The 72,089-nt window shown below is 41.3% G+C and overlaps 2 protein-coding genes across 3 annotated transcripts; one reads left to right on the top strand and one right to left on the bottom strand.

Moving 5' to 3' along the window:
• Positions 1-24,642: 24,642 nt before the first annotated feature.
• On the bottom strand, positions 24,643-47,995 carry NUFIP1 (nuclear FMR1 interacting protein 1). Its single transcript, XM_051778701.1, has 10 exons — positions 47,341-47,995; positions 46,993-47,078; positions 45,752-45,856; positions 45,060-45,122; positions 44,652-44,728; positions 38,044-38,136; positions 34,203-34,465; positions 31,095-31,223; positions 29,967-30,199; positions 24,643-26,816 (listed from the first exon to the last, which is right to left on the bottom strand). Exons 1-10 carry the CDS (start codon positions 47,930-47,932, stop codon positions 26,481-26,483), a joined length of 1,977 nt encoding a protein of 658 aa, XP_051634661.1. The 5' UTR covers positions 47,933-47,995; the 3' UTR covers positions 24,643-26,480.
• A 101-nt stretch (positions 47,996-48,096) lies between these two features.
• Positions 48,097-69,485, top strand: GPALPP1 (GPALPP motifs containing 1). Of its 2 annotated transcripts, none has more exons than XM_051778740.1 (8): positions 48,097-48,249; positions 54,448-54,586; positions 55,612-55,707; positions 59,572-59,680; positions 62,364-62,498; positions 62,722-62,886; positions 63,310-63,408; positions 65,608-69,485. In XM_051778740.1, the coding sequence occupies exons 1-8, from the start codon at positions 48,165-48,167 to the stop codon at positions 65,824-65,826; spliced, it is 1,047 nt and encodes a 348-aa protein (XP_051634700.1). In that variant the 5' UTR covers positions 48,097-48,164; the 3' UTR covers positions 65,827-69,485. The 2 variants fall into 2 exon arrangements, with proteins under 2 accessions (XP_051634700.1, XP_051634699.1); XM_051778739.1 differs by having other exon boundaries at positions 54,442-54,586.
• Positions 69,486-72,089: the final 2,604 nt, after the last annotated feature.

Here is a 72,089-nt window from a genome sequence, read left to right as displayed (position 1 = left end):
CATGGGGTTGCAGTGATCTTCAGAGAAAAATATATAGGAATAAACACACCATGTCACAGAAAAAAAAATAAAAAAAGTTAAAGGCATCTAGGTTTGATGTGGGAAAACATCAGGAATGAAAAGCCAAAACACACTGAGTGCTTGTGAGTGCAGTAAAAGGAGCAATGTGCTTACTGGAGCTGAGGAGCAATTTACTCATCTGGAGTACTTTCTGTCACGTTTAAGGACCTGAAACATATTCTTAGATCAGCAATAAGGGAAACAGTGAAAGTAGTACTTATGGGAGGACTGATATTTTTCCAGATCAAACTGCTGGGGTTAAGAGCCCCTCGGTGCATCCTGCTGTGCTGGAGGCAGCCATGAGATTCCTCCTTGCCCACACATCTGAAAAGATACATAGCTTCTCCGTTTACAGTAATTATTCAGACATCCAGAGTTTTTTTCTCTCTCAAGGCCCAGGTCTGCCCATCTTTTTCATGAACAACTGCAGCCCTTTAGGAGTAAATTACAACTGTGTGCAAGGTAGGCAAGAAAAGTCTGAGTCTGACCCCAGAACTATGGCCCTGGACACCCAAACCCTCATTAGATCAAGAACCAGAAAGCGGTTGCTGCCTGAATTCAAGAGCACCCACCATCCCACTGTTTGCCCTCCAAGAAGCTTGGTGTTCTTGTTCTCTTCCATGCTGTTCCAAGGAGCCCCACAGTCAAGGGTTGGATTCACCTAAGCAGGAGGTGAATTCAGCTTTGCCATCAGCTTCCAGAGCTGCTTGAGCATTTCCTACTGAACACTCATATTCTACCTATAAAATACTTACAGCACATTTCTGCATGGATAGGAAAGATAACTGCTTTAATTAAATATCAAAGTTACCATTATTTTGCAATGCAGAGACAATTCAAGATATCCAGAACCTAAAGCATGTACCTAAAGCAGCCTATGGTATTCCTGATAGTGGTTGGGTTGGCTCCGTGGACTTCAGGACTCCAGGATTACCTCTGGTAGTTAACAACTGCTCAACTTCACTTCTATAAACCCTCTTGGAACAAATCACACACAGTTTTCTAAGTTCATGGGAGAAAACAAGGAGATTAATAACAGTCACCATGCATCAAACAGGTCTAATTGTATCAAGTTATATTAGACCAATCTAAACTTTTTTTTTCTTTACAAGATGGTGGGAGAATCAGTGAATCTTGACTTTTTACAGCTCAGAAAGTATTGTCTAGGTTAAATTATTAGAGGTGATTGCAAGAGTGGCTCTAAAATCACAGCCATAGTCTCATGTCACAGACTGAAAGGATGCTCAAGCAGTGGTCTGCGTGCTCTGTCCCAAGTTTGATGGCACTTCACATTTTGCATAACAACCTGGGAACAGAATAGAAGAGACTTTTGCTACTGATGTGAAGATGGAAGAGATTACATGTAGGTTAGTGCATCGACTGAGAATTAAAAAAATAGTAATTTAAGAAGCACACTGCAAAACAATATGACTAAGATTTGACTAGTCAAATACAACGTTCTGTATTGCGCAGTATAAAACACCTTCGCACAATCACACCAGGGAATTATCAGGTCAGGAGGAGCATAACTTGATGATATCTTGTTGCTGTAAAAAATGTAAGTCTTGTACTGGATGTATAAATGTGTTCCAACATGAAAACACAAGGTAATTCTGCTCCACTGGGTGATCTTCTCTCAAAGCCCTCAGTGGGACTGAACTGCAGATTTTGGGCAACAGTACTTCAAACGCAAGCTGTGTGATGGGTGGGTAGGGCAGTCAGAGAAGGGTAGTCAGGTCTATTAGAAAATTATTTAATGGTAAAGTGAAGAATTAGACCTTAGGGCATGGAATGCTTTTAAAACTGAATATAAGGAAGCACTGGAGAAGACCAAGAAAGCTGTGGTTTCTCCACCCGTGAAGGTCTCCACCACTGACAGGTGGGCAGACACCTGTCAGGAATGGTGTTGCCCTTGTGCAGCAGATAGATCAGAGACCCTTCTACTGCAGAATAGGTGCATGCCCTGGGACAGGCAGCATTTCAGAGAGATCAGGGCATGAAGCCAGAGTCTTGGCTCAAGGGAACCAGAATGCTAGTCTTTTAAGAAGCGCTCCGTCCTTAACTTTGGATGGGTTGCAGATGTAGATTGCTGCAGCTGCGTGCCAGAGTCATAGCAGATGGACCACCTCTGAAAGATAACATAGCTAATATTGATGGAGAAGAAGGGTTGTTAGCAGAAAAACAAAAAGCAGTAGGTAATCTCCAGGGAAGCAGATAATTGACTTACCTCTCCTGGAATTTAAAGCTGGGGAGGATTGTACTGTACAATAAAACTGTGTCAACAGTGATCAGTAGTTCTTGCTCCCCAGGAAAGATGCAGGTTTAAGTTTGTGGATGTGTGTAAGTCTCCCAGCTCTGAAGTAAGCTGTCTGTGTTTCACACCTGAAAAAGAATTTCTGAGCCTGAATTCTTAAAACACTTTTTTGCAAATAAAACAGTTTGTCTTACAGAAGGTACTGTGTGTATCTAACCATCATCTTAACATCTTGCCTTGGAAAAAAATAATTTCTGGTTTATGCAACAATGTAGGGAATTATATATGGAAAAATGGGCTGGATGGATCCTTTTCTCCATGGAAAGATTAAACATATTTATCTCATTTCTGGTGAATGCCCTTCTCAAATGATCTTAGAAATATGCAGCAATGGAGATCCTGCGTATTTCCTAAACAGTTTGTTTGGATGCTTCATTATCCTTTCCTGCCAACAGCATTTCCTAACACCTAACCCATATTTTCACTGATGTAGTTTGAGACCATAGCACATTTTATACAACACCCTTATGTACATACTTAATACACTATTGGGTTTGGGTTTTTTTAAATCCTAATGATACCAAGTTTATCAACTTGATTGTTCCTAAATTCAGTACTCCCTTTTGTCACTTTCCATAAATATCTGTAAGGACACAGTACAGCCAGGTCATGCAGCCAAAATGGTGTAGCCTCTGAGCCCTCATAAAGTTAAATATAAGTTTAAATATAAATATTATTTCACCTCTTCATATTCAGACAAAAATTGATGCCAAAGCAGACTCCAATTCCACATACCAGCCATAGCAGGAGAGCTGTCATCTCAGGCTTCATACTCAGCTGATTGAAATGCTGATTGAAGCACTTAAAATGTACAAATAAATATATATATACACATACATATCTCAATCATTGCTAAGTTTAAGAACTCAAGGGAGGAAAAGCCAAAACAACAGGAAGTTTCTAAAAGAAGGAAAATACTTCTCTTCCCCTAAAAAAAGCCAAACCACAACATCCCACCCCCCCAAAAAAAACCCCAAACAAAACCAACCAAAAAAACCCCACCCAACACAGAAACACAGCACGTGCAAGGTATATTTTGCATGTCCTGTATCCTCCAAAGCCTGGTGTTCTCTGGAGCTATTGACTGCCAAGGACTTTGAGAGGAGACATGAACAGCAGCAGAGGTAGCTCCATTTTCACTCTCCTCTGCTCGTTTGTGTGCTCTGGCTGTGTTATGGCTCAGGGGCTTATGCCAGTGCAGCTGATGCACAACCAGACAAGGAACATCAAACAATACCTCTAGTTTTAATTGCGACCTTTTGAATTTTCACTGATCGGGAAGAACTTCAGCCTGGCAGTGTAGAGGCTGGCTGGTTCACTTACAGACCAGATGCACCAGCAGATTGGTGATGCCAAATCTGACAGTGCAGAAAAGGGTTGAGGTTCCCCAGGCAGGGATAAAGTAAGGGTTAATGACTCTTCGCCCCAGCTACAGACCTTCTGGGCAGTGATTGTCACCATGAGAAGGTTTTAACCCTGCAGCTAATCACTGCATTTCACAACTTCTCAGCACGCACCCAGTGGAAACCTCTGCCAACCAGTGAAGATGGGATTGTCCATACATCTGGACTGGGAAGGGTCACCTGCAGCTGCCTCTATGCTCAGAGAACATGGGTCTTTGTTTCACAGACCATCTCCATCCCTCCTGTTAGGCAGATATATTTGTTGGCTCAGGTTTCAGCCCAGGCCCATCTTGCCCGCAAAAGATAGTTTGAGGATCACAGCTCACATGAGGTGGTGATGGCCAAGCATGGCTCCTGCCCTTGCAGGGAGCCCTGGTTAGACCTCTTCAAAATAATGTGCACCATTGTGTATTTTGCAATTCAAGCTGCAACATGTACAGAGGACAGAGATAGGCAGAGATGGACAGTAACATTTTTTTAGCCTTCTTTAACAAATATTATAAAAGCTACAGAGAAACCCCTGTGTTTGCATGCAGACGTATTTTTCATCTTGAAGAAAAAAAATTATTTGGTTCTAGTTTGAAAGGTGAAAACCATGTGGTAGCTAGTTAAACAGCACATGTGATTAATAATTTACCCCAGCAATTTAGGACTTGAAGACTTTACTCGAGTAATAGCAGGAAGAAGCAAAAGGGAGCCATGAAATCCATGCATGCTGCACTGGGACCCACTGATAACACTTTGCCTAGGTCAGAGGGGGAAATGATTTACAGCTGTTTCAAGCTTGAATACCACAAAGTTTGGAGGGAGTGGCAAACCTTGCTAGCTACCATCATTCATCTCTCCTGTCTCTTGGGTTAGTCTCTAATTTTAGAAGTCCGTTTCTTTTAAGAGCCATCATTATGTTTTCAATCTACAAACATTTCAGTTTCTGTGGAGAAACAAATGTGGAAAAAAACCCCAACTTTTCAGAGCTCAGGAGAAAATGATGGGTTTAGCGTGATCATTTCTTTCTAGAAGATGGGTTGGCAAATGATTTTCAAGAACAGACTCAAGTCAGAGTGCGCTTTGTGTTCAGCAGTATTGCCAGGGAATTTACACACCTGTCACCTCATTGCCACTTCCTTTGTAAAACAGAAAATGACAAACCCAAGTCATTTGCTTTCATTGTATTTTTTTTCCTTTATAACAAAATGCTTGACACTCTTTTGAAAAGACATAGCAGATTTCCTCCACACTTTGGGATTCAGCACAGACTGCAGTCTCTAAGGTGTAAGTAGAGTGGGTTTCCTTTGAGTTGTTGTGGTATCAGACAGTGCAATGTATTATTAAAATCCAATTTAAACTTCCTACTTTCAGGTGCCAGATGGCCAAACAATATTTGCAGTGCTGGAAGAGAACTAGGATGGGCTTGTCACATACTACTGCTGTTGTCACATCCATCTAAATAGAAATTTCTAATGTCACTTGGTTTTTTAAATAGTTGGAAGCCTATTGATCAATTTGGCTTTAGCACATGTAAGTGCCTTACTGCTCTCCATCATGATGCACAAACATTCCTGAGTTCCTGCTTATCTTTTGCAAAACTGAGGTTCTCCTTAGCCAATGGTGTATATTAATATTAATTTTTATATTGTGCTAGACCTTCATATTTGTATCTTGTTCCTCTGTTCTCATTGAAAAGCTATGAGAACACAGAGATACAACATGCACAAAGAGACTGCATTTCCAAGGCCTGACCAGACTTTTCAGTTCGAGACTCATCATGAGAGTGAGAGTGCTCATTAAACAATAAAAAGAGAGAAGTCAAGGAGAGAAGTTTCTTATATCTCCAGGGTTCAGGGGATTTCTGCCAGGAAAGTTTTTATTTTTTTCATCTGTATGTATTTCTCACTGCTATTTTCTATCCTTCATTACATTCCCCATTGCTTTGTAATTGAGGTTTTTTAGAAGATAGGACAACTTTTGAGCTGGCAGGATAACAAGGACTAGAAAATTATATAGGATGTGGCTTGGATGGAATTTAGCACAATGACATCCTGGCTACAACCCCATAAAAAAAAAAAAAAAAAAGCTTCCAGATCACATATGGAGCAGGAAGGACATCCTCTCTGGAGAACTGTCCCATGGTTGTCCCTGGGACAAATGGGATGGGGCAGTCGCTGCTGCAATGTGATTACAGGGGATGTAGGCACATACTTACCTGCAGTCCCATGGGCTGGAACACCTCCACTGTGCTCAGCTGTACACCTGTCTCCTCCAGGGAGGGATGCTCTGCTGCTTTGGGTTCATAAAGAGCACACATGCACTTTGCCACTGAAGGCTCCATGCCTCTGAGTGTTGTCTGCATTTTCCCCAGAGAAAGGAGCCAAAAAAATCTGCCCCATGAGGATGTCTCATGGAGCGTCCTGCAGGCTTTCTCTATGTTTTTCTTTCAGAAAAACAAAGATCAGACTGGGTTTCTCATCTGTAGTAAGGGGAAAGGCAATCTCCCATGGGAGGGAGGAATGGGGAGAACCCCAATCTTTACAAGAGGATCATTGTATGAGGATTGGGAGGCACTCAAACTATTTGGAAGCACAATCTGCCCTTCTCACAGCTAGCTCAGTGTGTTCAGTAGCATGGCAACATGACTGAGCCATCTTTCTTGAAGCTAATACCACATGGGGGGGATTAACTGCAAGCAAGCAGGCAACAATAATGGGCTCATTGAAATTCAAGGACAGCTCTGCTTCAACCACACTGAAATACCCCTTCTCCATTTTGAGTTTGTCTCCCTGCTACAGGAGTAGGTGTCCTGCTTGCATGGCACAGAGTAGTCCCACCTTTTTGTGGCAGTTGTCACCAGCATTATGCCTGACAGCAGCACTCCCAGGAAGTGTCAGAAAGTGATGTGAGGCAGTGGGATAATGGCAGGGAAGTCTCTAACCCATCACGAAGTTGGGGCAGGAAAAGGAGAGCGGGGAGGGAGTGTGAAACTGGAGGCAGGTGGCAAACTGGGATGTAATTCCCAGCAGGGCTTCCTGGAAGAGTCTGACCAACACAGTGCAGAGAGGGGATTTATCCCCTCCTCCTCCTCCCTGCAGGTCCCAGAATAAGTTAAACAAGACGTCAGATGTTTCTATTTTAAGAATAACCAGGGAGACTGGCAACTACGAAAGGAAACGGAGGGGAGGGCAGAAGTTGTCTAGTAAAATTAGCAGCACATTTTCCTCCCTGCCTTCCAGAGAGCATGCCCCCTTCCAGCAAGCCAGGGTCTGCACAGCATAAATTATTACTGTCTACATTTGAGCCTGTGCTGTTGCTTCTGCCAAGTGTTTACTCTTGAATGCCATATTTTTTCAGGCACAGATGACACTGTGACATGTGTCATCACAGTACATGCCCCTGAAAAATATGCACTGTGAAATTGCACTGACATTCTCCAAGACAGGCTGCTCACGTGTGCAGAGAAAGGAATTGGAAGGTCTTGGTCAAGAGACTACTCTTCTGTCCCACTATGGCAAAGCTGGACTATGGACTGGGTAAGATTCATGCTGCAAATGTCACTGAGTTCACAGATCATCACTAAGCTGTACTTGTGTAGATAAGACCTCTGGGAACCTCCTACTCAGGATATCACTTCTCTGTTGCTTCCCCCATGAATGAGACCTGTCCTCATGGCAGTGAGTAAAGCCACAACTTCATCATCTATCACAGGTTTCTTAACATACAGAAGCTGCATCAGGCACAGCACAATGATTATGTACCACCAGCAATCGCTGTAAGGGTGATAAATATTTGACAGCTATTTTCATTCTTCCAAGCCCACATTCCTCTTAACCCCTTTTGGCCACATGTTGCAGTGAGTCTGGAGCTCTTTGAAAAGGTTGGATAATCCAGTTTTGGTCATATTCAGCTTGCTGAAAGCCCATATCCATGCAGTGTGATTGACAAATCAAATCACTTAAACAGTCTGCAGGTCTCTTTCTGTTGTGTCAGGTAATAGACTTTAATGGCTGTTGATGTAATGGGTGTATTCTGTCATCAAAACAAGGAGCTCTGGGCTTGGCATGCTCACCTGGCTCTTAATCAGCTTTGGGCTTCACCTACTCATACGTTTCTGTTCAAACCAAAGCGTACAGATTAAAATAAACCATACATTTAAAGAGAGAGCTTTAGACCCCCAATTATGGAAAAATGTTTTACATTAGTGTCTTAAACATCAGCGTGTTAAGGTTAGAAATGTTCTTGTTTAATTTCTGTGACAACATATGGCCAAAGTCAACAAGAGGCTGATGCGAGTGTTTGATATATGGCAGCCCAGCATGATCTCATCTCAGGGAGGTCACGGGATTAGAGCATAAAACAGTCAAATATGATTAACATTAGGTACTATATCTGTGTGAAGATGTGCTGGTCTCTTGCTTTGACTACAGATAGAAAGCCAAAGTTGGATGAAGGTCAGACTGTTTAGACAGTCAAAACCTGTGACATCCTACTCTATGTGGTGCTACTGGCAGAGGAAAGTCACTTGTCTCAGAATGCTTCTCACTGCCATCAGTGTTATTGTGCCTCACAGCTTAGATTCACCCAGCACACCTGTCTGCTACAACAGCACGCAGCCATTTGCTGCGTGGAGGACATCTGTGCTGGGGAATTGGTTTCTGCCATTTTCTGCTATTTTTACATGGTGGCTGTGAAAGCTTCCAAAATGAGATGCATTGCCACAATTAAACTGAACGCATTTAATAGCAAACTATTGCAAATTGCAGAGTAAAGCCACTTCATATTTCCATGGGGCTTTCCAGAAAAATAGCTCCAATTAATGAGGCACATCGTAGACTTGTTTATATTCAACTGACTCTGTTCAAGCACCAAATTATCTGTGTGTGATTATGAGGCCAAATTCACCCTGTAATTTTTCATTTAGCCTTGTTTTACTGCCTGGCCTGTTCTGCTGAGCAGAGGAGTTATTCATGAAGCAAAACCTCCCTGTCCTCACTCCCTAGCTTCAGTGGACTTTACAGGTGTTGCACAAAGTCACAGCATCCTGTAAATAACCACTGCTCTGTAGTATCAGCTTCCAGGCTCAGAGTTAGCAGGCAGAGGGCTGGGTCACCCTTCTGGCTTTGTTTGCTTCTCCCTGTCTCCGTAACCAGAAACTAAGCAGTGAAGATATTCTAGAGTGGTACAATTCATTTCACAACCGTGCACCAGCTTCAGGTAGAATTTAGGCTTTGACATTTGGAGGAAAAGAGCCTGCTCTGCCTTATGACCTGCCCCATGGCATTCACAGTGAAGAACATCCCTGGTATGCCCAGGCCATCCAGGTCTCAGTGCTGTAAGTGAAACCACCTAACACTGAAGCACCCTGCCGTGAAAAGCAGTGGAGGTCACATTTCATCACTAATCCAATGATTTTTCTCACAGCTACAAGTAATGTTCCCAGTGAAAGAGGCACGGAGAATTTTTGTGTGCTCTTCGTGCAGCTGCGTGGGAGTGTCTCTGGGAAGAAACCTTTTGAGGCTTGAGTATTTTGGGGCAATTCAGGCCTTGCAGTGATGTTTCACTGCACGTTTTAGAACAAGCCATGTCGCTGGCACTTATCACCATGGGCACACTGGGCTTTCTGTGCAAGCCCTGATGGGGCAAGAATGAAGAGAGACAGAGTAGTCCTATATTACAATCCCAAATTAGGACAAATTGCCCCAGCCATTATATGTGTGCCTTCACTCGTGCCACATAAGCAGCACCAATGTCAAAACATCAAGCTTTTCTCCCTTCCCTAGGCTGCTGGAAGAGGCAGCCCAGCAGTAGAACCCTCCATGATGGCATCAATACTCAGCGCACACCGTAGTGCCCAGTCCCAAGCACAGGGACATTGGACCCCTCATTTCCACAATAACAATTGCACAGACTATATATTTACAGCCTCCCACAAATGTCCTGAAGAGGAAAAGATCACATAAAACTGTCAATCAGAAGAGCAGCACTGTGGCTGTGTTGTTGCTCAGGTGTCTTTTATTTTTGGTGCCTGTCCTAGCAAGCAATCTCCCCCTATCCTATTTCTACTCCAACCCTTCAGGCACAAACTTGGAGAACAGTCAGGCTGTAAGTTCAAGCTTGTACTTATAATACGAGATGTGCAGGAGACCAGGTCACTGGAGCAGGCTGCACTTTCCTGAAAAACTAAAAGATACTCCAGGGGTCCCAAGGATGATCAGGAATTGCCAGTACAGTCCTGTGGGGTTGGGTCTGCAGGTTTACACCTCACAGAAGGGCTAGATGGGGAGTCACGTTGCTTCACTGCCACTGGACACACTTCACCCCCTCCTCCAGCAAGCCTGCACATCTCAGCAGGGCTCAGTAAGGGACAAGCAAAACTGCCCACTGCTAAATTCAGGTCAAATCTTGAAACTCTGCTGTTTCGCCTGTTTTGATTTTAGTGGAAATATCCCCATTTAATTATACTGGTAAAAGCATGTCAGATAACATTCATCATTGTTACTTCTACAGGATTAAAGCATGGGTACCATTTGCTATTTCAGATTTTCCCCACATTAAAATTTGTATAGTTTATGCACTTCTCATCGGCAATAAAGTCCAAGTAAAACACAGGCAGACATCAGCAAGACATACGAGGAGCAAACTTACTCAGGAGCATTCCTGTGGGCAAAGTGCACCCAAGTGCCTCCTTTGATTTTAAGTAAATATATCTTAGAGACATTTTAATGTGTGGAAAAAAACAACCTCTTAACCTCTTAGGTTCCACTGGTCCTGTTCATTTCTCACATGGAGCCATAATCCTTTCCAGTGGTAACTAGTTGGGATGTTACAAATAAAGGATTATTCCTTCAGGTGAGGCAGAGCTTCTTATGAGCTTACTGAGTAGCTATTATAAATCCTGTTCTCATGCAGAAGTTACTTGCACATAAGGACATGTGCATTATTTAAGATGGAGCAGCAAGACTGGAGATGGGTAGATCTTCAGGTAGATCATCTAGCTCAGGAAATACTAATTATTGTTATTTCCATGTAGCCATCCAGTGCTGAGGTGGGGAAAATTATGCATGGGGCATTAGAGGGTCCTACAGATAAACTTTTAAAACACAATATTCAGCAGGGAAGCAAAAGTAATTATCAAGATGTGTTTCTTATATGGTCTCAAGTGACCAGTGCTGGATTTAGGTTGATGTTTCAACAGGTTGCAGTTGTTAACCCTGCAGTCAGGTTATTCCATTTGGATATTTCTGGCATGTTGCAAGATTTCAAGAAGAAAGTGCACTTACATTTTTAATACGCATCCTGCTGACACACCACCTTTCCCTGTGGAATAAACAGTCCTTGAGGAGGGAAGACTAGAAAGAGGATTAAAAAAAAATGGAAGTCATCATTGTAATGTGTTTATTATTCCAGTGAGTGGCAAAATGTCATTCTAAAAATAATATTAACCTACCATGAGAAGCCACATAATTTTTATGAGGATAATTGATAAATCAGACCTCTATCTAATGTTTCTCTTCATAGAAAATTACAACCTTGGAGAAGAACACTTTATTGCAGAGAAAGTCAGAGTGAGCACCGAAGATCTGACAGCCCAGTCTGGAGACAGGTATTTCTTTTCATGGGAAACACAAGGTTTTACCAGTGCTAAACTGATTTGGACTGTATGACAATCAAAGTAACAACATCTATGGAGCTCAATCTGCCCTACGAGAAGTTACAAGAAAATTGTCCTTTCACCACACTTATCATTGAAATGTGTAATATATATAAAAACATAAACTTGGAGGAAGTCTCCAATAATCACTTTTTCCATTATCTCTCCCCCAGATAAGAAAGATCAATCACTGACACCAGATAAAGCCATTCCTAAGTCTTGTTTTCTTCTATCACCCAGAATGAAAGCCCACTGTGAAGGCAAGAGCTTGAAGAGGTTGGTCTGCAATTGCTCCTGACAGCCTCAGTCATGTCTCCCATTTTCCATTTCCTATTCTCCAAAAGGGAAGACAGACAGCTGTTTAGGAACCTTTGAAAAAGCTCACTCATCAAGAATTTAAAAGAAGGAGATGGTGAAAGAGTGTGTTTGTATGTCCAGGTTTTGGCCTATCTCCATCTGGCTGATGGTATGGCTTTGGCTTTCTTCTTTGTTTCCAAGCTGCAAAAAAATCATAATAAAAAAAATCTAAATAATGTATTAATGGTTGATTAATTCAACTTTTGTTCATGTATTCTTGTGCAACCCAGAGTTGTTTCACTGTGTAACAACAAGGAGTTCTCTAACTGTGAAAGAGGACAGAAGAGCTGGTGTGAGTTCACAACAGTAAATAACACTCTGCTGTTCCACACCTAGTGCTTGCAAAAAAAACAAACAAAAAAGGAGATGTTTCAGTTCAGGAAGAATTATGTGCTCTCTGAACTTTTTTCCTGACTGCCTGAGAGCACGATAAAATGCAAACAAGCATTTCCAGGAGCACCTGAGAAGCTGGGTACATGCTGCCTTGGATTCCCGAGGACATTCTTGTTCCTTCACAGCCCTGAATGCTGCACCGTAGCAGAAGAGCTGGATTTGTTCCTGCTGACCTCACAATGGTCATTCTGAAGGCCAAGCTTATTTTGAGAAACTATTTTCTTAAGAAAGCATGTACCAAGAAAGGCAACAGCGAGTAGTTTTTTGTTTGCTTCATTGTTTAGCTGAATTCTGGTTAACATTTAAAAAGATCAATCCAGAATCACTCAAAATTAATGTTGCTATTCAGATCTCCATAAGACAGCACGAACGTTGCATCTTGCCCTTGACCTGACACTTTGTAAATTCCCCATAAATTTACAAAACTAAGCTAGATTTAATTTAATTGAGGTCTTACCTTTGTGTCCAGCAGAACACATACATGCACAAGCACAGCATTTTAAGTGACACAAGAAGCCACTAACACTATTATGATAGGCATTCCAGGCAAATATCTTTTAATGACGCATCTACTTCTTCTGCTTGCAAATGATCCCTTCTCAGGGTGCTTTCTGCAAATCTTACTCATTTCCTGTTATCAAGCTGCAAGAAGTCATCTGTCTTCTTTCAGAAGAAATGAGTGAAGAAAGACAGTCCTCCCACAGAGAGTGGTCAAGTTAAAGAAGTGGGGTTTGACATTGCCTACTGTCCAGCTGTATTTTATACCTTGCTGGCTTTATTGTGAAATGTCCCTGCAAAGCCAAAAGACCCTCACAAACACTTTATTTGCTTTGCTGTGAGTTCTTTATTCTGAAGAAGACCAAATGAAGAGCAGTGCTAGATAAACTACTCAGTCTTTCCCAAGACATATTACTAGCATTTTCACTTTCAGAGTCCACAAGAGCAGCATGATGCCCTTGCCTTGCCCTTGCCTTGTAATTAGCTTAAGCCAGAGGGAGCAAAGATCTCAGTCTTTTACCAAAGAGACTGAGAGCTGAAAAGCTGAGACAGAGCTGCTGCCACCTGCCATAACCCCCCCTCACCATCAACTCCCCATCAGTGTGAAAATCAATGTGTTTACTTCCCATCAGTGGGTGAAATCAGAGCCCTAGTGCAATTTCTGTCAACAATTACTTGATCACCCTATTTTTGTGCAGGACTGATGATTGCAGTGCAGTGTCTCTGTCAGGGAATGGATGAGAGGTTGGAAGGGATCAACCTATTGCTTAAAAGCAGAACGCAACAGCTAGAAGAACTGTGTTTTTGCAGAGCTTTTTTTATCAAAATGCTAAAGTTGTTTCATATTAAACAAGCTAGGCTAATAGATGTGGCAAATTAAATGCTAACTCAAGTCTGCCTTGACTCGCTACAGCAGCTGTTAATCTGATTTTTTAAGCCACCAGCTTGCTGGGCAGTATGAACACAGTTTGCTGGCTGCTCTCATGGCTGGTGGTGCAATGTAAGCACAACACTTGGAATACAATCCACCAGTGTCCCCACGCCAGATCCCAAAACCTACTTCCTAGGCCTGCTGCCAGTGTTGTGAGATGAGTCACAAAGAGAAACAAACACAAGGAATGTCAAATTAAATAGGACGCAATGCTTTCACAGGATTCAAAAGCGGAGCAATTGTGCTGCAGAGTACAAACCTCCCTGGATTCCTCTTGGACTGCTTCTCATCTTGGTAATAAGAAACATCCCTTTAATTAGTTCCACCTAATGAAATTCATAAGTCAGGGAGTGGGAGTTTTGCTCCTGGGTAGAAACTGAAAACTTCTCTCCACTCTATCTGCCCATTTTCTGCAGCAGTCATTAGCGAATTTTATCAAATCTCTGCATTAAACAGTAACAACTATTGTTCACTCAGAACACAGGTCCATTTATGAGCTGCAATATGACACATCTTAGAAACCCCAGACTGAAAGACACTTCTGAAAAAAAAAGTAAATAAATTAGGACTGGCAAGAAAAAGTAGTTTCAAATTGTCAAGAAGAAACAATAGAGAAACTTCTACCTGATCTTTCCGGCTGTTGCTATTCGAGAAGTTCCTTTATCTTTCTGGGTTTGGGCAAAATAATTTACAAAATTTATTCCTCTTTCTTTACAACTAAGGAGCACCCTTTACCTCTTCAGCTGAAGCTCTGTGTTCTTCATGCTCCTTACATCAGGGACAAGTAAAATAACTCTAGGAAGCCTCAAGAAGTGCATTAACTCCTATGGAAATATTGACCCACAAGCATCTGTTTGAATTCATTTTGGTTACGTGTCTCTCAAGACAAAGCGATATCCATGGTAACACTTTCACTGCAGAAGAGAGAGCACATCCAGAATGAGAATGTAATCACCCTGTTTATTGATGACTAAAGGCCTGAAAACACAAAGTTTGAGCTCTCAGGTGCAACACCAGTGCTCTGCAGACGACTAGGGCCTTTATCAGGACACTTTTGTAAATGTCTGTCATAGAGGATGGAGAGGGAAAGTGAAGCCTGGCCAACTGTTTTCCTTTCCAAACTCTTTTGCAAAGAGACATGGCTCACTGTGCATTTGCAGTTGCCATTGCTCTTTCAGAAGGTAACAGAGGAGAGTGAGAAGGACAGAGGTGACGCTCAGCTACAGAGACAGCAAAAGCGCAAATCACCACTAAGATGAACTGTTAGGACAGTCTGGATTTTGGTATGAACTGTTTTCAGCACCTATGGGGTCCCTTGGTGTATCTGCTTGTTTTCTTCAAAGTGAGGAAATACATTCATCCTGTTATTCCACATTGAGTTCCATAATTACAGAGTGTGATTTACAGGGTTGGTTATAGCTGCTATTACAGGAAGGTACAACGTTGGACACAACCACAGTGTTGATGGGGGGAAGGAAGCAGGAAGATGGCACATGGCAGCTCTTGCATGAACACTTGCTGCACTGGGCAGTGTAGTCCCTCCCTGCACAGAAGGAATGGAGGAGGAAGCCACAGCCCTCATAGGATCTTTCCAAGACTCCTTCCCACTCATAAAGCTACCTTTGACTTGGCCTGTGAGGAGTAATTTTCTAGTTTAGCACTCAGGGGTGAATTTTTCAGAGCTTTCAGCAATATCTCAAACCAGTTCTGCTTTTGGGACCTGCTAGGGAAAGGTGTTGGTGCAGAAGTCCTGCCGTGGTCCTGCTGGTGCTAGAGGACTGCTTTGCTGGTTCAGTGCATTCTAAGCCAGGAGTGTCTTACCCTGACCTGAATCCCCTTCCCCTCTAAACCTGGCTGCCTGCTAGCATTTGCTCTGCTCTCCAACCACACTGAGACAAAAACCTCACACCAGCATTGATCAAGGCCTCCAAGACAATTCCTTGAGCTGTTAGGATCCTTCTACCTGCAAACCAGACCCAGCACACACTTCTAGCCTTGAAGATCTGTGGAGGCTGGTATGAGCTTGCCCAACAGACACTGCTGTAGAGGGAACACAAAAGGCTAGAGTTTTCAAGCAATGTTTTGGTGCCATAACCCCTCTAAACACTACACAGTCACTTGCAAATGATGTAATTGATTACAAATTACATCAACGCCATCTTATCAGACCTTCTTTCCTACAGTAGTGCTGACAGAGCACTCATCAGCTTCATTTCTGAGAACCCATAAATGTAAGAGCTGTAAGGTCATCATCCTCACTGGCAAAAGAAGGGCCCCTTGTTTTGAAAGCCAAAGTAGCTCTGTTAGAAATTTGAGGTCAAGGTACTCAAAGGGGCACACACTGTCCCCTAAACATGTATCCAGGTTGAGCATATCTCCCACAGAAAACACAAAGTGTGAGACACTTGCTTTGTCAGGGAAAGACCAGGGTAATGGTTTCTTTCAGAGGTTTTGCTTCTTATACTGGAGCTTCCTGTCCCAAAGAGAAACAGGTCCTACTTCTGGAGGCCAAACCTTATCCATTGAGGACAGCAAATTATTTGAAGATCAATATTGAATTTAGCATCTCTAGTTGAGATCAGGAGACTCACCTGAGTGAAAAAAGCTCTAAGGCACTGCCTCTCCCACCCATGCACTTGCAAGTACCTACAATTTGCCCTCCTGTATCTACCTCACCCCATCACCATCCGTCCGAAAAACCCCACCTCTGTTACTGCAGGATTTTCCATTTCAGCTGCAAGAGATGGTGGCCTCTTGCTCTGCAGCAGCGGTGATGTATTACCCACCCAGGAACTGACCAGGCTCTGCGCATCAGCTTATCTGCCAAGTTCTACTTCCATGACCCTTTGTCCCTGTTAGCCTGCTGATTTTATGATCCTCCTCTGATGCATTGCTACATGAAGCTGAAGGCAGTGATGAAGGTGGTGCAGTTAAAACCATGAAGAAAAAGAAAAGTCCACGAGCAAAACTGTCTCACCTTACCAAGATCAGGTGGAATTCAACCTTACTCTCTTGTTGGGAATGCAGCAAATATCAGTTGATCAAAATGGCTTCAGGTACAGCATTCTTAATACAAATTTGAAAGAGCTATAAGAAAACATCCGTACTGTCTCAGGAGGATGCTTACCTGAATTTAAAGAGACCTCCAAGTGGTTTGAGATCAGCTACGTGGGTCAGAGGGAAACTCTACTTCAGTGATTCTCAGTGAAAAGATACAGTGCCAAGCTAAGGTTTTATTATGGTTAACCCTTTTAATGCTTACTATTGGAGTTACGAATTCAGATGCATATTAGGTTTAGGTACTGTCAGTGTCTCCTGGTGTAAACAGCATCTTCTGAAGTCCAGAAACTGATGGCTGGTTGCCCATCTGTCTCTTGATTCTTTTCTCCCCAGATATAGTGGGTATTTATAAGTCATCACTCTCTCATTCACTTGCCCTTAATAGGGCATCACATTCTCAAAGCCACCTATCAGAGCTTGGCTGGCTATGGAGACTGTACTTATCCTCCCTCCCCTCCTCTCCCACATCATGCCCCATAATGCTTCTCTTAGTGGTAGCCAAGATCCTGCTGAAGATGACCAAATTTCAGACTACTCAGCAATTCCAGCTCCCAGGGGAGCATGAGATTCAGGCTGGAGAAGCCTTTTCTATCGTTACTCCTTGGAGCTGTTAACAGCCAAGAAGTGGTTTTGCCAGATCGCAGCTCCTCTCAAGTTACATCCCCACCACTGTGACCCTAAGCAGAAATCCCAGGCTTATAAAATTAAACAGGCCTTTCCCATGAGTCACTCTGGGACTTCATGCTTGGGTGGGATCAGGGGAAAGAGCAGAGGCACGTCTGCTCCCTGAGCAGTGCAGAATAGGCAGTGTACAAATGCAGGCTCCGAGACTCCCTGGCCTCAGCTTTTCTCATAGCTGCAGGTCAAACGGACACGGATATAGCACAGTAACCTATTGAACCAGATTTTGTTAGCTAACTACAGAGAAGTCTAGCAGACCATTAAAAATTAAGCTAAAAATAGGCACACATAAAAAAACCCGGTGACTCTAAAGCTCTGTGCCTAATTCATCAGGGAGCAGAAAATCATAACACTTGGGATGTTCTTCAGACGATGCAACTGCAGCTCTAGTGAGCCAGAAAGCTTTAAGCAGGTCTCCCCAGAACCACAGGAAGGAATGCTTTGCCTCTGCTCTGCTGCCAAAAAGACCCAGCTTCCTGCGTGCCTGGTTATTTTCCATGCTCAGATGTGAGTTCACACAGAATACAATGGATGTGCTACCCTTTCCAGCCTCCAGAGGCTTGCTGCTGCTTTCAAGGCTAGCTTGGTAGCCCAAAGGACAGAACAGTTTATTTCCCTGGAGACTAGGAGCGTTGGTGACAATTGGTTGGCTTTTAAACAGCTGATGTCACTGGGACAACCTCCTGGTCTAACCCTGCAAAGCCACTGCTGTCACTCCTGCTTTTGGCTCACACTTGAGCAGTAAGGACACCTGATTAGCAGTGTTGGGTGTCAAATGCAAAAGATATCTTTTAACTGAGAAATGGGTGTTGCACAGTGGTCTAAGCACAGGGCTTGGCAGCAAGAGCTGTGGACCCCTCCACCTACAGCCTTCAGGTTTTATCAGGCTCTCAGGAGGCAGAATGAATGAAGTAGACTGAGGAAAGGCCCTACCAGAAATAAAACAAGACCTTCACAGTTGTCCCATGAGGTTAAATTAGTTTGTGTAAAGACTTTGGAATCACAAGCTATCTTCTGGTTCAAACCTCCAACATTATGTGAGTCATGGTGCTTTGATAAGGGCTGAATTACTCTAGGAAACTTCAAAGCCATCAAAGAACTTGTGCTTGGTGATGTTTGTATGCAGTGCTTTGAGTGAGTTTTCTCTGCTTTTCCCAGTCACTGTGCAACAGTCAATTAAAAGCGCTGCTCTCTTTGTAGCCTTCACTGCAGTACTACATTTATTGTCCTATTTATCACCATCGAACTGCCTCAGGCTGAATTATTTATAGCACTGGAGAAGATGAATTAAGTGGTAAATTCAAAGTGGGTCAGAGGGATGTTACTCGGCCTTGAGACCCAGACGTGTCAGTGGGCTGATATCTCGGTCTCTTTGTCTTAATGGGATGGAGCAGCAGCATCCACACTCGCACCAAAACCTTGACCTGCACCCAGCCAGTGCCCCCCTTGCCTTGGGCCAGAGGAGTAGGAGGCAGGTGCCAGCACCCTGCGTTTTGCTCCACAGGTGATTTGGCTCCGCCTTTTTATTTGTGCGTGCTCTGGTATTTCAATTAAGTAGATCATTGCAGCACCCTTATCAAGAAACTCCACTACAGAGCTGCATTTCTGGCACGTGACGTGGCATGCCAGTGCATCACACTGCCAGTGGCATGCCGCAGGGTGGGCCAAAACACCCCAAAAATTCAGAAAGCAGCCCACTAGCCTGAGTTTTTTAGTTTTAGTGTATTAACAAAATAGCTACTTAGGCACAGGGCTTTTTAAAGGAAATCCTGCATGCATTTCCGTCCCTAAATCCCAGCTGAATCTTGTAATCCTCCACTGGGAACAGCCTGTGCTCCACACCAACTCTAACTTTAATGATGACAATGAATCAGTTGTTTCCCAAAGAGGAGAATCACTTTTCACATTACTGCTTTTTTTATGCCACATCTGACTGCATAGCAGAGGCTCCAGCAGGATGCTTATGCCACGGTTTCCCCAATACCTTCCATGCCAGAAGGTGGGGAGCATTCCCACAGGCAAAAGGGATGGAGTACCTGCCTGGCACGGCCTTGGAACCACCAATATGAGAATATTGATCTCCTAAATATTGCAAATTTACATTATTTTACCAATATCAATGCTCAAATACAATGATCAAGCATTTTTGAAATATGTTTTAAAAAATAAATACATACATGAAGTGAAACACTGCTCCCTGCACAACATCCTTGTTCTTGGAAAGCACCAGACATGTTGATTCTGGTCATCTTGGGGTTCTCTCATAGGATGTCACAGTTAGACACCAGCTATGAGCTCCCATGTGTGGATGGAGGTCACGGGCTAACAGATATCAGGTCCCCCAAAAGAGTCATTTGAAACTCAGATGGAAAAGATGCTGCTGGCTGTGAAATCAAAGGGCAACAACAGAAAACCAGGTTAATGGTATTTTCCCTCCACAGTGCAAGGGCAGATAAATTTCATTCTCTCTTGTGAGAAAATTTGTATCGACAGTATCACCTAATATAGCACAAAAGACAAGATCGCCTCCAAAATTCAGAATGAATTTGTTTTAACAAAAAGGTGGGGAAATACCTCTACTTTTGGAAATCTGCAATAACATTTTGCCACTATATGATGCAATCGCCTTCCCTCCAGTACCTGTTGGCTGGTACAATACTGACATCTTGCCCTTGAAAGTCAAAATCTCTTGGCTAAGAGACCAAAAGAAAATAAAGAGGGTTTAGATTCAAGTACAGTAGAATGAAGACTTTTACAAACAGTGAACTTGCTGAGAAATGTGGTTTAAGTAATCCCACTGCTATTTTCAAATTCAGGTTGAATTTACTTAATAGCTCCAGCAAATGAGAGCCTGAGCCCAGACTCCCCAGCCCCAGCAGGGTGGGAGGAGAAGGAAGCAGACAGCTTTAATTAGCAAGAAAGTCAGCAAAAGCACTTGCTCAGGAGAGGATCATACCGAGGATGCAGACCCCCCATGTCTCCCTGACCAGGAATCCTCCAAGCAACACATTGCCTCTCTCCAGCATCCTCTGGTTTTGTTTTGGGTTTTTTTTTTTAAATTCCATTTTGCAGAGGCTCATCCTTCCAGGTGAGAGATGCAACCCCTCAGCAAAGCAGCCTGGTTCTTCCTCTGCCAGGAGGGAAGCACGTTGGGCCACGTGGAATCAAGGAGAGGCAGAAGATGGGGCCAGCCAGCCCCACATGCCCCAAGGGGGCCACTCCAAACAGCTCTCTCTTGGGAACCTGAGAATGGGGGTCACCTTTTCTCACGCTGAGAAACTGCTCTGGATTCCTCTTTTCTGTTTTAACAGAAACTAAATGCTTTTGTCCGAAGTGGAATGCAAGATTTCACCAATCTAAAACCAATGTTCCAAAAATGCTATACTCTGGTCAAACATAAGAAAGACATCTCTTCTGAAATCATTACAAACTGGTGTACTTTGGGATGCTTCGGGTCATTTCTGGAGCTGAAAAAATATCCTCTTTGCCCAAATCCATCTGTAAGTCAGTCCTTTGCGAAATCTAGTTACTTCACCCCAACTGTTTGCCAAGGAAGCAGAGTTTACAAGACACCCACCTTTGAACAGATGCCTGCTAGTCAAGAGAGAGCAGTGGATCAGCACAGACAAATATTGGTGCCAATTTTCTTTCAGCCTCCTCAAAGCCAAGGATACACTTCCACTGTTCAAGCAGATCAATCTGTGTTTAGAAAGTAAAGTGGTGCGACTGGAGGGGGGGAAGCAGGTTTAACAACTTTGTACCTGGCTTGCTGTGACAAATAGAAAACGAATTTGCTGTTTTCCTCCAACTACATATTGCATTTGTTCCGATTTCTTGTCTCCTTTTCCACAACAAGAACACAGATCAGTGTTTTCATGATGATGTTAGTCAACCTGAAAGAGAATTAAATCCACACTGGATTTCCCCTCACCCAAAACAACTGCTCCTATGACCATTTCGATGTGTCAGATACTCCTCAGCAAAAGCTTTATTTCACTGAGCTCTTATTGCTTTTATACAAGAGCCCGTACTCACTCCAATCTATACAGCTTCCTTCATGTATACGATAAAGATGGAAAAATTATACCATGCCAAGAAAGCTGTCTTGCCAAACAAGAACCACCCCCTGAAGGGTATATTTAGAAATCAGAGGACAACTTAAGAAGAGAGTCACACAACATAAGCCAGAAGAGTAATGAAAAGTAGGAAGAGTGGGAGTTTCTTTCAGGTATTGAGCACTCTCAGACTGCACCAGTGAATACCCAGACCGACACAACTCTTTTTCACCTCACCAAGTAATAGCAAAGCCCAACACTTACTTACACAGCACTTTTCATTCATCCATCTCAAATTGCATTGCAAGGAGAGCTAAAGTTTTGAATTTAGCATCCCCCTCTGCAACTTGATGCACAGAGCTGAAGTCCAAGGTTGAACAAAGGCAAACACTAGGGACAAATGTAGGCCACGGAGTTGTACCCATTTTGGTGGATGCTGAGTTTGGACTTTCCATTCAGTCCTTGATGCAGCCCATCAACTTTGTGCAGACAGGGCAGCCCGTGGGGTCTGCCTGTTCTTGCCATTTCATTAGGGGCAGTGCTTTCAAAGCAAGTATTCTACACCAAGAAGTAATTTTCAGCAGCACATCCATTTCAGCCCACGGAATCCCAGTGCTGCTGACGCTGGCGAGCACCTCTGGAGATCATCCATCCCAACTCTCACTCACAGCAGGTTCTGGTACAGCAGGCTGCTCAGGGCTGCAACCCTGGGTTTTGAATATCCCAGGGATGGAGATGCCATGACTTCTCTGGGCAAGTTAACTGGCACAAAAGCACAGCTTTGTGCCAGTGCTTGACCTCTCTCATAGTAAAAATGTTTCATCCTATACTTAAAAGAAATTTCCTGTATTTTGGTTAGTGTTGCTTTTCTCAAGTCTCATCCATGGACACTACTGAGAAAATCCTGGCTACATCTTCTTTACTTTGCCCATCAGTTACCTATCCACATGGTACCCATCCTCAAGCCTTCTCTTCTGCAGGCTCCCTCAGCTTTTCCCCATAAAAAAGATGCTCCAGTCCCTTCATTATCTTTGTGCCATGCACTGGACTTGCAGTATGTCCATGTCTTTCTCATACTGGGTAGCCCAGCACTCGACCCAGCACTCCAGATACACATTACCAATGCTGAACAGAGAGAAAGGACCATTTCTTTCAACCTGCTGGTGACTGATCAAAACCCTTTGAGCCTCGCAGTTCAGCTAGTGTTCCATCTACCTCATCATCCACCTACCTAGCCTCACCAATGAGGATTTTATAGGACACAGAATAAAAAGCCTTGCTAAATCTACAATAAGCAATATCTATTGCACCCCCTCAGGCAATCAAGGAAGTAATCTCTCTGTAAATGACCATCCAATTGATCAAGCCATGCTGACTAAACCCAAACACCTTCTTCCATGTTAGATTATTAGAAATTCTTTACTGTGAGGGTGGTGAGAACTAGAACAGGTTGCACAGAGAAGCTGTTAGATGCCCCATCCCTGGAAGTCTTCAAGGACAGGTTGGACTGGGCTTTGAGCAACCTCGTCTAGTGGAAGGTGTCCCTGCCCATGGCATTGGGGTTGGAACTGGGTGATCTTTAAGGTCCCTTCCCAGACAAACCATTCTATGATTCTAGGATTGTATTTACTATGTCTGGAAATGGTTTTCGAGCTCATCTGTTTCACCTTCTCCGGGGTCAAGGTGAAGCTGATGAGCCCACAGGTCCCAAGATCCTCTTTAACTGCTATTTGTTTTCCTACCAGTCCTCAGAAACTTTCTCCAATTGCATTTGCTTTTATAGGCATTCAAGAGTAACCTCACAATGACACAGTATGCCAGACAGGCAGCTTAGGGAATACAGTATTCCAGCACAGGCTTCCGCCTTTGACAGAACAATCTGCTCAAAGAGTCTGTATTTGTTCCTCAACATTTTTTAAATATCTAAGACCTGCTAGGACTGTATGACTGTTATTCAAAAAAATTATTGCACCATATGACTTGGATTAGCAGTCACAGGAACAAGGGGAAATATGAGGGACACCCAGTTATGACAGAGAATCAGAGCACTGGCAGCAGGGACATCTCTCTCCCTTTCAAGCAGGGCTAACGAAGCTACCTCATCTCTAGTGCTTTCAATGCGAAGACTGCAACATCAACATGTAAAATCAGTTGCAAAGACCCTCACTGACCAAGAAATCCTACAGAGTAGAAACGCACACCATTTGTTTCCCTTACCCTCTCAGGAGCAGCTGTGCTGTAGTACAAGTGATTTTGTTCACAGCCAAGCCTAAATTGCCCAAGCTGCACCACTACAACTGAGTAAAGTCTGATTTTTTTCTTCCCTCTCTCAACTCTTCTAGCTCAGTAGGGTGAGAGGGATTTAAAACAAACAAAAAGAAATCCAAAGCCCAAGGGTACTGAATTTAAACTAGACACCCACAATTACATTTTCAGTAGCTAAGTTATAAAAGAAGAAAGATAAAAAATAAAATTTCAGAAGTGTGAAGGTTGTCACTGGAATATTTTTATCTAAAGTGAGTCACAAAGACTGAGCAGTAGGATTCTTTTTGTCCTAATAATACTGCAAAAAACCCCTTAAGAAACTATCATACCCCAAACCAAGACAATGAGAAAGCTAAAAGCTACACAAAGCCTAATAAAGACACTGGTTCCTGCAGCATGTCAGAAACAACAGGCTCTTCTTACACAGACAAAGACAGCTATTTTATTAGAGTGAAAAAAACGCACCTCTCCTAACCCTTAACAGAAAAGCTGCAGGGACCAGAGAAGCCTGCAGGCATTTGACAGTATCAGAAAAGGTCATTATGGCAGCTTTCCTATACAAAGGCTGAAACCAAAGTACTAAGAAAGCATATTCTTGATTAGTAGGAAAGGGCATGTGAAGTCTGAACATGGTCTGGAAGAACAGGAAAAGATAAGTAGGGAAGAGGAAGGTACAGAGACCTACTCACAGACCAAGACTGTAATTCAGGGTTTAACATCACTGCAGTGTATGTCTCCACGTGTCTGCTGTATGAGTTGGTGGAAACGGCCTGTTATGAGAAAAATAGCAATTCCTCACGTATGCAACAAGTCCTAGATTAAAACTCCTGATTTATGCCACATACAGATCTCCCTCCAAAGAAACCTACTTCTTCCTATCTACATGGAACAGACTTTCAAAAGATTTTTGTCTGACAAAGTTTTTGGTTTTGTGTGAAAGTTTAATATTCTCAAGTTGTAATGACATAGTATAAAGAAGTCAGGGTAAAGGTTTTGTCTTTTTAAACATAAGGTCAGAGTGTACAGTCAAAGAAAGCTCTGACATCACCTCAATATGGACAGTATTGTTTAAAGTGCAATTTAGTAGCAATTTTAAGACACCTATTTCTTTTCCTGCAGCTGTTACCTCTGCTTTCAACAGCACTGGTACCACTCCACTGAAATCAGGTTCTGCCCAAGTGCCAAATCTGCATGGCTGAGGGTCCTTTGCTGGTATATTCATTGCAGTAAGAACTGTAAGAGCCAGAGGCAAGTCAGTGAGATTGAGAGAGCTCGTGAGATCATCATGGGAGGAATGAATCATCTGCCTTGGAAATATAAATGTTTATGATCACTGCCTCTATTCTGCACATATATTCTCAAGATACACAATTTTACAAGGGTGTTGATATTTATATAATTCCATAAATTTAGACAGTGCATTACAAACACAATATGTAGTTGTAGCTATAAATAGCAGAGCAGCAGGACTGAATTTTCAACTCTTTCTTATTTTCTATACTCCACAAATGGGATGTGTGGCACAAGTTAAGGAACTAAAGAAAAGAAAATACAGCTATTAGGCAATAAAAAACTCATGTGAGTCTCCATATTTTAGATGGTGGAATGGAAGGCTAAACATCTACCAAAGAACAAAAAATAAAACCAGCTCCCAACATTTAGCTGTAACATTACCATGACTAAAAGACAAAGAGTAGATTCTGAAGTGGAGGTTTTGAGAATAGATTATTTTCATGGCATGTTTTTGGTGTCAATGTGACAAACTAACACCTGCCTTCGACAAGAAGCATTTTGGCAAACAAATGCACAATGTAATCAAAAGACTAAGCTTGTTTCTAAACCTTGGCTGATGCTTTTTTTTTAGTGCTCACAACACTACGGCTGTACGCACAAACCCACGAGAAAATCAATTGCTAGGTGCTGTAGGAGCATCATATCAATGTACCAAGGAAGATATTCTTCCAGAAGGCCAACTAATAAATTCTCAATGCATATTGAAAAGGGACAAGCCAGTAACTCTTGGTAAGCTTTCTAAACTTAGTATTAAGGATTTGCTTCAAGAGTTAGATTTGTCAGGAAATAACTTTAACAGCAATTAAGGCCTATGGCTTAATACTGATGTAAACCAGCAACCTAGCACTGATGCAAGCAGTTACAGTATATTTATTTATTAATTTTGTAAAAAAGGCTTCTTGCAGCAGCCTGCACCCTTATTTCCATTTCTTGGCTCAATTAATAAATAATTCAGAGAGGAAGAGATTGCGTGGTGTAAGCAGTACTTTTAGAGGTCAGTTATATGTTACATTTAATTTCTTTATTTAACACTGGATATATTAGAATTATACTGGATATATCTTTTAACAGCTGAAGTAAAAAAATATGTGCACTGAATCGTCATTTCAAAACTACACTGAAATACTTCTGGACACTCAAGATACGCCAGACACACGAGGCCATGACTTCACATGAAGATCCCTCCTACCACAACACTACTTGGCTCTGGTGATGGACTGACACACATTTCATAAGAAGGTAAAACATTCCGAGCTCTGAAGCTCAGAAGTGGGGCTTTCTGCACCTACTCTAGGGAAGGTCATACTCTGTGCCACTGCTGCCTTTGTGTCATAGGGAAATGGAACTGCTGAACATGGATGCTGTTTTTCCAAGGAAATGGCCACCTTAGGCAGAACAGATCAGGAAAGTGGTTTTAACAGCTCTCACTGTGTACTTTAATGATTTTTTGTTATACTGATGTCTTTCAAAAAGCATCAGTTGGGTAGAAAATGTAAGCCTTTGCTTTACTGTCCCCAACAGACATCCTCTATGGTGCTCCTTCACACTGAATTGATGGGGTTTCCCATGTGTCCTCATCTGCCAGGTGAACCATCTGTGAAGTCTGATCCATAAGTTCTTTCTCATCCTGGGCTATTAATAATGCATCTTCTTGTCCTCCTGCTACCTGAAGGTCAGAGCTACGGGAACAATTAGATTCATCGAGTTTGTCCATTGAAGACACTGTAGTTGTAGAGGACTGTTCAGTTGCTGTTTCAGCTTGTGGTTCTGTTTTAAAATGAAGTCCAAACATGTTATTTCTGATGAGGTATCGAACGCACTGCAAAATCACATTCCTTTCATGTCGGATGTCCTGGGCCAGTAACTGGAAATAAAAAAAAGAGAAGATGATCTATTGTTCTGTAGCTGATACAAGATGTGTGGGTCTGCTCAGTGATTTCCTACTTCTCTGAATTTAAACAGTTGGCTCTCACACACAAGTCTTGGACACAAAGGGCTGGAGACTGCCATACAGACACAGCAAAAGAAGGCTGGGTATTCTCTCCTTTGGGGCTTTCTCACCACCTGACTGGGGCTTTGGCAGAGTCAGCAAGCACATTTGATAGCACTACCACTCAGCCTGCTGGGCTGGGCCATCTACAGGCTTGCTATCCCCTCCCTCAAATCAGCACATGCTGATCAGACCTCTTACCGCCCCAGTTCAACTCAGCAGCCAGAAAAAAACAAACCTGACAATTAGCAGCAAGTAGTGGGGTATTCCAGGATTTTCTACTGTCTGAGTGTTTTTTTAGTGGGGTGCGTGTCAAAAACCAAGCAGGCTCAGCAAAGGGCACAGTACAGCAGAGAAGAGGTGGGTCCAGGCACCCAGAGAGGAGGCAGCAGGCAGGGAGCTGCCCCTCTGGGCAGAAGCAGGCTGTTAGAGCAGTGAAGGCTGGTTTGCTCTAGTGATAGAGGCTCATAATGGTCACAAATAGATGAAAGAGGATGAAAAATAGTCACATGCCCAAAGTACACATGTTTAAGCATTGTTCTTTTAGCACCATTGAAGCAATAAGGTAGCTAGAACAAGCTGACATGTGGTGGTATCTTTGGATTAACACGTCATCTCAGTGTGCTCAGGTGGCAGAGAGCATCACTGAATATACTTAAATACAAGGGATTTCCTTCCCAATTATCTGACTGTAGATTGAGATGACAATGTTCTCATATCATGGACTATACTAGGCCATGCATTCCAGTACTTCAGGTTAGCAAGTCTATAAGCATCTATTACACTTTCTAAGTTATACTGTATCTGTAATTTAATATCTGATGCATTTTTAATTTAAATCCCCTATGAGTAAAAGATAAATACAAGGAAAGAGCATGTTTCATCAGGTACCAGATGTACTGTGGATTTAAACAGCAGTAACTGGTTTGGGCTATAATACACCAACCTAAATCTAGTAGCTTAAAGTGCTAGAGGCCTCCCTCACCTCCTTTAACCTCATTGAAGTTCATTTTGGTTGTAGGGGAAAAAATAAAAAAGCTATCAGCCAGGGAGCTGAAGGAACTTTTGTCATTGCAAGTGTCAGCAGAATTAATACTCTGAACAAACAAAAGATTTGAAGCAAGTGGCTAAATCTGTAATTTCCTGATCATTTGCAGAGCTGTATTACACATTGCAGGAGATCTGGTTTAGTTTGGCTTGAAACGTCACAAAGCAGCTTTTTTTGTTATTATAAGTTTCAACAGTGTTTAACCAGCCACTTTTAAGTCTGCATATTTCTACTTAGACTAGCTGTTGAGAGGTGTTACAAGCAGCTGACAACTAAAATGAGCCTTTGGGAACCTTCCATCTGAACTAAGAGATGTCCTTTAGGGCAGAGAAGGGACAGTGTAGTGATGTTCTCTTTGTCTGACTGGGAGAAACGGCTGAATTCCCAAATGGACAAATTAAGGCACAGATGGGATGCACCATCACCCTCTAAAAGACTGTATCTTTGTATTTTATTTTTTAATGTAGGGATGAGTATCAGTAGAGTGATACTACACAAGTTTTTTATTTTGTCAGCATAGAGAATGACTAAATACACATTACTATTTGCATGGCTGCAATAAACATATTTTAGTAATGCTTCAACTCACTGCAAATGACTGCCAATAGATATCTGCAGCTATTCTCCTACCACCCCCCCTTTTATTTGGATGCATTTTGTAGAATTTCAGCCTTGCTTCCTCTCAAGGTTTTTACACACTGACTATTTCTGATGACACTGGAAGCCTACCTGCAAGCCTAAGGCACTCCTCTATGATTCACAGCCACAGTACACTTCCATTAGCAACAGCTTTGAGCAACATTAAAGGGCAAAAAGCCCTCACTAAAACGCAACTTTAAAAATGGACTACACTGGCAAGCTTCAGCTCAGGCTTTCTTGTTTTGCCAGCTTCTCTCAGCATGTGGGACTTCATCTGACTTTCTTCCAGAGTTGTCACTGCTTTGATCACCAACAACTTTGAAGAGCAAGAGATAACAGCAACTGCATGCTTAGGGAGCTACACAAAGGACAAACACTTCCTTTTCAGTCATTAGGAACTTTAATTCTTGGCAGCGGTGGTACTATGTGCTAAAAAGACTACCAAGGGATTTCTCCCACATCTGCAGCTTGGGATGTACCTTATCAGGTATCTCTTGCCTAAACATCCTGTGCTATTTCAGAGCCCTGATGTCAGTGCCACCCTGCTTTCTCCTGTGTTTTGCCCATACCAAGTTTTCCCTTGATGGGAGAGCTTTATGTTGACTATTTACAGAAGGCAGTCTACCTATCTCATACTGGTTTTGAGCAATAAATGCAATAAAAGCTCCAAAATTTTGTTGGAGCTTTCTAAAGAAAGCCACCAATGTTTGTGGCCAAATAGGTTGCTTTGTGCTACCCCTACAAACCTCTTTTTACCCTTCTGAGACACCAACCTGTTGTTCTTCAAGGTGCCAGTGGTGTCCTTTCCTCAGATTGATCTAAACACACCTACAGAGAAGAAACCCCCGGGCGCGCAGGTTGGAGCTCAACACCACTCTGTAGTTTAAGTCACCAACATATTTATCAACAAGGTCTCTTTGTATGTGGAAAAAAAAAATTGTGTCTACTCCTTGACCAGAGGAAGGCAGTTGAATAGCAAAGCTGAGAGCAAAGGGAGGAAGATCAGAACAAGGCTGATGGGATTACACACAAACAAAACCCACTGGATACTACCACAGGGAAGGGAAGAGAGAGGAACAAAGGTTTCGTTCTTTGGGCAGCTCATGTAAGGCACATGATTGTCATCTTGTGCTCACCAGTCATTACCTGAATGCACACCAGGGTATTTCTATTTGTCTATTTAAGCATCTACACCTTCTCCAAGTGAAACATTCACTATTTTTAAGACAGACCTTCTGCTAACAGACTGCTCTAACTTCCCACAGGGAAGAAAAGAACCACTCACAAATAGTTCTACTCTTGCACAGGGGGCATTATTTTAGAACTAAGACTATTACCATTTCCAGCAGAGTTGGACGGCGCTTTGGAAGGAGAGGTAATGTTTTCTTGCCCCAGTTATCAGGCCCTCTGGGGGGACGTGCATTTGAATTTGAGCTTCTTAACTTCGTGCCTGCATATTCCAGACGTTTTTGATTTGAGTTTTGACTCCGAGGAACATAAGTAGTTTGAGGCATATTTCTGAGCACAGCCTGGTTCTTCTCAGCTTCTGTTGCAGTCTTGACAGGGATTTCTTAAAAGAAAAAGAACACACTTTCATCTCAAACTTAAAAGCCTCTTTAACATGCTTATATCCCCACACATTGGCAGTTCGTTAGTACTATTCTTGCTCACATAACCTCATGTGAAGGTGTTCAAGGTTTACTTGGAGGAAGGGAGGGGTTTATTTAGTTGGGGTTTTCTTTTTAAATACAAAGAATTATCTCTAAACATTCACAGAAATGAAAACAAGATATTTAAATTCAGCAATGTAAAAAGAAAAATAGAAGGAGTAAGAGCTGAATGAGATTTTCAAACCTCTACCTTCTTATAACTTATGAAGTACATTATTTCTGCTTCACATTATAGCTTGCTGCAAATTTGGCTGCTGAGAAAATCATAATACAATTAGGGCAGAGGATGCCCAAGTTCAGCTCATGGCCTGCTAGATGTTCTCTAACTTTGGGTAGGCCATCCTGGGCAAGTAAGGCACAGTAACTATTTGCAAAAACAAGCAGCAGCAGCAATTCTTCACCATACACTGATGCATACAGTCAGAGAAGCACAAAATACAAGTACTAGAGTTCGTAGTCTTACTGCAACACCCAGCAGCATTCTATGGAAAAAGCCCTTAAGGACATGGAAATTAGTTCACAGGGTGAGCATAACAGCTTTTTCCTGGGACTATTCAAATATGATTTGAAGCAAGACTGAAAACAGGTTGCTTTTTTTCCCCAGCTAGGGGGGAAAAAAGGTTTGGAAAATTCAATGACATGCAACCTAACCAAAGACATTTTATGCCTCCCCTCTCAACCCAGGACATGCTGCTGAGAAAAGGCAAGCAAAAAACCCACACGTCCTGCTTGCGCAAGCCCACATCACCACGGTGTGACACAGGGTAGAAAGGGCAAGGATGTGCTTCTACGAACCTTCAGGCTCGCTGTCGGATGCGCTGCCATAGTTGACCGACAAGGCACTAAGGGCAGAGGTCACCTGCTTGGGAACAACTGTCAGACCCAGCCTCCCATCTTCATCAGTTGTTTCGTCCTTGTCGGATTCTGCAGGGAAAGAAAAGGCAAGAAGGATTTTTTCCTAATAATCCTGCATGCCAACAGCCAGCCTTGCTGCTAAACCCCCGTCTTGCCACCACACAAGCCTGATGTTGGGTACCATTGCTCAGCACCATGGACTGAGAGAAAAACCCCACATTTGTCTGCCCTCTTTGGACATTAGCTGGCAAACTTGTGTCTCCGCTGGTTTACAGTCCTGCCAGCAACGTTACTGAAACAAAAAGTTTCCTGAACACAAGTTTGAGCTTTCTGCTTCTTTCTTCACATACCAAACATAATTATAGGTTTTATTATCAAATGTAGGTAAAGAGAGAGAGAGGATTTCATAATACGTTTTGAAGTCTTGCTGGATTTAGTCCTGCTGGATTTAGTCCTGCAGAGCAGGGGTGTAGAGAAGGTTTTAAAAGCCAGTCAGGGGGAATTAAAAAAGAAAAAAAAAAGGAGAATTCAGATCATTCATAGTGAGAATTGAAGAGCAAAGACATTTTTGGACAGTAAAAAAAGTTGATAAGGGACATTGAGAACCAAGCCTACAAATCAGACAATCTGTTTTCAGCAGTACTTCAGACCACTTGATACTTAAATCCCTGCAGAGCATTATGGATGCACATGTAAGCAAAGTATTATACTCTCGAACCACCCCAAAAGAGAATACTAGGAAGACAAGAGGCAAGCAGACCAAGAATACTGAATTTAAGGATACTAGGAAAACAGAGGCCTAGAAGAAAAAGATCCCTAAAAATAAAAATGCAAAATTGTGATGGCTTTAGTTTGAAACAAAGGATCTATATGAAGTAAAATGTTGGAAAGACTCTCAGGTAAACACTGCCACAGTTAGCAGGAAAACTAAGAAATCCTTTTTAGTAATACACCTGCATACAAATTTTGTATTTTTTTTTAAATGTATGTATATATGCAGACACATCCCTCCCACTACTAAAAACCTTTTGAAAAACTAGCTTGTTGGTAGTTCTAGAAAAAGACTGGTTGCAACCTTATTTTCACAAAGGAAGAGTTGTGCCCTTTCCCATCCCCTGTATGTCTAAGCCTGCCCTGCGGGAAAGCTGCTTCACATTTCTAAGAAGATTTTACTGAAATTAACAGTTCTGAGATCATTATTTTGAAATCACAAATTTCTCTATTCTCTTTTAATATAACATTAGAAATTGGCAATTTGATTAATTGGAACTCATGATTAGTAAAACAACTTTTTGATAAATACTTAGGTAATTTATCTAAACTACTTACCTGCTTCTTTTTACTTTTTGAGAAAGGTCAATTCTCTCTGATTTAGTAATCATGCCAGTTTGCAATCACATTCGCAGCTCATGCCAAATTCAGTGCATTTTTCTAATGGAGAACATATAGCACCTGCATATACTTATGCAATTATAAAGTACCTTTTACTTCCATTTATTTTGATTCATTGCTGCTTTTCTTCTATCTCATCCAAAAAGTTGAGTGTATACTGTGGTTGGATGTCTTTTCTTTTTATTTTTGTTAAATTTTAAATATTTACCCTTATTTTCCTTTTTATAAAATTAAGAAAACACATTTACTGGACTACATTTTCTCTTTGAGAGTAACATATTTGGAGGAAGCATTATGCACTACTGAGTACAACTGCCTGTTTCTGGTCAGTAGATTCCTCCAAGTTTTACACCCGACAGGTTCATCACCTTACCTTGTTTCTGCTTATAAATCAAGAGGAAAATTCTGTTTTCTCACCTTCTATTCAATTCCTTAGCTTTGAAGATACTAGTGACTAAACAGAACTTAAGTAAATTCATTAATTAAAAAATACAAGGCTTAAAAAGTCCAGAAAAATGTCATCTCATCATGGCTAGGCTCTGCGAATGAAGATTTGGGAAGGGCTCTACCCACGTTTGTTGCAAGTGCGCTGGTGGTTAAAAAGGCCAATACGAGATAGGCATGTCCAGTTGCACCAGAAAAATGTACCTTTACAGTAAAATCATGGATTTCAGCTGTATTATTTTTTTAAAAATTCTACTTAGTTATATTGCAGTTTTTATTATCTGTTCTGGCTACATTTCTCAGTAGTCTAAAAAGCTGCAAACCGGGTTTAATAATGTGTAATAAGCAAGTACTACATTCCTTTTCTGCCTATAGTAACAGAAGTTACTAGCTGTACTTTGGTATAATTAGACCTTTTATCATTAAGTAAAACACAGATGCTGCGGGGAAATACAGATATATTTAAGCATACTTAAGTTTCCCAACATGCAGAGATTAGCGCAATAAACAATTTGCATGGGGATGCTGAGTTTTTTTCCCACTAACTGAAGATTATGTTTTCAAGAGGAAAAACTCAGCAAACATCTTTCCAGGGGATGTATTCTACACTTGTTGCTAAAAATAGCAAGACTATAAGTCAGCTTACATGCCATATTCTAAGAGTACTGCACCACTGCTGATTATATTATAAATAATTATATCTGAAGAATTTATGTTGCTGCCAGCACGTGGAAACAAGACATGCTTACCAAAAAAACCTCCCAAAAACTAAGCAGCAATACTTCAGAGAACACACATATGGAGAATATCAAGAGTAATAATACGACAAAGAACAGAATTATAAGAAAAATACTGACATTTTAAGTAATAAATTTAACTCATACAAGGAAATCTATTTGCTTTCACATTCTAAATACTGTTATTTTCAAAACCACAAAGGAATATTTAATAGTCTTTAAAAAATAATTTGACTGCTGAAGCTTTATTCTTCTTCTAGCTTTCTAAATATTTTCTTATTTTACATGTTAGTTTAGCAACTTAAGTTGGTGTATGTCTTTTACACTATTATACAGTATTTACAACAGAATGTGTAATAGCTGCACACGAACTTTATGTCAGACTTCCAAAACGGCGACTAGCAAGTAAAAGTTTTAGCATTTAAACTTAAAACAACTATTTAAAATAAAAGTTCTCCAAGTTCCTTCATCTTACCAACTTCACCATTTGCCAGAAGACCGAGAGGGTCCACGTCCTTCTCATATGCTTGACCCGCCGAAGTCTCTTGTTTTTCATGTTCCTTTTCACACGTGCTGTTTTCTGGTCCATTAGCTTCATTTTGAGTTCTATGTACATGATAATCCCCACCATTTTTCCTAAATTTCTTCCAGAACGGGCGCCATTGTCTTCTCCTGTGTCTTCCTTGATGCCCACGAGCCTCTCCATTTTCTGGAGGTTTCCACATCCCCTTCATTTTGCTGGAGAATAGGAACACAAATCTCAATACAAATGATAAGCTATGAGAATAAAATCAGGCCCACATTTAAGGTTCAGCAACACATAATGACGGCAGGACTTACAACAGCTCCGCTAACATATGGTGACAGACCAGACAGGCAGTCACAGCTCATCTCATTGGTTGGGTAATGTGACAATGCTGGAACCTGAATGAACAGTTTGAAGTTCGTGACTTTTAGTTTTTAACAAAGCTAAGGGTACATGGGCTTAGCAAGTTCCTTGATCATCTGCAGTGGTGTTTTCATTTCAGAGAACAAAGATGACAAGTATTCCCCTGACTTAAGCATTTAAGTAATTCAAAACAGCAGGAACATGAAACGAAAAAGAAAGCATCTACTCTAAGCATACTTCCACTGCTGAAGTCTCCTTTTTCTGGTTACAGCTCAGAGAAGCATCTTGCTGCACCAAATCCATTCAGCCATCTGACACCATCAGCTGCAATGATTACCTAGTCTTGCCTGCAACTAATATGCCATTCATCTTTTCCATTCCAAGGAAAAGGAATAAAATAAATGTCTATCAAGGTAATGAATTTTTAAAAAACCTGAAACAAAGGAACAGGTCCTAAAATACAGGAAAAGCACAGCATGCTGGTTCCACTTATCTTCCATGGTTTCATAATCTTCCAGGTTATCCTATAAACACAAAACATGTTTATAGGAAGATACATGGAAAGCTTAACAAACTCATTTTTTGACTTTTTTGAACTCTAGTCAAAGTCTGTAGATACGAGAATAAGCATGACAAAGACAGAAAAGACAACCTAAATTTCCTGAAAACAGTTGTTTTCAAGCAACAGAAACTAAATTCACCAAAACAAGATTGGATCTAATATCACTACATTACAACAGCAAAAAACACAAGATCTACTTTCCTGAATGAGCCCCATGGTTCATTCTGACCAGTGCTACTTGCCTTAGCCTGACGTGCAGCATGGCAGAGGTCCTATTATCCCTAGTCAACCATTCGCCTCATGCTGTGGGATGCTGTATTGACAAAGGACTTCTTTTGGTTTGTCTTCATTCTGACATCTAAAACAGTCATTTGGTACCCCCATCCTTACTGAGTTACAAGAAACAGTGTATAACCACACTTCATTCACATCTTCCACCTATGCAATTTTTCTAGGCCCCCATCATACAGCCCTTCCAAGCCATCCACTACTTTGCTTGTACAGAAATGTTCCCATTACCAGCATTGCTCACTTCTATGCTTTTCCAACTCAATTAAGTCCTTCTTGAGAAGAGAACACGGCCTGTCATAGCAGTCAATATGACTTTATATCACACCAAAACCTATTTATTTTCACTCTCCAGTCATTTCACGACAGCACCTACCACTGATTGCTCAGCCCTGATAGTGTCACCCACCACAGTACAGTGCTCCCGTGGCACAAGTAGCAAGCCACTGCCTTCCTGTGCATCAGTCTCTCATCCACAAAAGACGGCTAATATTAGCTCCCGTAATCAACTCCATCTAGACAGAAAACTGCATTTCTGAATTTGTACAACCAGGCTCTAAATTCAGCATGTTGTTGTATAACCTAAAAGATATTGAGCAAATATAAGTGTTGTCCTTGACCAAGGATTAAAAACAACATTTCTAGTTGTTTGAAGTTCCCTGGGGCCTCAAACACCTAGAAAGAAACCCCAAAGTCACAAACATCAGCCTGGTATCTGTCTTCTACCGTTTGCTCATGAAAGACATACTGCTCTTCGCTTCCCATTCAGAGGGGACAGAAAGCCATGCGCTATTACTCTGCTGTTGCAAGACAACAGACAGACTTTCAAAGTGGTCCTTCTGCATCTCTGATCTTACACACAAGGATACTGAGAATTAGCAGTTGTAAAGCACTTCAGAGAACCACAAATGGAAAGCGCCACAGAAGTGTTAAGCATCTAATCTTTTCTAAATCTTACTTAGCCATTTGCTTTAATAGTACAGCTTGCACAGAACAAGCTGTATTCTGTTTATTGCCTTGTGCATCAGTAAATTTGCCAGATAAGCACCAATTCCAGAATCTTTACTGTTGATATACAAAGCAGAAATGGACAGTTCATCAAGTCTATACTGCTAGCAGCTCAGGGGAGGGAGGGGAAAAAAAGAGGACATTTCTAGAATCAACCAGAGTAAAAGGTCACTAAGTGAAAGCAAACAACCTACAATTTTGAGGGCTTTTTTTTTTTCCAAACAATTTTCCCGATATAAAGCTACTAGCAAATGTAATAGCATGGAATTGCCGACAGACATTTAAGACTACATAATGCATCTGACTCAGAGCCACAGGAGTTAGCAAATAAACCTGCAGACATCAAACAGTTTGTTACTGTGACAAGGAAAACTCATCTTTGCTCATAAGAATCTCCAAACATAATATTGCATATGTTTGCAGTTTTAGTCTCAAGGCCTAGGTTTGGTTTCCTGGGTCCAAAGCACTTCTGCAACTTTATATTCTTTGAAAGAAGTTTTAATTCAGTCTTCCGTAAGTCTTTCCTTCCAAAGTTATGAAAGGCAACCAGTTGGAGGGGGCAGGTAAGTGTTGGATCTTCTGAAGTCCATGCTGCACCAAGGTAATTTGCACTGTCAACATTTAACAAATTAAACTAGCTTCTTATTCTGCACTAGTTCAACCACTTTACCACGGTGCAAGTTTTGTTTTGTTTGGCACCATCGCCCATAAAAAAAGAAAAACCTAGGCAAGCCCCAGCTTCACTTCCATGCAGCAGCAAATGGCACTTAGCAAGAGCCCCTTAGGACTGAGTCTGCTCTTGCCTTCCAGCACAGTCATTCTAGTTTAAACAAGTGATATTTTAGGAATGTGGCTCATTATAACACTTTTTTAAAAAAAAATCTTCCCACAGGTACTAAATGAGAGCTAATGAAGCTAGTTGGTTCCACCTAACAATGATACTGAGGGAAGAGAAAAGAACAAAACCATACTGGAAATTAATTTATAAGGGAGAGAATGGGTAAAAATCCATGACGAGAACAATGGTAGCAGACAGATAAGAACTAAGAAGCAGCACTACTTAATTAATAATGAAAACTTTATGAAAATAAAGTTAAATCTTTCTCCCCTTTTCACTTGATTGTTGATTTATCATCTGAAAGGAGAGATTAAGAAGCCAAATCTGCCCATAAAATCTCTCCTGGCCATTTTCAGGCATTAAAGGATTAGAACACGTGGATTTATTACGCTGCATGAATTTTGTCCCCATTACTGCTATTTTAGAGACCAAGGTTATGCTGATCTAATGAATGGCCACTAGAATGTGGTTTTCTCAAATAAGCCTGAGTACAGAATTAAGCAAGACTATCAGATTTTTAATACAGTTATTGTTTCATTTAACTGAAGTGGACTTTGAAGCACCATGAAGTAAACAAAAGAATATTACATCTGCAGTTTGTCACATGACTTGTCCTCTGTTAAAGGGCAGCTAGATTGTGTATACAGTGGAAGCAGTAAATTCTGGGAGACCACAGTAAGAGAGCACACTTGTGAAGGAGGAAAGCAGCAAGCTTGGTTCAAAACACTTACCCAAACTGTTGTGTAGTCAGCACTTCTCCCCTTTCCTCCTTCTGCGCCTGCATCGCCTTCTTCTTTTCAATATTGGCCAATGTAGGAAAATTCCTAGAAGAAAAAAAAATTTTCACTGGCTTTTAAAGGATTCAACTGTACTTTCTCAATTCCCCCTTTACCAAACCAGCTTCCTCTATAAACATTACAGATTTTTTAAACCTTCAGTGGAACTTTAACAGACTGTTCCTCTCTTAAAAAGGTACCGGTGGGGAAAAGAAACCCAAGTGTATTTATGTTTACACATCCAGATTAAAAAAGAAAAAACAAAATTATCATGCTTAGAATTTACCAACCCATCAAACAAGCTACAGACAAACAGTTTGGTTACAGTCATTGACTCTCTGCTTGTTCCAGTACACAGCAGCATCATTTGGTCCTCCAATTTTATTTTTACTGAGCTTCAACTGGATTATTTGAAAGACACTAAAAGGCACAACATGCTTTTAGCAAACTAACTGTCACGTTCTTGTAATATTAAAAAAAAAAAGTTATAGGGACAGCTTCTGGGTGCACAAGTTTCCTTTAATGTGACAGTTTGGGAAAAGCACCCGAGTTTCCTCTCAAGCAATATTCAGCATCGTGGCTGCACACTGACCTCTAGTTCACCAAAATTACTGCCTCTTTTTAATTCCAGCTTCAAGAAAAATTGCTAAGTCATGCAGATCAAAAGAAATCTACTGTTATAACCATCTCCCAAAACATCCCTCTCTTCTGTTCCCCACCTCCCTTAAAATCCTTTCCTACACAAAAATGCCACACTGGTTTTAACATGCAAAGACCATAGAGCAAGGCTTTTTACCACCAAAGCCCAAAAATGGCTACAGTAGTTGCTCTGCAAACATTCGTTAGCTAAATCTCAGTGCTTTGAGATAAAGATGGTAAATGAGAAACACATGCACATAGTCCCCCAGCTTCTGGATGGAAACACAAAGTATAAATATTTGATGTCTATTAAAATGGAGTAAAGAGAAACTCAGAACAGCTTCTCAATAGCTATCAAAAAAGACACATATCTTTCTTTAAATATTTAATCATATCACATGCATTTTCCCCATTTTACAGCATGAATGTTAAGTGTCACATTGATTCAAGACAGCTTCAACCACACACCAAGGGAAAAAGAGAAGCATTTTCTATGAGACAAACCTAAACACACTACAGAACTTGTCTCCTTGAAGAGGATTTGAACACGAGCTGTCAACATCTATTTTCATTGGATTTCTCCCAGAAATCCGCCATACAGCTCAAGTGAGCACAGGGATGTGATGCTTTATCTCTGCTCTTCCCTGTTAGTTACATTTGTTCATCCCTGTTATAACACTCCCAGCACACAACAAATATGCAGTGAACTCTTTAATCTCAAGAGCTTCGCATTGACAAAGACTTCTGTGCTTGGCACCTCTCCACAGTTTTGGAATAAGGTGCTTTCCTTCACGCATATAAAGGCTCGCAGGAGAAGAGTGAGTTATAAAATAAGTAGTTGTGCTCAAAAAAACCCCAAGTTTGTCATAAAAATTGGTTTTTTTTCAAATATAAGGGAAGACCCTAAATCCTAGAACAAAGGAGTCTTCAAAGTGCTCCAGTACTTATGCTAGTTAAGGACATATTCAGACATGCTCTTGCAACATGATTTGAGACATGAATGCCTCCCACTTTCATTCCTATGAGTTACCACTCCCTCCACCAAGCCACCGTTATGGACTGCACGAAGGCTTTCAGTGCGATTCATTGCCAAGATCGACAGATTTCTCCCAAACCACCCTTCCAGTTGACACAGGCAGTAACTAACAGCTGGCGAGAGCTCAAGTCGCAAGTCCTAGCACACCCGCAGGAGCACATCTGAAGGCACCTGTGGTGGCTCTGTTTATTTTCTCCAACTCTGTTTACTCACTGGTGCAGAAAATGTACCTATTGTGAGAGCACACATGCAATGTTTCATTTCATTCACAATGAGTGACTTTATTCTTCCATCTAAGGACTTGGTGGGCAGTAAGCTCTAGACGTTCGAATCCGCAGGTCATCAGCCCAGGTCTGTGGTAGACTGGGTTTACTCCTCCCCAGGTGCTCTGTGTTACAAGGCTGGGTTAAGCCCACCAGTGGGTCATAGTGGGACCTAGTGGGCCAAGTCAACTCCAGTTGACCTTGCAAAGATCAAACAGTCCAAAGAGGCCTAGACCGAAGTTACCCACCCACTCCAATGTACCAGCCCCAGTGCAATTCCAGAACTCATCAGGTACTGCAGCTCCCGTACAAAGAGGTCTGTGCACCTCCTAGCAATGGCTAGATCTACTCATGGAGGCAGGGAAATTCAACTGGACCCTATGTGGAGGCAGATGCCTACAATGGAAACATTATGGTCTTGAGGTAAAGGTTTATGGTACTTTGTAAACTTCACTATCTAAAGGACAGCCACAAAGTACTCAAGCGAGATCAAAAATCAAAAAGAGAGGAATTTAATCTTTTTATATACAGAATTCTTTTTCTGGAAGGCTAAATTTAGGAAGACTGCTTCTGAACATAGGTGTGACAATGCAGAAGGAAGAACCTATACTGACTGAATCTCTCCACATAAAAGGCCATGTGTTTTAAACACAATGAGCTGACTAGGGTTTGAACCCTTGGAAGATGGCATGCCCTCCTCCTTCCCTAAAGAAATAAGGTTCTTAAAATGCTACCTACAAACATGACTGAAGTAGAAAAACTAGCCCAGCGCTTATGTCCTGCAAACAGCTTGTCAGAGCTTGAATACAAACAGCTTCATCAGTCCCCACAAAGGCTTTACAAACCTAAGCAACTTACTGTAAAAGAGAGTTAAACCAGGAAGTGATGGTCTGGCACAGTAGATTTCATGAAACCAGAACTGCCTGAGAGGTCAGCCCTATTTCAGAGCAGCTGCAGTTTCCAACCATAGACACTTCTATAATCCAAATTGGAAGTTTTTCAGCATAAATTGTCAAGATAACACCAGAAAACTGTTTTTTCAAGCTGAGTATATTAGATATATACCAACAAAGTGAGACATGCAGGTAAAGGTTACCCTAAGCTTCCAGAGACAGGGAATGGTGACATTGAACATAATCACTCATGTGTTTTAGTGAATAGATTTTTTATTTCAATAAGTGAGTGCACTAGCCAGAGCCATACATTCTTTTTATAGACCAGTGTACTCTATCTTGCTCACATAAACATCAGAGTAAACTTGCTCTTAGCAAGCAGTGAAAAAACAGAGCTTTGCCAATGTCTAACAGAAAAGAGACCTGTTTCTATAGCAGTTTACACAATGAATTTCTGAGTCAAGAGTTACACAAGTTTAACTTAATAGGAACAGCACTGTGATCAAAATGCCTCAATAATCTGAGCTGATCTTAATTGCATACGCACAACCAAAGGGGGACATGGATAGCAAAGGGGACATGGATAGCCCAAAGGAAACAAAGAGACCCAACAGAAAGTTAAAAAAATCTTGGTTTAACTGTCCCACATCGGATTTTACCATGTTAGCTGAGAGAGATTGCTAATCCATCCCTGCAGATCAGAGTAAACGTTATTGTATCTATGCTTACCTTGATCTACTGACACATTCCTTCTACTTTGCTTTGCCTTCTCTAATTTACCAGCTTCTAAGAATTTATTTTTCATATTACATATTTAACTACTATGAATGCAACACCAGGAAGGATTCCAAGCTACTCTAGAATTATCATTATTCAACTAGAGAACCACAAATTAATTAAAAGTGATGTGGTTAATGGTACTGGACTTCATTCATTAAGCACATGCTCAGCCTAGGAGATATACTGCAAGGAAATACAGCAGACAATCCCTATCTGAACAAACCAACCCCAACAGATTAAAGAAAGCGGGGGAGGAGGGGGAGAATTTACAAGCAACACACAAGATGACGAAAATCTTCCAGTGTTGTATTAAAATCTAAGCAACAGCACATTTAATGACTAGAGCAGCCTTGCCACATTCTTACTAATAACCTTTGCTCAAGAAGAGTTGGTGAGAAACAGATGGGCTAGCAGACCCAGATCTCACTTGGGAAGAAGGGAAGACAGCACTATCCCATTCTGACACATTAAGGAAATGTACTGCAGATAATTCCCTTTAAGCTCACGTTTAAGAAAAAATATGCTGAAAACAGCACATTTCTCAACATTTGTAAAGGACAGAACAAATCAAAACAAGAAAAGTTGATGTCAGACTTCACAACCATCTGTCTGCAAAACACAGGGAAACCGTAAGATCCCATGGAACTTTATCTCTATTGCTGTTTGCTTAATTAGATTGCTTGGCTCAGCAGGTTCAACAGGGAAACAGCATTCCAGCCCAGCATACTTCATCAAGAGATACTCCTTACCATCTCTTCTCCTTCCGCTACACAAGTAAGGCTGCACTTTAAACACAGGCTCTATCTAGAAGATTTTAAGCAGGATACACAACTGAGCAACACAGCAGCTAACTAAGAAGAAAAATCTCAACTCTGTAAGTAATTATTTACAATGACCGAAAGAACAAGCAAGACAGGATGCAATATGGAAACATACATGTTAAATCACTGCAACCTAATTGGAAACAAACTACTAATGACCTAAAAAGATTCATTCTTAGCTCTGACTGGGGCTTCTAAAAAGAAAAAGATTTTTTCCTGTCACCATAAGCCAAGACTGCTTAATAGCTCAGACTCCCTCTGGTGTCCTTTTTTTGTGTACAATGCAATGTTTACTGCACATCAACAACAGACCTTCAGTACTAAACTGATGCTTTGCTGGCGACCCAATTAAAGCTTCACAAAAGTTCCAGATGGCTTTCTCTCTCTGCCTGTCCCCATCCCCCCTTTTTTTTTTAATTAAAAAAGGAAGGATGCTCGTAGAGCTTCCGTGCTGTACAAAGAGTAACAAAAGCCACCCAGGTAGTCATTCTATACCCATCCGTCACGGCTAAATAAGATGCCCACAGAAGGCTTGAAGTACCAAAATAAGGCACAGCACTACTCCATCTAGTGGTTTGGCTTAGACAGTCCTAATCCCATTTCGCCTTTTTCGGTTGGTGGTTGTGACCACAGGACTTTATTTCCTTTGATTTTACTGCGGTGCTTCAAGCAAAGGCTTTCAGCAACGTTGTATCACAGCCAAATTATATTAATTTATAAAAAAGCAACAGTATCTACCATGAGATTCTTTAGAACCTCAGCAAAACCATCTCAAGCAGAGCATCACCCTTATAATTAACTGTAGATAAAGGCTGCTGTGAGTCACAGTACCCACTCTCTACATAAACAGTATCTTAATCACGATTGCACTCAATTCCCACTTTGCTAATGTTCTAGTAAACAGTAGAGCACATACTGACATATACACCTTAAACATCACACTTAAACCTTAGTATCAACCACTAGACAAGAACTCTCCTGAACACCTCACAAAACAAAAAAGTGTATCAAAAGTTGAAGATGAGTAGCAAAGACTCACTCAAAAACTGTACATGAGTACTGACCTTTTTCCTTGGAGCTACTATTAGAAAATTAGATGTAGGCTCCTGAAAAACACGACAGCAATATGCAGACTGAAAGCAAATAAAAACCAAGCCCTCGCGTATCTTTTGAATAAAAGGAAACCCTGGAACGAAAACTAACCTAACACTAAACTTGCCCTAGCTCATCACCACTGATCTAGAAATTAAATTTGTATTACAACCTACTCTGCATATAGGACTCCTGCTCAGAGAAACAAAACTCATGCACTGATCACTTGCAAGACTATATTCTAAATCATGAACAGAAGTGAGGAAAGCCTACAGTATCTTTCTTCTGATGGAACAGGGCAGATTTTAATTTGTTCAGTTCTGAGGAAAAAAAAAATCTGAGATAAGGTCTATGGAAGTACAGTATGAATTTTTAAACACTTCGGTCCTGCTCAACAGAAAAAAGTTATAAGTTTTTACATCTGAGAATGAGAAATTATAAGAAATACTACATACAGAAGAACTTTACCTTGCACCCTATATACAATATAAGTTACACTACCTGAGACAATATAATTCATTGATGCTGTTCTCTTTCAGTAGAAAAGCGTCAAGCAATGCAGAAAGTCCTCAAAAATTAGGAAAACTCCCTGTTGCAGTCTACTGGGACAACTTAAGCTGTGGAAATCTGCACACAGCAGGACAGATTACAATTATAGTCTGTACAACAGTTCCAGATTTTTTAACTATTAGAAAAACACCACATAAACACACATTTTGACTTAAAATGTGATCAGTGATCAGGATAAGAGGAATAAGACATTCACCTAACCTGGGGTACCAGATCAAACATCTGGGAAAGCTATCTCTTCTCAGCTGATATTTGGCCTTCTATTATAATAGTACAAATTATTATAGTCTCTGCAGCTCACACTCTCCTGCCTAAGGCATTCTGATACAGATTACTACTGCAGGAGTTTTGCAGGGTCAGTGGAACAGCACAGCAGCAGCAAGTACATGCTGCTATTGCCCTTCATCTGTCATCTAATGATCGCATGGGGAAAATCCAGTAAAACAAATTCATAGGCCACAAGTCTTACCTTTTTCTTTCTTCTCTCCATCTAGCAATCTCTTCTGGACTATCTAATTTTATTCTTTTAGCACCCGGTGCGTGTGCCTAAGGAAGAAGTATTCAATGGTGTTTAAAAGGGGAAGGAAAAAAACAGGAAAAAGGAAAAAAAAAGGCATCATTATATCAGCTATAGCAGTATCACACTGTTTTCACCTCCAAAAGTGGTGACACTGCACACAGCGATGACAAAATTAATCCATTAAAAAAAAACAACGTAGTTTTCAACATATTTTCATCCACTTGCCTTAAAACACATTCTACTCAGAGGTGATATATTTTCTTCCCAGATGAATGAAAAGAAACCACTGAAGAATGAGAAAAGGGACTATGGTAAAGATGGCATAGACTCATGTTTTGGGCCCAGAGGGATACCTACGTTTTTCCAGTGTATCTGAACTATCTTCTCATGTGCACTGAAATTGCAACCTTCTTCTGTGCACTGCAAGATAAGAGGGTGAACTTAAAACACACCAAATTACACAGACTATGAACAAGCATTTGAGCACACTTTAAAAAAACTCAGTGACAGATACCTGCACGGTTTATTATACAGAGTGTTTAAGCTACTCAGGTTCTAGACAAAGGCAACTGTAAAAACAGTAACAAGGGATAACACGTTTTTAAATATAATCTGATTTTAGTATAACCAGTGCAGCCAACGTATCTGATAACTAGAGATAATGCGAAGTTTACCTAAGGGAAAAATTTGCAAGACACTCCAATTTCAAATTTTGATAGTTCTTTGTGATAAAGTTAAATGTTAAATCTTTGCGATAAAATGTTTTCCACACAAAAATTGTACATGCTATACTGATATCAGTGAATTAATTCCTATCATTTAGCAATACTTCAGAAGAAAACATTTAAAAATACTTCAGTAATAAAACCAAAAATACAACTAAAACCTCCCTTACACACAGCATTCAGAAAAACGTCCTCCACTACTATTTCACACAGCTCTGGAATCTCTTTGCTAAGTCCTCCATTCACAGAGTGACTACAGCTAACTACTTATCAGGCAGAAAGTTTAAAATCAAAATGTGAATGAAAGAAGCCAAACTCTTCAACCTGTTTATGCTGTGACATATGTTCATCATACTTCTCCTGGTTTTGATAGCCACGGTCACAGGTATCGCAATAATGAGAGAAAACTGGCTCTTTCTTCTTTTTAGTCTGGAGGAAAAAAAAAAGAAATAATCTCAAGATTGCAGTTACAAGATACTTCTATTTTTAATTAGTTGCAAAGCACTATCGTGAATATTTTTGTTAATAAAGCCATAAGTTACACATTTCAAAAGTTTCAAAGATAAGCTAAGATAATGTGAAAGTTAAGTTCAAATCACTTATCTCCTAAACAAAGTGCGCTGCACTCATCTCTTCCACTACCACCTTTCAATGAAGTACTTCTGCAAATGCACCAGGCTAGCACAGACTTACTGAGGGCTGTGAGGCAAACTAGGCTACAGCTCTGAGTCTCTTCCCTATCAAGACAGACTATGACTGTCTCCACATGACATGTACTAGTTCAGAGGGTAGCACAGATTTTTCCTTCTCCCACTACACACATCAGTGTCATCTGGTTGTGTGGTCTTTACAATATCACAGAGCATTAATGTAATTTAGGCACTCAGGCATCACCACAATAAGGGCGTTTCTAACACAAACCTGTGTTAGAATTTGCTTGAAATGTATCCTTCAAGAGGCTCAATATTTACACACTCTCATATGTAAGGCCTGGCATATTAGATAAGAGTATGGGATCTCTATAGCACCATGGGGCAAGACCCCCAACACTGTCACTGTCACAGACGGACAAAATGGTTTGGGTTGGAAGGGATCTTCAAAGATTGTCTGGTTCCGACACCCCTGACATAGGCAGGGGCAATCTTCCACCAGATCAGGCTGCTCAAAGCCCCATCCAACTTGGCCTTGAACACTTCCAGGGATAGAGCATCCACAACTTCTCTGTACAATCTGTGCTAGCCTCCCATCTCCTTCATGGTAAAAAAAGTCTTCCTGACATCAAATCTAAAACTACTCTGTTTCAGTTTAAAACCATTACTCTGTGTTCTATCGCTACAGGCCCTACTACAAAGTCTGTTTCCATCTTTCTTGTAAATCCCCTTGAAATACTGAAAGGTTGCTAAAACGTCTGCCTGGACCCTTCTCTTCTCCAGGCTGAACAATCCCAATTCTCCACTTGTCTTCATAGGAGAGGTGCTCCAGCCCTCTGATCATTTTTGTGGTGTTCCCCTGGATCCACTCCAACAGGTCCACTTCTCTCTTGTGCTGGGGACCCCAACCCGTACCTTTGGCTTATTATTTTCTTCTGGACGTTTACCAAATGCAGAGACTTGCTTGCCTTGCCATTTCTGGGAGAAATTACCATTTCCACCTTTGGAACAGGGAAAAAAAAAAGAGCCATTTATACATACAGCTGGTAAAACGTCCCTCCTCCCTCCTACTACCTCGGTGGGCCCACTGAAGGGTCTAGAGACGACAGAAGAGAGAGGGAAGAGACGAGAGAGGGTTGTATGACTAGCATACTTGGAGGGTCCTCCACCCCCCAAGGCTTCAGGACAGCCCCAGGGCTCCTGCCTATGTGGGATGGGAAGGAGTCCAGAGGCCCACGGGACGACTCCTCCCACGTCCCTCACCTGCATGCGGGCCCTGCGGTCGCACTCCAAAGGCCGGTGGGTGCCAGGCAGCGGGGGATGTGTAGTTATTAGGGGGTAGGTAGCTCTTGGGCTGTGAGTAGCTCTCGGCAGGCGGGTACTGCTCAGGTTGTGGGTAGTTCTGAGCAGGCGGGTAGCTCTCGGTGGGCTGGCAGTAGCCCTCAGGCTGTGAGTACCCTTCGGGTTTTGGGTAATTCCCAGCCTGCGAGTAGCTCTTGTCAGGCTGGGAGTAGCTGTCGGTGGGAGGGCAGCTCTCGGCAGGCTGCGAATAGCTCCTGGCAGGAGGATAGCTCTTGGGCTGCGAGTAGTTCTCGGCGGGCGGGGCGCTCTGGGCAGGCTGCGAGTAGCTCCCAGCGGGCGGGTAGTTCTCGGCGGGCTCTGAGTAGGTGTCGGCGGCCGTGTAGGTGCTGGGCGGGAAGCTGTCGGGAGGCGGGTATCGCCCGGGCGGCGGGAAGGGCCCGGGGGCAGCCCAGAAGCTCGGCTCCCAGGAGGGCGGCGGGCAGAAGAAGGGTGGGGGCATTCCTGGTGGAGGGAGCCCCGGCGGGGGCGGCGGGTACCAGGCGAAGGGGTTCATGCCGGGCCGGAGCGGCAGCTCGAACGCGGCCCCTGCTCCGCTCCCGCCACCACGTGGGGCCACTCCGGCGGCCGCCGCTAAAGGCGTCACGTCCGGGGCGAGGAAGGTAAGTCCTCCTGGCTGGGCGGGAGTTGCATCATCCGAAAGCGCCGGAGGGGCGGGGAGCGGGGAGCAGGGAAGCGGAGCGGGACGGGGGCGAAGGGCCGGGCTGCGCCGCGGAGCCGGCTGTGCCATGGCCCGACAGCTCATCGGCCCCGCGCTGCCGCCTGGCTTCCCGAGCCGCGCCGAGGCGGACCCGGGCGAGGACTTCAGCCAGGGTGAGGGCACAGGGATGCGCCGGGGGTGGGATAACGGGGCTCCCAGTCCGTGTGCCACAGCGCGGGATGCGCCGGGGGTGGGATTACGGGGCTCTGCAACCCGCATTCCACAGCGCGGGATACGCCAGTGCGGCACCTGGATGGAGCTAATTTTCGCGGGGGGGTTATTGCAGTGACTTTTTCAGAAAAAAAAAAAAAAGCCTTGTGTGATGGGAAACTACAGATACGAAACGGTCTAAAACTTGTTTAAGAAAAATACTGCTTGGAGTCCTTTTTTTTTTTTTCCTGCTCAGGTCTGACGTGGGCTTTGGAGCCTGTGCTCTTTAGTAGCTCCGAGTGCGTAGTGGGCAGGAGAGCGAGGCAGAGGTTGGGCCTTTTGTCAAACCAAACCACTTCAGCAAACTGTAGTTTTCCAGGCAATTTCCATCCACCTCGGAATGCAGAACAGACTGGCAGTGAGTGGGGCTGTGGTGCCAGGGTCTCTGATGTTGAGAGCCGTCGTGTCAGAAGGGGGACCCCTCTGAGACCAGCCAGCTGCGAGGCTGGCTTTTTTGCGGTGGAGCTCGGTTTCCCTCACTTAAACGCTTGCATATTCCCTGTCAGTAATATCTCTGGGATCAGCTCTTTGAGCTAGTTAGCACTCCTCTTTAATCCAGGTTCAAGTCACTAGTATACATATTCAGTTTCTGTCAGTGTTCGGTTATCACAAAGAAAGGAGCTTTGATGCGAGAGGTTTGCTGTGCTCGTCTGCTCTCCTAATTTCTTAATCCAGAAGAGGGAGCAATAGGAAGAGGGAGCAAAGATGCCGCATTAGCTGAAATCATGGCAACATGAAGCTCTGTGTCCCTAGCTTGCCTTTGTGCAGAAGCCCTGACTACAAGCTTGTTTGAGCGCATGAAGCCTTTCTTTTTCATATCTGTCTTGATGGCTTATTCACTTTCCAAAATATAGATGCATGTTGCAAGTATCTATATCGTGTATGAATCCACAAGTTAAACTTATCATTTAGGCTTATCATGATTTTTTGACATCGAGTGTTTTGGCAGTATCTAGTCTAGGTTACTCAGCCTAGTTTGTCCACTTTTTGTCCCAGTGTACGTCAGTTCTGCAGTATTACGCTTGCACTGGCAGATCTGCTTGGAGATTTCTGTGTGAAGTGGGGGAAGGAATTTATTTGCTTTAAAAAGCCCAAACCCCAACTACTGGGAGGTTGTTTATTTGTTTTTATAACTTTTACAAACTTTTCCTAACTTAAAACAGCTTCCCAGAAAAACTAAGTATACCTGCTCACCACATGAGGCATACTGCTACAGTGCAGAGGAGGAAGGGAGACCAAGTACTTTGGCATAATACACTTTGCTGTACAGAACTATAGCTCCAGCTGGAGCCCTGCGTCTGGAGTGACAAAAATCATTTGGTGGGACTGCTGCAGTCTTCTGTGCTGTAACACTTGCTGGATCTTGAGTCAGAAGTTGTTCTGTAACAATCTCTTGAGTCAGATGGGCCTAGAAGTTGTTCTGTAACAATCTCCCATGTGTGTTCTAGCTGTTCCAAGAGATGCTTCACCTTTTAAAGCTGAACAGCTTTTCCAATATGTTTTCTTTCCTTGTGATCTCACTGAGCTGCTCATGGCTTTTCTTTAAGAACATTTATTTTTTTTATTCTACTTTCATAGTTTCTGCCTTCCAACAGGAACAAAGTAGGACTTTGAGCAGCTTGTGGCAGTGTAGTCAAGAGAAGGCTCTCAGCCAGGTGCAAGAAGTAGAACACAGTGGTTATGTATGATTATGATAAGGTTTGTTACTGGTACAGTATGTAAATATTGCCAGTGCAGTATCTAAACAGCAACTCTATCATCTATTACAATAGGTTATTGTATAATTAGATTTTGGTCCCTCCTGTGAGTCATGAACTTCTGTGAGACCCCTGTGCTTTCTAAGCTTCTCAGAGAAGTCTAAGCTTCTCAGAGCAGGGCGTGGCTGGGTCCACTTAGTCTCAGATATGGCCAACAGTTTATGTTTAAAGGGTTATAAGCAAGTTTGATTAGAAACATACAACTTTACAGTCTTTAGCCATGCAGAACTCACAATTACAAAGCACCTTTGTAGTTACTTCAGGATTTTATCTCCATACTTGACCAGATTTTAGTGCTTTTTACACTCACCCATCCAAAACTGAATGTTCCCTATCTTTGGTCTGGATGTATCCTGCAGTCATCCCTGCTGGGGCTGGCCCACCTGGAAGCTGTGTGTGCAACCTTGGGAGACCAGTTAGCCCAGCCTCCAGTGGCATTTGATACCCTTATGCAGGCTGATATGCACCACAGTCAGTAGCAAACTTTTCAGCTCCCCCTTGAGTCCCACCCTGCCCTTCCTCCCCCTCTGCCCTCCCCCAACTCCGGATGCATCATCCAGACACTTTCTCCTGCAATACTCATTTGTTATTCTTGCCATAGGACAAACCACACTGCCCATCAGAGACAGACAGAAAGGGAGAGGGGGAGTGTATGTGTGGGGAAACGCACTCCAAGACCCAACTATCTCTTGTGTCAGAGAAGCGACGCTACTAATATTCTGTCATCCTTAATCAGGAAGAGGATGGGAGCAGATGGTAGTTGGACCTACACAAAAGCTCATCCCTCGTAAATTCTTTACCTTCTTCGTCTTGTCACTGTCCAACCCATGGGACACACTCATTTCCTGATTCTTTACCTCATGGTGGTGCTTCGAAGCTGGCCTAATTGTGCTCCTGCTGAAAGAATCATGGTCTGTTTGTCCCTGCCACTGCACTGTCCTTGTACCAGCAGGAGAGAAATGCTAGAGAATGGCTAAAAATAATCAGAGATGTAGAAGAGAGTTTTGTCTATTTCAGCATTGGGGCCACATTTGTTCAATACTGATGTGTTGATGTGATATGTCTGAGTTGATCTGCCACTATTGCTGGAGGTGAAAGGCCCTGTCTGTCCCTGAGAACTTCCCAGTGCATACCTGATGGTGTGATAGATTGCTCAGAATCCCAAAATACAGCAGAGATTAACTTAGTAAAACAAAAAGGTTTTAATTTGGTTTCTGAATTTAATTGAATTGACTTAATTTTCACGCAGAGAGTCACCAGAGCCAGCTCATTGGAGAAGGCAAGTCAGAGCAACATTAGTAGGATGGCCATTTCTATCAGCCCTAAAACATTCACTTCAATCTGACTTGGTTCTGTTTCTCTCCTCTCCATCCCTAAAATTTCCTTCTCATACTTTTTTATGCCGTTTTTCTGCTCCAAATTGTTCTGAGCTCTGGTAACTTTTTCGCTTTTCTGTTGCTCTACTATTGCTACATCCATTTGTCTTCCTCACCTCATTGGTTTTAGTTTCCTGACACTTTGAGCTCTCCCCTGTTTCTCTTTTCATCTGCATTTTTCCACTTTTCCCTGGCTTTCATTCACAGACTTCTGATTAGGTCTTGGTCTCCCTTCTCGTCCTTTCCTTTCTTTGCTCCCAGAATCTATGCTTGGCAATTCCCATTCCTACCTTTCTACTCTTTCCTGTGGCTCCCCAAACTACCCTATCTGTAGCTATATCTTTGCCTGTGCAGATTGTTAGTCTCAGTCAGTACCATGACCATACTAAGATTTAATCCCAAGTTTATTTCTCCTCCATTTCTTTTCACCACATGCAATGACTTCTTCTTCCTCAGGCTTTAAATGCCATTTTCCCTTCATTAATCAGTCTCTGTCTCTATTTCATTCCTGGTTGTCCTTCTTGGGCTGCAATTCCACGAACAAACAGTTCTTTCAGAGGAGTGCTGGGTTTTGCAGTGTTATTTTTATGCCTCTCAAGTTCCCTGATCCAGTTTATTGCATAGCCCATGCAAACAGTTGTGCCAACATGACAGAGAGGAATTGGGATGAAAGTATGTATGTTAGCCCTGATTTTGAACAACATGTCAGTGGGACCGGTCTCCCTCCATAAACAGTTTTGGGTTTAGAATCATAGAATCAACTGGGTTGGAAAAGACCTCCGAGATCATCAAGTCCAACCCTTAAACCAACACCGCCATAGTTACTAGACCATGGCACTAAGTGCCACATCCAATCTCATCTTAAAAACCTCCAGGGACAGTGAATTCACCACCTCCATGGCCCTGCTCTGACCAAAGACAAATTTGTCAGGATGGAAGATCTGTCCAAAGGGGTCGGAGCACACAGAGTCCATGGTGGCGGGTTCCAGGTCCACGAGCATGGCACGTGGGACATACTTGTTACCAGCAGCTTCATTGTTGTAGACATTGATCCTCTCCAGCTGAGTTCTTTCCAGCTCACTCTCTGTAGTATCAGACTCACCAAAGTGCACCTGAATTTGTTCCTTTCACTCCAAATTCTTTCTCTTACCTGTCTGCATTCAGAGCAAATGAGATCTGCTTGCATGATGTCAGGGCACCAGGCAGCTGGAGAAAGCTGTTGTGCAGGTTTTGCCTGGTTTTTTAGTGCTTTTTATGTAGTGGTGCTTCTCATATCAAAAGAGGAGACTTCTTGATAGCAGTTTTTATTCCTATTTAGCATTTATCTGTTGTTTCTCTGTCATCTTGAGCTTATTTTACCTTTATAGGCTGGAGTGTTGTGTCATTTGGATTTTTTGGGGGCTGAGGGGGCAGTTTGTTGGGTTTTTTTTCTTAGTGTTGAAATGGATTTTTATGTCCCAGTTAAAGTCTCTCCCATTAAAACAGAAAACAAAGAAGTGGTATATCTGTCTGGATGCTTTGTAACTAGTAGACTGTCCTTGTTCTGTGTCTTATGCTTAAGATGAGTAAAAGCTTTATTAAGCTTGCTCGAAGGACTCGATTTCTGCCTGGCTTTTGTCAGCTAACAATGGAACCATAATCTGTATCAGGTTTTATATTTTACACTATCAAAAAGTCCTAGTTCTTTAACTGGAGATGCAATTTCCTGGTATCATTAATCTTTTCATCTAACCCTTGACTATTCATAAAGTGAACAATGTCTTCTTCTCACCAAAACACCTCTCTGTCCTGTCAGTCTTGTACTCAGTACTGGAAATATTAAAAGGAGGAATGATGTCTGTGCCTCAGGATGCTAAATCATCAGTAGGCTGTTCATAATGTGTCTCTGTAAATGGATGCTGGTCCTGCATACGTTGTCCTGTATCTGGGAAGGCCTCTTTTGTTGGGGCCATTGCTAGTCTTTGCTTACTCCAGTTGGCTCATTGTTGATTGAGTCTGTGAGGGTATCGCTGTTAAGTGTCTTGTTTGGGGGACATTTGCTTTTAGGATCAATGGTTAAGCTCCTTCTGGATCCATGTACATAGTACTGTATCCAAATAAACCTATGCCTGCTGGTGGGGACAGTGCCAGAAATAGCTTGGGCCTGTTAGCAGTGTTAGTGTCTGAATTTTTCCTTTGCTGGGATATCCCCCCTTGTTGTTAATCCAGAGGGTGAAGAGTTGACCAGAGCACGAGATCTCTCCATCCACTACTAATGGCCTTCTGACAGCAGTGATCCTTTAAAAAATTCATTCTCTGAATGCCTAAATCATCCCTTTTTCAGCAGAATACTTAAGTCTGTGCCTGCTTAAGTCTGTTCACACTTAGCTGAACTGGGTATAACCTTAATGGTTAAACTATTCCTAAAGCAGGCCGGCAATTAATTTAATACTTTATGGTTGCAATGCTCCCCTTTAATAATCTATGGCCTCCCACTCTGTGTATGCACAAATTATGTGTTTCTTCACCAGTAAGCCTCAAACGCTTTGTTATGGGGGTAGTTTCTTTTAAATATACTGGTTTATATCACGTGCCTGGTAAATCAGTTGCTATATAAAACAGGTCTTTCTAGTCCTGTTCCAGAAGACACTCATTTAGTAATGGATTAGTATAATTCAGGGCAGGTTGTTCATTGAAATACAGTGCTGAAAAAAGTAACTTGTAGAATTTTGTTTAGATATCTTCTCTAAATGCCAGACAGAGCAGTGATTGAATAAACTTAATTCCAAGTAGATACATATTTTGGGAATGCCACGATAGATCATGCTCATTTGAAATGTTTAATAAATATACTTATTAAACCTGGTCTGGTAGAAGGTTCCCTGCCCATGGCGGGGGGGGCTGGAACTAGATGATCTTTAAGATCCCTTCCAATCCAAAGCACTCTGTGATTTTATGATCCCAAATAACTCTGAATGTTCAGTTGCAGGACCAGCACTGCCTCCAGGCTACAAAAGCAGCTGTAGCTCAGAAACTCCTGACAGTGAAGACGACTCGGAATCTCTTCCTTTACCCAGAAATGCAAACAGAGATTCTGAAGAGGAGACAGAAGGAGATCCAGCATCCAAGTATGTTCTTACGTTATTTGTATGTTTACCTTGTATTGCAAATTAAATGTGTCTGTCTAAATTATGAGAAAGGGACAATGGTGTGTAAAAAAATAAAAAGGTAAACTCTGTACCCGTATAAGACTTTTGATTACATGTTCTGCATGTTCTTTGTGGTCCAGAATGTTAAGCTGACCTGTTTGATACCCTACAGTGGAATTAAGTTATTTGGGGCAATCAGATCTCTGTGTTTACATGTCTTATTTTAGTTTTGTAATTTTGGTGTTTATACTAAGGACAGGCACCACTTATCATGTACATATTTGGTACTGTTTTGCCCTGTTTTTGGTATACTAGCTATCATTGAGAGGCCATAAAAACTATTTATGGGCATGAATTTATGCATTCAGTTAAGTCAACTCTAATGGGAAAAAAACCCTGAATTGTTTAGCAAGTAATGGGAGAATGCACATATTCTCATTTGGTGGGTTGATTACTCACAAGTGCTGTGTTTAGAATTTGTGTGTGTTTGTTTTAGGCATTGTGTAAGAGACCTGAAGGTCATTTTGCCATCTTAATGAATGTTAGAGTAATTATTACTCACTTTTTTCTTGTTTTCTTATTCAATAGTTTTTCAGTTAATTACTGGGAAAAATAGTACTCAAAATGCAGACAGTGTATAAAAATGGAGAAAGAAGTGTGCTGAATTTGAAATTACTTTGGGACTAGAAAATGGCATTTCAACATTAAGAATGCTTTTGCTGTAGAAAGAAGAGTAGTATAATGTGGGTTTTTGGATTTTTTTTTTGTTTTTATTTTTTTTAAATTTTATTTCTAAATGTCAGAGCATTTTTGGAATGAAGCTTAAGCTCCCAATTTTTTAATTGCTTCAAATTATTTTGGATCCTTTTGCATTGTTTCCTTGGTAACGGTGGATATTTAGTACATAAGACCATCTGAAATAATTTTATGTAATTTTTCCTTTTTAAATGTAGATAATTGCTATGTATGTCAAGGTAATTATGAAGTGAAATCTGTATTTGCAGAAAGCCAAAAAGAATTCTTGAAGACGATGATGATGATGGCTTTTTTGGGCCTGCTCTTCCTCCTGGATTTAAAAAACAGGATGATTCTCCAGAGAGGTAATTAAAATGGAATTATATTCAGATTCTTTTCCTTAAAACACCATTATTTTAGATAAAATATTTTGTGTCACTATTGCAGAACACTTCAGTTGTGCACTTCAGATTCAGATGATTAGAACTAATTCTTCCTCCACATTCTGAGAACAGGAACAGCATTCCCTTGAAACAGAACACACAGCCCTCCTAGACCTGGTTGGAGAGAAAAAGAACAAATGTGAATTGTCTCAGATGTATTTTGAATGTCAAATTTCTTCCATTTCTTTTGATAGGTCTCAGATGCAGAAAAAAACCCAAATTACAGGTATGAGGATCCATAGTTCTGTAGTTCATTCTGATCTGTGGGGGATTAGGGCAGTTAGCTTTTGTGTGGTGCAACACAGTGCAGACTATTAGAACTGTCATTTGCTAATACATCAAGGATTATTGTTTATGTGTCTCCAGGTACAAAACTCCTCTGAACAGTGTAGGTTTGTAGAAAAGAAGCTGTCAGGTCTAAGGAAATAAGCATTATTTATGGTCTGTATCAGGAAGCTTTCCATTTGGTTGCACATGATTATAAAATACTTCCCAAAAATACCTATTTATGGATTTTCTATGCAGAATTCAACCATGTCTCACAGCCTTTTAGTCTTTACATCAACCTGTGCACTTCCTTCTGTAATTTGAAATGATAATCCTTAGTAAAATTGGCGCTTCCAAGGGGATGCTTACTGATGAAAAGTACAAGTCTCTTGATCACTGTTACCTTCCTCAGAGCAATGGGGAGCTGGTAGATAAAATAAAGCAATACCTGCTTGTCAGCGGTGAGTTTTCAGTTCTAGGAAGGTGACTCAGTTTATTGTTGAACTGTGTATGTAGTGTACCATCTCAAAGAAAATTTCAAAGTTAAATGTTTTTTCAGTTTTGATAAATTTTTATGATGCTTGATGCAACTATGATGCAGCAGTTAGAAACTGCTTAAACTGCTGGAATGCAGCAGTTAGAAAAACAAGATTTATATGACCAAGGTTATTTGGAAGTATCCTCTTTGTATATATTTGGTTATACTTTGCTGTAACCAACAAACTCTTTTGTATTGTGAGTATCATGCTCAGTGGGCTTGTTTGGTGCTTTGATTTCCTTTTTCTAGTGTTCCATATGCACAGTGTGTTATTTTAATTATAAAATTTTGGAGGTCACTAAAACTAATGGGATCTCAAATAAAGCAAATAAATGCTTTCAACTTTTAATATCAGCAGAAGTAACCTTCTTGCTTTCTTGAGTTTTGACATGAATACTCGTGGTAGGAAAAGAAGAAGAAAAGAAGCCTTGTAGTTTGAAGGTTAGAGAGTTGAGCACTAACACCCATTATGTAGCCTTTGTGTTTTGTATGTTGACCCAACTTCTATTTTTATTTATTTTATTTCCAAAATGCTGGATAACTTGCATTTACATTGAGGCAAGAGTCTGCTCTGTGTCTATGAGTATGAGAGATTAAAGCAGTAGAAGGCACTTGCTATCTTTTTTCCTGCCTCACCGTACAACTGCTCCTAGCACACACTGAGAAAGCAGATTGAGCAGAGCTGTTTTGCACCCAGCCTGATTCCCTAAATAGGTGGGAAAGATGTGATGTATGGGAAGAGCCTTGTCTGTCTTCCACCCCTGTACACCTGGGAGTCTGGTTGCACTGACACACTGAGGTGTGTAAGCTCTGCAGGGCAGAGACACTGCTGCTGACTATGTCCCTGCTGCATTGCCCTTAGCCTTGAGCAGATTGCAAGCTGACAGCCGACCATGAATAATTGAAACAAATGCAGGCTGTTTGTTTCAGTGTATGGACATACTGTTTATTAGTTTTGTGTGACACACTCATTCTTCTAGAAAAGCTTTTGTTCTGTTACATCTTTTCCAGACTTGTCAAAGCAATATATTCATGATTAGGGGCAGCTCACGTGGCAATTTACAGCTTGTTGAAAATGGTTTGAATCATTCCAGCATAAAATATGTATGTGAAAAGATTTCCTTCAACTCTGGAAATTATATTGCTGTTTATCAACGTTAGACAGAAGTGCAGCACTCGTAAATATTTCTGAAGCGTTCACACATCAAGGTAAAGAGAGAAGGTTGTCTTAAAAAAAATTGTGTTATACATCAGAAGAATGCTGAAATGCCCATCTTGAAACATGCATTAACAAGGACTCCCAAGTCCAACAACAGGAGAACGTTCTTTGCCATATATGAAATGCAATATTCCTTAAATTAAAGCTCAGTCCATGATGAGTTTGGGGGGTGTTTTTGAACATGTATATATAGGTACTGAAGCTGGTAACAGCAGTAAAGTGTGTTTTACAGCGTTTTATTTAGATTGACTTCACCTATCGAGAGACCCTTTGGACATCCAGGAAGCAGTCAAGAGTCTTGTCAGCTGTGTACTGCTGACAAGGCATAGCATTATTCATGTGTGGGGGGTAAAAAGGCATAGCATTATTCGTGGGGTGGGGGGGAAGTGTAAGAAGTGGAAAGTGTGGGAAGGATGAATATGGGAACCATTTTTCTATTCCTTTGAAGAGCCTCCGAGCTGTAACAGAATCAAGACAGAGCATGTGAGATTGATTGTTTTTCATAGGTTTCACAGATACAACCCACAACATAGATGTTCGTATATCTTTTAGTAGAAAGCTTTTTTTTATAGGTTGGTTTAACTGTCTCTTCATGCAAAATAAAGGTACTCATATACTGAAATAAGAGATTTTTTTTTTTGGCTGTATCTCTATTGGTTTAAATTCAATCTCTTTAATTATACTGGAAATTTAAAACATGTTTTTAACAACAAAGCAATCAGAAAGGAAGGGAGGAAGATAAAATTGCAGCAGCTAGGTGGGGGTGGAACTTCATATTTAACCAAGATTTCTTGCCTGAGTTTGAAACCTCACCAGTGCCCTTGTCCTGGCCTGAGCTCTTATTTGTTGCTCTTGTTTGTATATCTGTTAGCTCTTCATCAAGACTTTCTGATTTTTATTTCCCCAATTTAAATCCTGACAATAATATCACTACAGCAGGGCTATAGTGATTAGCTTATGTGGGATGGAGAAGAAGACCATAATTAGCAAATTCACGTCGTTACATTTGATCACCCTAAAGCTCAGAACTGAAGATGATCATAAACAAAAATCTTTGCTGATACATTGTGAGGATACTGTCACCTGGATATTTCTTCAGGTGACAGTTGTTTGGGGTTTTAATTAGCTTTTATTAGCTTTAAAGAACATTATGGTGGATTATTAAGAGGAAGTCACATACAAAAGACTTTCAATACTGCAAACACAGTTTGTAGTATTCTTTGAATTGTTTTCACCATTGAAAAGAGATTCTCACATTCCCGTGTTTGTGGAGACAACTGAATTAAATTGCTTGCAGAGCTGCTGTGTAAAAACAAATCAGTGAAATTACCTGTAATCACAAAACTTTCCTTCTCTGATCCTCACTCCAAGGGAAAATAAACTTAAAATCAGAGAGTTCACTATTTCTGTTTATTGAAGGGCACTGAAACTGTGGTGCAAGACAAGAAGAACAAAGTTGGGTTTGCTGCTAGAGAAGGAGGAGAAGGGCTTAACACCTTTCATTGCTCTTGAATCTGGTGAAGGAAGCTAGGGAAGAAAAAAGTGGATTTCCTTGACTATACGCTGCAACTTTCTGGGATTTTTTTGCATCCCAGCTCTCTGCACAGACCCTCCCAAAAACTGGAGACACTCTTACTTAGTTATTTCTGTGGTGTGTGCATAGGGGGCACACTTGACATTGGGAGGAAGGAGAGTCACACTTTGCATCAATATTTGACTTCTCTTTCTGTATTAATCTGCTACATTTTTTTCCCCCTTCCAGGCCCATTATAGGTCCTGCATTACCACCTGGCTTTAAGAGACCTTCAGAGGACACCAGGAGTAGCAAATGTTTCATAGGACCGTCTGTTTCATCAGAACTCAGTCCTCAGGTTTGTTAAAACAGAAGCCTTTTGTTTAGTAATGGTTAAACAAGTTGCAGCCTGAAGAAGACTACTAGACATACTTATCAGGATGACAGTTTAATTTTGGACCAGGAAGTGTCTGGAATATTTTTGCCTGGGTCAAATACTGAAGCATAACAAAGCCTTAAAAACAAAAAGACTGGTCTGGTTTGTTGTGCTTTTGCTGTTAGATAGATGGTGCACTCACTGAACACGAGCGATCTAGACATCCTAAACTGCAGTCACAGTAATTCTTCCTAATATTTTTCCATTATTTCTTTTGTTGTGCCATCCTTAACAAGTGAACATCCTGGAAAAGTTCAGAGTTTTAAAGGCATTAAAGAAGTAATGAAACCTATTAGAATGAAAGTATTTCCCTGTAGTTCCAGCTTCTACTCCTTTGCTGATGGGGGAGGAAAATGATCAAATGTTTCACAAATCTTCACCTCCTTAAAGATGTTTATTATTGGCTCCATTAAGTAAGTTTATCTAGAAGAATACAATCAAGAATGGTGTTATAGTGTCACTCTTTGTTCTTATCAATAGCAAGATAATACCTGTAACTGGGCATGAGGTGGTGCAGGACAGTGATATTGACACAACTTTTTGGTTTGTGGTTTTTTGACTGTTCCATCAGATTAGGTAAAAACTAGGTAGAAGTTTTGTAGTCTGATACCAAAATAAAGCATGTGCTACTAAAGAACATTCAGGACTAAGATATGTGATAAAATGCAACTAGAAGTATGGGGAAAATTCAGCACCCTGGACGTGGGCCTCCAGTACCATTCTGAGGGATCCGAATTGTCTATGGAAGGGGCTGGCAGACAGGGAGTAGCACTTCAGAGAAGATTGCACCCTTCTTGAGCAGCACCTCTGGCAGGATACCCTAAGGCACCAAAAATGGTGCTGGATACCAGTGCTTGGGAAATTGAATCTCTCTCATGCTATGATAAAGTGAATATTAATTCCTTGTGAGAACTCACCGTTATTTTGTTTCATTTCAAAATACTTATATTTTTACATTTAACTCCCAGACACTGTGGGAGATGCTAGGAAGCAAGGATGCAAAGGCTGCTCTGAAACTTCACTTTTTTGGTTAGTAGTTGCAAAGCATATAATTTTCCAGCCTCCTACAGCGAATGCTGTCGTAATCCATCACGAAGAAAGATTATCTGACATTTCTGAGATACTCATCATCTTATAACTCCAAATAACAATTAAGCAATTTATCATAGTGACAAATCTCTTGAGGCAGGGATGTCAAAACTGGTCTGCTTATATATTTTGCAAACAAAAAAGTCTCTTTTCTTATAAATACATCCTCTAGCATCAGCTTTTTTACAGCTATTACAGAACTCACCTTTTTTCTCTTCCTAATAATGATCTTTTTCTTACCTCTTCCTAGTAATAATCTTTTTAAAATTTTTCAATTTGAGCAATTTTTGTTTATTTTGTTTTAATTTATTTAATTATTTTATATTGTAGTACATCTTTAGAGGCAACTTATTTCATGCTGACTCTTCACTCTGTATTAGTGAATGTAATGAATTGCCACTTACGTATTCTCAAGTAATGCTTTGTGCTTCCTGACTACACAGCCTTGTCATGCCTATTCCCATTGCTTTATCACCCACATTCCGACTGTGGCTAAATATTTGCTCTTTTATAGATATTGGGCACCTGAGCTTTGCTTCCAGGGTACTGTGGCATCACCATTTTCTGTCTAGTTTTGCCTCCATCCACATCTGTATTGTTTGAACTTGGAAGGAGGGACCTGTGAGCTTTCTGTGCAACCCCTGGCAACTACAAAGATTCTTATAAATCTCTAGTCCCTTACAAACTTAGTTTTTTGAGTCCTTCTCCAAATAATTGCTTAGAATGCAATGCCAGAATCACAGAATCATTAAGGGTGGAAAAGACCTCCAAGATCATCAAGTCCAACCTCTCACTGATCACTTGTCAACTAGACCATGGCACTAAGTGCCACATTCAGTCATTTCTTGAACACTTCCAGGAATGGTGACTCCACCACCTCCTTGGGCAGCCCGTTCAAATGTTTGACAACCTTTTCAGTGAAGAAATTCTTCCTGAAGGGATCCTGAAGGGATTGAAGAAGCAAATGACAGAACCAAGAGATAAGACTGGCAGATGCTGTACATCCAGGAGCATAGTACCATGCATGCCACTGTTACCCTACCTTGCATGGTAATCTTTCTATCATCCTTACAGAATCTAAGCTCGAGACAGTTCTTGTAGTGTGAAATTGTGATCCTTATTATGGAGATGCGTCCAAATATTGCTAGTGATGATAAAGCCCAAAGTATCGAAGATGTATCCGTGTGTGTTTCAAGTCTGCCTCCAGCCACAGAGGCTGTGTGGCCGTGTGCAGAGCAGTGTAAAGCAGCAGGACTTTGTGTACTGCCACTGTCCTTACCAGCTGTCTTGTCTCAGACAAGAGATGGTGCTTTTGGCAAAATGGAGACTAAGCATCCACGTTGAAGGGCTAGAACAAGTCTCATCTGGAGTTTCAATCCAGATTTTTGTTGTCTGACAGATGCATTGCATTAGGTTTATATGTTCTTCTAGACAAAATCATTCTAATCCTGTAAAGCTAAAGTGTTTCTTGATGCTCTTGGCACTATGGTTGAGGAAAATGTTTTGTTTTTGGAAGGTAACAGATAGTAGCGAGGAAGAAGACAATCTTATAGGCCCAATGCCTGCAAAAGGACCGGTGGAGTCTGATGTGACTGAAGAATTTGAACGCAGAGCTCAGAGAATGAAAGAAAAACTTACTTCAGCAGACAGCGTAAGTTGGATTTCTTAATTTCTAATAATTTGCTGGTTTGTATTTGTCTTTTTCTTTGCCTGTTTCTCTGTGAACCCAGTTGCAGTTCTGCTTGAGATGCTAAGTGTTTGCAGTTGTTAACACAAAGAAAAATCCATGATTTCTGCTGGAAGCTAAGAGATTCAGACAGTAATTTTTGATTTTGCTTTTTTTATTTCTCCCTGCCCCTATGTCTTTTGGAAAGAATGAACCTAAGCAAGTTACCAGGGAATCATGGATGACAGAGCTTCCACCTGAGTTGAAAAGTTTTGGATTTGGCCCAAGAACATTCAAGAGACGAGCTGATGACACATCAGGCGATAGATCTATTTGGACAGATACTCCAGCTGACAGAGAGAGAAAAGCCAAGGTGAGCATTTTTTCATTACTCAAATACACTTGCAGGCAATATGTATGTCGTTGATGTTCTGTGAAAAAAACAAATAAAGATACCCTGGGGTGTTACATGAAATTTTTTTTCCCAGATTTTTCTTTGTTATCAAAATTTACTAATTTAGGCTGAAAAGTAAAGGCACTGAAAGAACAGTATTAAGTATAATTGATATTCATTTATTCCTGCTCCCTTTTGGAGTAGTCAGATACTCTGTATCAACTCATTGAATTTCCAATTAGCGTGTCCAGTTTCTTCTTCTATCAAGCTGAGCAAAATATATCGAGTGGGCTCCATCTTGAGCTGTACCCTTCAGAATTGATTAAAGTAGATATAGACTTCTTTGCTTTCTACTTTAGACATTCTGATTATTATAGTGTGTGATTTGCTTCTACTCATCAGGAAAGAGAAGAGGCAAAAAAGTCAACGAGTAAGGATAAGGAAGAAATAGTGTTATCTGGGAGGGACAAGAGACTCATTGAGCAAGTGACTTCATACAATGTAAGTGTAATCACAAAATACTTCCTCTTCCTGTATTTCCTTTAGTTCTTTACTCTTTTCTTCTGGTTCTCATTTCTAGTGCTGCTGGTTCCCATGGTGATGCCACCACAGTTTTCCCTTTTAGTGCCCAAACCTACTGCTGTTTTAAGTCATTAGAACATTTGCCATGGACTTCAAAAAGAGTAGGATTGGGTCCTCTCCAAAGTGACAGAATTTGGGTTTGTATATATTGTCTCAGTTTTAGATGGTGCTTTCCTTAAATCACCCTCATGTCAGGACATGGTTGCTGGGAGTAGGCAACCTTAATTTAAATATTAGCTTGCTTCAACACATTACCAGCATCCCAAGAATAAAACAGTGGTGGAGGTTTAACTTGTAGGACAAATATGCATTAACCTAAAAGAGGCTTGGTGGGCCAAGCAGATCAATGTGTTAATTACACTACGTCATTAATTACATTAACTGCTCATTACAGCAACTTCCTTACATGTAGTTTTCCTCAATCTCTACATGAGCAGATAATTTTCACAGACAGATGTTGATTACTAGAAATCTGAACTCCGTGTCAAATTTCCTCACTTTTCTGTCTACCAGCCCTGTCCACTGGAGTGTATAGACTGTTGCCTGCCTTACAGCTGTTAGTTGCAGTTCTTCCCTGATGTACGGCCTGAACTCTTATGGAAGGCAGTCTGGTCTCTTGAGAGTATAATTAACTTGAGAATCACAGCCTTGGTGTATTTTACATGAATTATGTTTATCTGGCTCTTCTAATAATTTATTTGTAGTTCATTAAATCACATGTCCCTCTTGACTTAGAGACTTGCAAATCTGGTGCTATTAGCATTCTGCCTTAAATTTCTTCTTTACTGTTTGATTCTACTGTCACTATGAATATAGTAGAATAATTTTTGTGTAAAACTTGGGTTTTGCTCTCTACCATTGACAGAATAAAACATACACAGGCCTTTACTGTCTCTAAGGTTAATGGAATTCTCTCAAAAAAACTGGAAGGCATCTTGTTTAAGGACAGTGTTTCTTGGGTTGTTTTGTTGGGGGGGTTTGCTTGTTTGTCTTTGGTTGTTTTGCTTTTGGTTTTGTTTTTCTAATTAACTCTTTTCTGATTTTCAGGTGGTTCGTTATGGGCTTTGTCTTTTACAGTTTTTTCCTCTATTCTTTACTATTTCTGACATTTACCAAGGCTACTTTCCTAGAACAGGAGCTTTCATTCTTAGAATAGTTTCTTACAGTTTATTCTCTCAATGCTGATGTTACATACATTCTCTGGTGCAATTCTGTCAACACTGACACGGTTATACCTTGAATAAGTATTGTCCATTTTCTGTTTTCCATGACAATAATTTCTTATGTCATGTGTGAACTATTATTTGTATGTGTGATGAAGTTAGTGTTTGCACAGGAAGTAAAGGAAAATGAACCTTTGGAATAAAAATCACGAGAAAAGAGAGCTGCTCATCTTTTGCACTTTCTGATGAAAGAATTGGTTTGGATACACAAATGCACTGTATCTGAGTACAGGATGGACCACATGGTGTTGTGAGGACTAATCCTGCTGCTGTGTGAAATCAGCAAAAGTTTTATGTTGTATTTGGGCTGGATCATGCTCTTTAAGAAATGGAACTTAAGCCCTTGGCTTGGCAAAACACATGCTCTAGCTCTAGCCTGTGACTTTGTCCTGTGAGCTTTCAACAGATGATTCAAATTTAGGAGCATACATTAAAAAAACCACTGTAGTGCATGAAAGTAAGATCTAAAGGGTATCTAGCTTATTCCTGCCCCAAGCAGTGACCAAGCAGGTGCTTAGGGGATGCATATAAGAAACTAGGCCTGTGTGTTGAGATATTTCTCTTGATGTCTTCATTTTTCTCTGCTAATAATGGCAGAGCAACTCTTCTATTTCTTTTGCGTTATTTTTATAATTTATCTCCATTGTGGAGATTCAACAACATTCTGGGTATCTAACATCAGTGAATTATTAGTATTTTACTCAGCCTAGACAAGATTGCTCATATTTTCTGCTCCATGTGTGCTAAATTTATGATTCTATATCCAGTTACTAAGCTGTCTTCTTTTTCTAGAATTTTTAGTCTTCCTCACTTCAATCTTTACATTCAGGTTTTCTATATGTTGTTCATATTCTGCAATAGTTTACTTCCTCTTCTTTCTTCTCATTATTTCCAGGAGTCAAAGAGGTCAGAATCTCTCATGGACATACATCAGAAAAAGCTGAAGAGCAAAGCTTCTGAAGAAAAGACCAAACCTCAAGAAAGAAGGCCATTTGACCGAGACCAGGATCTCAAAGTCAATCGATTTGATGAAGCACAGAAGAAAGCTCTTATAAGAAAATCCAGAGATCTGAATAGTAAATTTGAGCACAGTAAAGGCAATATGTTTTTATAAGATAAAAGCTTTTTTTGAAGTCAATTAAACTTTACATACTTAATTTTTGTAAGTATTTTTCTGTAAATATTTGTATGCAAAATAAATATCCGTATGCAAAATAAATATCTTGATGTTTAACTATTTTTCCTTGTCTGTAAATATGCTGTTAGGGAGGATCACCTGTACTAAAACTAACCTAGTAAAGGAAAGTCCTGGTATAGAAAAAGATAATGTAAATTTGCTACTTTAAAACTTTGATATGTATATTTTTTTGTTGTTAGTATATACATAATTAATTAAAATAGGTGTTATTTTAAGGAGTGCTAGATTTGATCTTGAAATGCAATTGGCAGTTTTGCCTTTTCTCCTTCTGCACTTAAGATATTCTTGTTGAGCCTGACCTGGAGGTCATGGAAAAATCCCCCTTAGGCTTGTGGGCAGAACATTGCTTGCCTGGAGTTCCTGCTGGGGAGTATAAACTCAAATGGCAGCTTTTATATCTACCCAGTGTTTTTATTTATGTGAATGTCTGTCTGTAAATAAATACAGGTTTATATATACAATATAGTTTCTGTACTATATCAGGAAGAGCTAGTGGTAGCAGAAGTAGTAAAACCTTGAGGTTTTCAGATTTAGTTGTAAAATAGTATATGAGAAGACAAAATCTAATTTGAGTTCCAATTTTTAAGGCTTGTCAGCAGAAATCCATCTTTTTTTAAGCAAATGCAACAGGAAAATCAAAATTAAGCTGATTTTGTCAGTTAATTTGCAGAGCAGAACAGCTCTTCTGTATCAAAAAGGAAATAAATCTGACATTTAAAAAAGCTTATATTCATCCTTAGAGTTCTTTACCTCTTCTCTGTGTGAGCAGCAGGAAGGGTTGCTAAACACTGGAACAGGGCTGCCCTGGGAAGTTGTGGAGTCACTACCCTGGAGGTGTTCAAGAAATGACTGGACGTGGCACTTAGTGCCATGCTTTAGTTGACATCCTCAATCAAAGGTTGGACTTGATGATCTCAGAGGTCTTTTCCAACCCAATTGATTTTGTGATTCTGTGTTACTCAAAATTAGACTTGTACTTTCACCCTTTTTGATTTGAACAGTGCTTGGGGTCCTTTTTAGGGAGTTACTGAAATTATTGATATGTGGAAATAATTTTATATATGAGATGCTGGTAACTTGTTTGGAAGTATTGAATACTGTGGGGTTTGCTGTAATTTAAAAAAAGGCTGCCCTGATAGATGGTGCCTGGGTTGGTTCACATTAATGGAGCAGTGGCCTAACAATCCCCAGAAACGAATGGCTAAAAACTTGGTCTTATTTTATTGCACATGGGCCTGAGCCCAAGCCACAGGCTCTATGGGCTGAGAAGTCTTGGAGAGTTTCCAGTGTTGCAAATGAATGCTTACATAGAATGTATTTAGATACTGCTTTTTCTTTTTTAATAGACAATTTATTTTGCCTCTGAAAAATCTGCTACCTTCAGGAGGAAGAGAGACTAATTTCGTATTGTATTTTCTTTTTCTTTAATCCATTTTCAGTTTCTGAGCCTTTTGTTTTGAGGTGAGAGGAGGGTTTAAACAAGGGCTATTTATTTGTCCTCTCCTAATACAGACTTCTCTTAGTGCCTCCTACTTTTTTAACTCAGCCAGCAAGGCCTCATTAGATTTCTGCTTTCCGAGCAAATATAGATTTCTTAATTGGAAAAGCAGTATTAGAAATGTTTGGGGTTTTCTCAGGAACTGAAGCGATGACAGGGTAAGCATGATGTGACTAGCTAAATCTTCACGGTTGACAAAAGATTATTTCATGAGCACGTCGTGCAGTCCTCACTTAGACAAGTCTGGAGCAGGGATGAGGGCTGCTTGTATGAAGATTTTGTTGTTGTTATGTGCTTTGTTTTCGTTTTTGTTCCTTGGTCCCTCCTCCTCCAAACTGAGGACCAGTCATCAGGTGGCTAGACCTTGCCATCCAACTGGCTTCCTGCTGTTTGCTCTCTGCCCTCCCCAGCTCCATTACGGTCTCCTGCCCTCTCCAGGGATACGTTTGAGTGGAGGCTCTGCAATGTTGCTCAAGAGGAGAGCTCTTGTAACAGGAGTGCAGGCAGGCCCTTTGCGGTCCTACATTATACCTCTTGTATGTGGGACGTGTGGTTTTAATTAGTGAAGCCTTGATGAGAACTGGAAACTTGTTTTCAGTCATCTGCTGAATCTTTTCTTCCCTGCTTTCAGGCAGCCTCTCAAAGACTTGATGAAATCCATGTTACAAACTTGGGAGAAAGTGGAATTGTTGAGAGCTCAAGTTAAGCTTTTCATTACTTTGTGTAAATTGAGTGAACCTTTGAATTGCCCTAATATACAAACTCATCTCCTCTTACCCATGTGAAGCCATTCCCTCAAATAGCCATTAGAACAAGCAGTAACTCAGTAAATTACAAGCTTTATAAGCTTTTGTGGGAAAAGATGAGGCATCCTCTACAGTTTGGACAAGTTGTAAAGCATTTCTGCAGAAATGTTAGGGGGTGATTTTTCAGAATCTCATTTGAAAAACCAGAATCTATTTCATAGAAAATCCTCTCCATAATTACTATGTAACATCTCTGGTAACCAGCTCCCAACACAGATTTAATATATGCTATTGCTATTCTGCAGCGCCAGCCTGTGTCACAGCATATTGACTCCAGGCATATCAGGAAACCCTGTTTTGCAAAAAAAAAATGGCAGGGAGATGTGAAGAGTCTACCAGCCTAGATTTTAAAGTGCTTGCCTTTGGTTCGTGATGTGCTTTTTAATACTGATGTTGAAAATTTCTGCTCAAGAGCAGGATCCCCCTCCTTCTGAAATGTTAAATAGGTGTGTAATTCATAGTGTGGTCAATAAAAAAAAGGCTTTTGTGGGAGGCATATGATAAATTGGAAGTTTAAAAGTAATTTTAAGGAATATTATCTGTTACTAAGAAAAAAGGAAGAAAAGAAAGAAAACTAACCGTTGTTGAGTCTGCTGTTACCAAGGAACAATTAAAAGCAATAAAGGCATTTCAAGAAAATTTACTGATTTCTTTACATCTACCATGATGTTTGAGCTGGAAAATTTTGTTAGAATATGATATAGTAATACCCGAGTAAAATCCCTATCTCTGCTCTTTTGATGTGAACACCTATTTGTGGAGAGTTATTTTTTGCTTCTGCTGTTGGTGTTGCTGGATGCCCTGTGCATGCTGGCTTTTCTGGATGACCTGCATTTCCCAAATAATAAACACCAATATCAATGCATTTTATTGATGGTTTTGATGGCATCATGTTGTTGGCAGCAAAGTGGCATTGGTGAAATTGCTTTCTTCTAGAAACATTGAGATGAAACATTGATATATTTCTGTCCACTAGGAGAGGGGGTTTTATGTATAAAAGAAGTTTTTAAATGCTCCAGAGGACTCCAAGAGTTCAGAGCTAATTGAGCCTGGGGACTTGTTTTTTTTCTGAAATGAAAACCTATTGTTATTTTTGTCCAGCCAATTATGAATCATATGTTTATTTAAGAGTAATATAGCATTAAAAATCAGAATCTGTGAACGTGCATCCTCAACCTCTGCCACCCTACCTGCATACAGTGCATATAGTTGCTAATTGTGTGATTACCTAATTCTCAAATAAAACACATGCATGTTATTTTCTGTCCTTATGAATTGTGTGCAGTGGCTTATATGCTAGGGAAAAAAAACAACAAGTTATGCAGTGTCTTTCAGCCAACATCTTTGGATTTTTCTCATGTGCTTACAAATGAAATGGTGTCTTTTTACATAAGGAATGCAATGGCAGCTCCCAGTCGTTGTGCATCTGTGAAATGCATCTTCCGTATGCTCCCAGCTCTGGCAGATGAATGGGAAGTGGTGACCCTCAACAGTAAGTCACCCAAGTGTGGCATTTCTGTCCTTTCCAAATGTGACATGGAGGCTGAGGCATTACCTGTTCAGAGCTGATTTTTTTCATAGCAGCCACTTCCGGGTCCTCCCAAAGTGACCATCACTGCAACAGGCAAAAGCCTTTCTTCATCATCCCATCTTCATTTCTTGTGTTTTCAGTCATCTGTTTCCTTACACTGGTCTTTAAACCAGTAGTAAATCCCACTGCTCTTAGAAATTATACCATTTTGAATCAGCATGGCAAATCAAGCCTTATTTTTAAAAAACAAAGTCTTCCTTTTAGAGTGGAAACTTAAGTCTCTAGGAGACAGCAGCACAGACTGTCATTTCAGCAGGAGCAGCTGCAGCTGTGACTTCTTCCAAATAAGTATTCCAAACATAAATATTCAGAAAGAATTCTCATAAGCAGACTTTAGAGGAAGGGGGAGGAAAGAAGTGGCTGGGCCAGGCTCTCGGCTGCTTAACATAGCAACCACTTGCTTCATTTCATAGGGCTGTAGTCACTTGTCCTTGCACATGTACACCTGGCCAGGGGTTTGACTCTTGAAGAGCCTCTCTCCCTACCTTTGCTAGTACCCGAGCTGCTACAAAACATTTTGTGTACATCAACAAATACTTTTTGCTACATCTTAAGTTGTGTGAACCCTGGAAGAGCCCTCGCAGCTCTCCCCATCACTGGTCCTGGAACAAGCCAGTTGCAGAGTTTTGTGGCTACTGCTTTGTGTTTCCTAGGATATGCCTTTAGATCTTGTGGGTTTGTACAGGCTTGCCACCCATCAGCTTAGATCAGGAAGGAATTTGTCTGAGTCCAGACAAGATGGGGAGAGTAGAAGCATTATTACATCAGCCACAGCTCAAGGAAGAGAAGACCCTTTGCCCACTGGAGCTTGATAGACGGGTTTATGGTAGAGCAGCAGAACTGTGGCACAATCCTGACCCTGTCAGCTGCTCTGGTAGAGTCCTGCAAGCCAGACTTTTGTTCAAACAGCAGAAATTCTGGAGCAGGAGAGCCCCACAGGTACATGTCTGCTTTCCTTAGCTTGAGCAGCAGCCCTATTGCTCAGTAGGACCCATTTCTTCATTAGCCATGCCCCTTCCTAAATAAACATCTTGAAGACACTTCTATTTAGTGTCTGGCCAGACAGCCTAGGGGGGGCTCACACAGCACTATTGGGCTGGATCCATCCTGGCTGCTTGGCTCATATCTCTGTGGCATCCTACAGTCTACACAGCATAAGTTGGCTTAGGTCCACCATGACTTCTTTTTATTAATTTTTTAAGCATTTAAGTCTCCAAAGTGAGCGCTCTGAATCTGGCTTGGTTTATGTTACAGAGCCATACTGCTTTGGCTTGGAGTCTGGGGCTGAGGAGGGAACTATAAGTCCTCTGAAGACACCTGGGTTGTCTCCCTGGTGAGGATGGAGACACACGAGCACGTGTCCACCCAGCCAATGCTAAAAACCAACCACCTCCCCTCCCCCTTAGCACATCAGTACTGGGGATGGGAGGACGTCCCTGGGGGAACCTAGGCCTCCCCTACCAAAGGGACACCCCCAGCTGTGTCCCCCTCATTGGTCCCAGGGAGGTCTCATGGTGCTGCCTTGCCAGGCACCACCTTGAATTGCCACAGCACAAGCTGCCCCACAGAGCCAACCTCCTTCTCTTCCTAATAGTATTAGGAGATGTTGCAGACACAACCATGTAGTATCATAAACTCTGCCTTCAAAGGAAATTCTGGTGTGGCTCCTCTTTCTTGTCCATGTTGGTTATAAATAAATCAGAAAACTCTGCTGTCCAAACTGCACTGGTTGTACATGTGGTTAGGACATCAAATTTCAAGCCCGTTAGGTGCATCTCTGCATGGCTTTCATTTCCATCACTGGTGACATACTTTAATTAATGTTTTCCAGAGGTCACTGTCCCTGGAAGAGGCCAGAAGCCTAAAGGAGCTGGAGAGACGTAAGCATAAAGAAACAAACAGACCCTGTGGCCTGCAGCCCTGGAAGTGGTGTCCTTGTAAGCATTTATTTGCTATTAAGAAGCATACCCTTGGAAACTGAAGAGGTTTTCCTTTTTTCTGCACACTTGACCAGAAAAAAAAAAATAATGCTCCTGTGACTTAATCATTTCCTTTTGACAAGAAAATGTTTGTGAGGACTTAACACATCTTCCCATAAGCTGCAGTATGACAGCGCAGCTTCAGTGCCAGGCCTTGGCTGAAGCTAAAAAGGCTGTTGCAGAACAGGAATATAGTGATTGTAATTCTCCCCAGTCCAGCCTCTAAATGAAATGACAGCCTCTGGGACCACACTCAGGCTGCTGCTGCTCCAGACCTGCAGCTACTTGCAATTCTATGTAGCGAT

This window comes from Manacus candei, unplaced genomic scaffold, assembly GCF_025592945.1.
Source record: "Manacus candei isolate 608988 ecotype Guabito, Panama unplaced genomic scaffold, ASM2559294v1 h1tg000014l, whole genome shotgun sequence".
Taxonomy (NCBI): Eukaryota; Metazoa; Chordata; class Aves; order Passeriformes; family Pipridae; genus Manacus; species Manacus candei.
Note: the sequence above shows the minus strand (reverse complement) of the source record. Positions and strands in the feature narration are given on the sequence as shown.

Coding starts and splice junctions, on each gene's coding strand:
- NUFIP1 (XM_051778701.1), bottom strand. CDS start 47,932: ATGAACCCCTTCGCCTGGTACCCGCCGCCCCCGCCGGGGCTCCCTCCA. Junction 45,857..46,992: donor AAGAAAATAATAAGCCAAAG/GTACGGGTTGGG, acceptor TTTTTCCTCCAG/ACTAAAAAGAAGAAAGAGCC. Junction 45,123..45,751: donor ATATGTCACAGCATAAACAG/GTTGAAGAGTTT, acceptor CTTATCTTGCAG/TGCACAGAAGAAGGTTGCAA.
- GPALPP1 (XM_051778739.1), top strand. CDS start 48,165: ATGGCCCGACAGCTCATCGGCCCCGCGCTGCCGCCTGGCTTCCCGAGC. Junction 54,587..55,611: donor GAAGGAGATCCAGCATCCAA/GTATGTTCTTAC, acceptor CTGTATTTGCAG/AAAGCCAAAAAGAATTCTTG. Junction 62,499..62,721: donor AACTTACTTCAGCAGACAGC/GTAAGTTGGATT, acceptor TCTTTTGGAAAG/AATGAACCTAAGCAAGTTAC.